This window comes from Pelodiscus sinensis, chromosome 1, assembly GCF_049634645.1.
Source record: "Pelodiscus sinensis isolate JC-2024 chromosome 1, ASM4963464v1, whole genome shotgun sequence".
NCBI lineage: Eukaryota > Metazoa > Chordata > Testudines > Trionychidae > Pelodiscus > Pelodiscus sinensis.
Window position 1 is genome coordinate 332,189,422 of NC_134711.1, and position 70,644 is coordinate 332,260,065.

The 70,644-nt window shown below is 52.0% G+C and overlaps 4 protein-coding genes across 4 annotated transcripts; 1 reads left to right on the top strand and 3 right to left on the bottom strand.

Moving 5' to 3' along the window:
- The first annotated feature begins 16,459 nt into the window (after positions 1 to 16,459).
- LOC102455009 (olfactory receptor 52R1-like) lies at positions 16,460 to 17,407 on the top strand. The gene has a single exon (XM_075923079.1). It carries the CDS (start codon positions 16,460 to 16,462, stop codon positions 17,405 to 17,407), a length of 948 nt encoding a protein of 315 aa, XP_075779194.1.
- Positions 17,408 to 26,634: 9,227 nt separating this feature from the next.
- LOC102456740 (olfactory receptor 52B2-like) lies at positions 26,635 to 27,597 on the bottom strand. The gene has a single exon (XM_006111284.2). The coding sequence runs from the start codon at positions 27,595 to 27,597 to the stop codon at positions 26,635 to 26,637; it is 963 nt and encodes a 320-aa protein (XP_006111346.2).
- Positions 27,598 to 46,793: 19,196 nt separating this feature from the next.
- On the bottom strand, positions 46,794 to 47,756 carry LOC102457229 (olfactory receptor 52B2-like). The gene has a single exon (XM_014572947.2). The coding sequence runs from the start codon at positions 47,754 to 47,756 to the stop codon at positions 46,794 to 46,796; it is 963 nt and encodes a 320-aa protein (XP_014428433.2).
- An 11,493-nt stretch (positions 47,757 to 59,249) lies between these two features.
- Positions 59,250 to 60,200, bottom strand: LOC102457481 (olfactory receptor 52B2-like). The gene has a single exon (XM_006111287.3). It carries the CDS (start codon positions 60,198 to 60,200, stop codon positions 59,250 to 59,252), a length of 951 nt encoding a protein of 316 aa, XP_006111349.3.
- Positions 60,201 to 70,644: the final 10,444 nt, after the last annotated feature.

Sequence of the window (70,644 nt, forward strand, 5' to 3'; positions counted from 1 at the left end):
CTATCTTTGTAATGGGTAAGATAGCTTCCCCAATTATCACCTCTAATACTATTAACTCACAGACATCTCCCCTTCCCCACCTCTAATATCATTAACTCACTGGTATTCACCTTCCTTTCCCCCCCCCCCCCCCCACATTCCCCTTCTGTTCTGAAATGTGATTTGTCCTTTTCATGTGTGTTCATTTTTTTAAAAATTGTATCCTTTGGTATATATGGTTGTGACTATTTTCTTCCATTATTTGATCTGAGGAAGTGGGTCTGGCCCACGAAAGCTCATCATCTAATAAACCATCTTGTTAGTCTTTAAAGTGCTACATAGCCCTGTATTTTTTTTTCTGGAAGAGATCTTCTGATAAAACTTCCTGCGGAAGAGAGCGACCACACACAAAAGTGCATCTAAAGAGCGATGCCCTTTTTCCAAAGAGAGCGTTCACACTGATTGGATGCACTCTCACAAACAAAGCCACCCAGAACCACGTCAGGCAGCGATTACGTTCACCAGTCACTTCCGAGTGCTGGTGCCCGAACTTAGCAGAGACACATGCGTTAAGGGACCCCCTGGACAGCCGTTTCTCTGCTTCTGCTGCATTCTTGCTGCCTCTTTGAAGGACAGCAAAGCTCTCGCTGTGCCTGCTGGGGGTGCCCAGCTTTTTTGGATTCCACAGCTTTTCTCTTAACCCCATGCAGCTGGAGCTGCCCCTGGCCGTGTGATGGCCCCATATAACCTGACTTAAGTTTCTGCAACACTTCATGCCAGCCGCCTTCCTGGTCCTGATGGAGCTCGACTCCTCTCCTTGGGTGCGGGAGCAACACTCTTGTCACTGCAACCCTCGGTGGAGAGGTGTTTCTGGAGGCTGGACACCACTTCCGACTGATGGGACCAGCTGGTCATGAAGCGGTGGGAAGACCAGCAGTGGCTCCAAAACTTCTGCATGTGGAAGGCTTCCTTTTTGGAGCTGTGTGCCTTGCTCACCCCCGCCCTCCAGAGAGGCAACACTCACCTCCTGGAGAAGCGGAATGCAATAGCCGTCTGGAAGCTCGCTACCCCCGACAGCTACCAGTTGATGGACAACCAGTTCGGCATGGGGAAGTCCACTGTTAGGGCCCTCCTCCTGGAGGTAAGGCACTTTGGGGCTGCAGTCCCTGTGGGCTGGGGAGGGAGGGAGTCCTGGATAAGGGGGACCCTCAGGAAAGGGGAGTTGGAGGCTATGGGGGTTGGAGTAGAGGTCTGGGGGAAGCCCCATCTCCAGGGGGTTGTGCCGTCCTGCCTTCACTCAACCATGCTGCTGTGGAGCGGCCTCTCAATGGGGGTTGCTCCTGGGCAGTGTGGGACAGGTGGAGATGGTAGGGGGACCAGCACCTCCCAATAGCCAAGGCACCCCCTTTCACATTCTCTGTTTTGTGTGTTTCTTTGTCTCTTTCTGCAGGTGGTGAGGACCATCAACTGCATCCTGCTACAGAGGGCCATCTGCCTGGGAGACCTGGACCGGATCATGGCCCGATTTGCCACCCGGGGGTTCATGAACCTTAGCGGAGTAATGGATGGGTCCCATATCCAGATCTGTGCACCTGACCATCGAGCAGGCAACTTCATTAATCGCAAGGGCTACTTTTCAATGGTGCTGCAGGCCCTGGTCAATCACCATGGAGACTTCACGGACATATTGTCAGGTGGACGAGCAGGGCACACGACGCCAGCATCTTTAGAAACTCCAGCCTGTACTGCAATCTGGAGGCAGGCACATTCCTCCCCCACCAGGGCTTAGCAGTTGAGGAAGTGCCAACGGCATTGTGCATCATGGGGGACATGGCCTAACCCCTCATGCCATGGCTCATGAAGCCATATGCCAACCAGCTGGACCCCAACAGGGACGAATTGAATGTCCACCTGAACCAGGCCAGGATTCAGGTCGAGTGCGCCTTCAGCCGCCTCAAGGCAGGTTTCCGGTTGCTGCTGACCTGCCTCAACGTGGGGAAGCACAACATCTCCGAAGTGGTCGCGACATGTTGCGTCCTACACAACATTGTGCAAAGGAATGGGGAGGCTTTTCTCCCGGGGTGAGGGGCAGCTGCCAGCCACAAGGGGTGAAGCCCCGGGACAGGAGCGATAAGGGGCACCCTGACGGTAAGGTGGTGGGATATGTTCCCACATGGCCTAGGGGATAGGGCGGTGGGGGAGGACAGCTGCCATCCACCAGGCCCATCAGGCTGGGGCGCACATCCAGGAGGCCATGAAGGAGAGCTTATCTCAAGGACTCCAGTAACTCTCCCCAGGGCATCCCCAATAAGAGTCTCTGGCTTGCTGCCCCATCCCTTTCCCACCTCAACCCCTCCCTTCCCTCCTTCCCTGACCTCCCAATAAACACACCTCTTTGGTTTTCAACAAAAATAACTCTGTATTAATATTGCATTAAAAAAAGATGGGCAGGGGAGGGGAGCTCACAACTGGCGGGGGGGGGCAGCTCGATGTGCCATGTCATGTGTGGGGACCTCGTTGGAGTTGTGCTCAGGTGTGTCTGGGGAGCACAGGGGGGTGGACAGGACGGGAGGCTGGAGTTGGGTCAGGGTTGGCCGGGGGTAGGGAGAGGAACCATAGGCATCACTTGGGGAGGGGGTATGGGCATTGCTAGAGGAGGAGCCATGGACATCACCTATGGAGGTATAGCAGAGGCAGCAGGCGGATGGGGAATGGGAATAGCAGGGCGGGCAGGAGGGTGGAAGCAAGGAGCAGCGGCATCAGGTAGCTGCGCCGTCATGTGGGACATGACGACACACATGTTGTCACACCGCTACATCAACTGGTCCCAGGCGCGGTCCTGCCACTCTTAGTCCCCGTGGACCTTGTGCGCCAGGGTCTGGTGGATGTTGCGCAGGACACTGATGTGCTGGCGCATGAGGTCTTTCTGGACCCTGGTGCACCTTCAGGTCCCCCAGGCTGTGGCAGGTAGCTGTGGTGGTGTGGCTCCACCCTCAGTCCTGGCTGGTCCTGCTGTGGAGAACACACAGAGGGAGAGACAGCCCTGCAGACACTGTCCCCGTGGGCGTGCCCTCCCCTGTGAGTAGTAACCAACAGTCCATGGCCGACAGAAGGGGGATGTCCTGAGAGCAAGTCTATGTGGGGCCTTCACAGGAGGCCCAGCCTCACAGGGGCCCCGACATGCCCAGAGGACCGTGCTACCCGCTTTCCCCTCCCCCAGCACATGGACAAGTAGCCATGGGAAGTGTCCATCCACAGAGGGATCCCCTCATGGGTAGCAGAGGAGCCAGAAGCAGCCTGGGCCTTCCTGGGGGCTGCACACACAGATGTGGCTCGCCATGCTGTCTACGTGTGCTCGGTGCGGCACTCCTCGGTCTGTGTGGGGTGGTGCCTGCTCCCTTGTGGCTAGCCTGCTTCCAGCCGGGGCACCGCCCCGCCCCCCACATGACAGGGACTGTGTGGCCTCCCCTGAGCCTGCCTGCAGGATCCCACCCATGCTCAGGGGCTTCTTGCCGCGTCCAGGTGCTGCACAGTAACACTGCAGGTGGTTGCATGTGCACAGACCACAGCAGGACGTCCAGCCCGAGCATCCCACACGACACTCCCGCCCTGTCCCATGCTCCCACCTCCCCCACCCTGTGTGTGTGGCAAAGGGAGACCACTCACCTGAAGATTCCTCCCAGGTGTCCGAGGAGGCTTGGGAGACATTCTGGCTCATGGACACCAGCTCCAGGGAGAGGGTCATGGTGTCTGTTTCCTCCTCCTCCTCTTCCTCCACCCCTGGCTGGCCCTGGCCCTCCTGCTCCTCCTTTGCGGAGACCTCCAGCAGGGTGATGACAGGGGTTTTCATCCCAAAGTCCACGAGGATGGATGAAGAAGAAGTTTCCCCACCCCCACCCCCAGGATCTGGTGCAGCTCCTTGTAATACGGGCAGGTGTGAAGTCCTGCCCTGAGCGCGAGCTGTGATCTCTTGCCCAGACTTATCCCTGGTAGAGCTCCTTGACTTTATTCCAGACCTGTTCCAAGATCCAGGGTGGGTGCTGTGCTCTGCCAGGAACTCAGCCATCCAGACATAAATGTCTGCATTGTGGCACTTGGCCATGGGGTCCTGCAAGGTCTCCTCCTCACCCCACAGTTCTGGATTGTATCTCCGGGCCAGACCACGATGGAGCACACCTCTTGGTCCCCATGTGTGGGTCCTCAGACCCCTGGGGCTGCTCCCTGTGAGGGCCAGGAGGGTCTCGGAGGGGGGGGGGGGGTTTGCGACTGCGCCATGGGTCAGCTGGGTTGTGGCAGGGAGACCCATGTGGTCAGGGTGTTGCTCTGAGGCCAGCTTCCTGCCACAAGGCTTGTCCAGGGTGCCTGCAGCTTTAAGAGGGGCCAGAAGACAGGAACTATAGAGTCCTGATTACTTTGTATGGAGTGGCCACCAGGGGGCCTCTATTTCCTGGAGGCCTCTTTAAAAAAACAAACCCAAATCCCTCCTCCCCATCCATACACGCTTTTTTCCAAAAGAGCTCTTTCAGAAAAAGGCTTCTCCTCGTAGAAAGAGGATTACCGACGTCGGAAAAAACCCTCTGTTCTTTTGATTTACTTACGAAAGAACGTGATTGCAGTGTGGAGGTTCTGCAAGTTTTGTCAGAAAAACGGCCATTTTTCTGACAAAACTCTCGTGTAGACATATCCTAACTGAGACTACACGAAAACAACACACCTTGCACATGAAAACCAGCCTCAACAAGCACTGCCTGCTGCCACGGGTGCTCTCCAATCCAGTCCTATAGTCAATCAGGGGGGTGTTTTTTCACATCCCTGGGGAGGAGCTATTTCGAATGAGCCGCCGTGGAGTGTCCATGCGACTGCTTTTTCAAAATAGCCATTTCTAAAGAAACATTATTTCTCGTGAAATGTGGGTTCATTATTTCAAAATAAGAATCCCGTTATTTCAAAATAATGTCGAAATAACGAGCTTGCGGTGTGGACACTTTCCTTGTTATTTCGAAATCACGTTGTACAGTAGATGTGCCCACAGCAATCAATATGCAGAGGTTGCTGGGAATATGGTTCCAGACACTTTTTCCTGACTCACGGATGGGGCTGTCAAGCAGGTATTAATTCCTTGCCTGGCCTCCCTGTGTCAGCGGGACAAAATGAGGCACCTTAGGGTATGTCTACACTACCCTCCTAATTCGAACTAGGAGAGTAATGTAGGCATACTGCACTTGCAAATGAAGCCCGGGATTTGAATTTCCCGGGCTTCATTTGCATGAAGCCGGCCGGCGCCATTTTTAAATGCCGGCAGTTCGAACCCCGTGCCTCGTGGCTACACGCGGTACGGAGTAGCTAGTTCGGATTAGGCTTCCTAATCTGAACTAGCTGTACTCCTCGTGGAATCAGGAGTACAGCTAGTTCGTATTAGGAAGCCTAATCCGAACTAGCTACTCCGTGCCGCGTGTAGCCGTGCGGCATGGGGTTCGAACTGCCGGCATTTAAAAATGGCGCCGGCCGGCTTCATGCAAATGAAGCCCGGGAAATTCAAATCCCGGGCTTCATTTGCAAGTGCGGTATGCCTACATTACCCTCCTAGTTCGAATTAGGAGGGTAGTGTAGACATACCCTTAGAGTTTAGCACTTGTTCCCGGAAGGAGCCCTTGTGGATATGTTTATTTACATCTCTCCATTCTCACCCTTTGGTTCCTACTTTTTGGTTTCCATCTCATCAGTGGAGAGTCTGGAAATCATTTCAAGCTTATCTAATAACTCCTCTTTTATTTTAATGGCCAGTCTTTTTCGTGTTTACCACCCGTCACTGCTCAATCTGCCGACTTGACACTCTGCGTGCAGAGATCGCTAGCAGAATAACCACTGCAAAACCTGTCCCTGTGATTTCCAAAGACAAACATACTCAATCTCAGGGTGTGTCTAAACTACATGGCTCCATCAATGGAGCCATGTAGATTAGGCTGATCAGCAAAGGGAAATGAAGCCACAATTTAAATAATTACGGCTTCATTTAAATTTAAATGGCTGCCGCGCTGAGCCAACAAACAGCTGATCAGCTGTTTGTCGGCTCAGCGTGCTAGTCTGGACGCTCCCGCGCCGACCTGAAAGCCCTTTATCGACCTCCCCGTTATGCCTCGTAGGATGAGGTGTACCGGGGAGGTCAATAAAGGGCTTTCATGTCAGCAGGGGAGCATCCAGACTAGCGCGCTGAGCCAACAAACAGCTGATCATCTGTTTGTTGGCTCAGCGCGGCAGCCATGTAAATTTAAATGAAGCCGCGATTATTTAAATCGCGGTTTCATTTCCCTTTGCTGATCAGCCTAATCTACATGGCTCCGTCGATGGAGCCATATAGTTTAGACGTACCTTCAGTGTCCCTGAGATCCAAGAAAAGCCAAGACTGGTTCCGCGCTCCCACCACCCAAGTGATTCCAAGAAAATATCAAAATAAATCCTGTTCCAGGGAGAGATCACTTGGGAATCTACTCCCCTAAGGTAAAGCTCTCCCCATGATGGAGAGATTGTTGCTATGGTAGGGAAGCCAGAACTCCTGGGCTCTGACTGTCATCCTGACACATAGTCTCCTTGTGACCTTGACCAAGTCACATCACCCTGTACCTCTGCTCTCCTGGATATGGATGTAATCATAGCATCCTAGAATCACAGAGCTGGAAGAGACCTCAGAAGGCCATCAAGTCCGGCCCCCTGCCCAAGGCAGGACCAATCCCAACTCAATCAACCCAGCCAGGGTTTTGTCAAGCCGGGATTTAAGTACCTGTAGGGATGGAGACTCCATCACTTCCCTAGGTAACCCATTCCAGTGCTTCACCACCCGCCTAGGCTACGTCTAGATTGGCATGATTTTCCAGAAATGCTTTTAACACAAAAGTTTTCTGTTAAAAGCATTTACGGAAAAGCATGTCTAGATTGGCACGGACGCTTTTCCGCAAAAGCACTTTTTGCGGAAAAGCATCCATGGCCAATCTAGACGTGCTTTTGCGCAAAAAAGCCTCAATCGCCATTTTCACCATTGGGGCTTTTTTGCGCAAAACAAATCTGAGCTGTCTACACTGGCCCTTTTGTGCAAAAGTTTTGTGCAAAAGGGACTTTTGCCAGACCGGGAGCAGCATAGTATTTCCGCAAAAAGCACTGATTTCTTACAGTAGGAAGTCAGTGCTTTTGTGGAAATTCAAGCAGCCAGTGTAGACAGCTGGCAAGTTTTTCCGGAAAAGCAGCTGATTTTCCAGAGAAACTGACCAGTCTAGACACAGCCCTAGGGAAATAGTTTTTCCTAATATCCAACCTGGACCTCTCCCACCGCAACTTGAGACCATTGCTCCTTGTTCTGCCATCTGTCACTACTGTAATGTCTCAGAGGGGGAGCCGTGTGTGTCTGTAACTTTAAAAAACAAGGAATTTTCCTGTGGCACCTTAGGGTACATCTGATTTGTATATTTTCTGCTGATCCGTTTTTGCCAAGGGGTTTTTACTCAAAAACAAGCCGGGTGGATATTTCCTTTTTCCTCAGAATACGCTTTGCCCACCAGATCAGTAAACCTCCTTTTTTGGTTCATAAAGATCTGGTGGGAAAAGTGTTTTTTGCCCAGAAAGAAAACATCCACACTCCTTTTTTTTTCTGCAAAAACCCTTTGCACAAAACCGGCGTGCATAAATTATGCAAATGAGGTGCAGCGATATGCTAATCCACACCTCCTTTGCATACTCACTGATGGCAAAACCAGCGGTGTAGTCGTAGCCTATGAGTAGTAAGGGAAGTGCGGGGAAGAATGCCCTATTTCAACAGAACTGCTGTGTAGACAACGTTTCGACTTACATTATATCATCAGCACAGCTCAGGTTGCATAGCTCACTTTGAGTTGAACCTAGTTGTGTAGACAGTCAAGGCTGGGAACAGGGCTTCCATTCCAAACCCCTCACATCAAGACCAAAGCTTGCACCCCCCTGTACTCCAGCCTCCTGCCTCAGCCCGGTGAAAGTGAATGAGGATGGGGAGGGGGTGAGGATGGAGTTAGCAGGGACCAGGCCTCAGAGGAGGGGCTGGGGAGGAAGCAGAGCACCCCAAAACCTTGTCTCTACAGACCTCGGTACAAAAAACGTCCCCCAAATTCCTAATATCCAGACTTTGGGGAATATCCGCTGCCACCACCAAAGTATTCCAAGAAAACCAGGGAAGAGATCCCTTGGGAAACCTCCTCCCTAAAACCTCAAAGGAACCTCAAGCTCTTTTCCCCCAAAAGAGCTTAAAAAGAGAAAAACAAGCTGCAGTCTGTGATAGCTGACCGCCTCAGCAGACAGTCGGACAGAGCTTCCAGGACACAAAAATGAACCAATACCGGTTAATTAGAAAAAGAATACAAACTTTTATTATCAAACCGAAACTACCGTTGCAAGCATCGTTGAGATGGTTAGATGGGAAGAGCCACCGACTGATATACTCAGGCTTAGTCTACACTGCAGGGTTTTTGCGCAAGAAGCCTATTGCGGAAGAGCTCTTGCGCAAAAAGCTTCTTGTGCAAAAGTGCGTCCACACCTCAAAGCGCATCGCAAAAACCATGTGCTTTTGCGCAAGAGAGCGTCCACACTGCATGGATGCTCTTCCGCAAGAAAGCTCTGATGGCCATTCACAGAATGGCCATCAGAGCCCCTGTGCTTTTGCCGATGGGGATTTCTGGCGGGTTGGGGTTTTCTACACACAAAATAGCGTTTCTCTATTTCGAAATAGCACGTTCACACTGAGTGGACGTTGAATCGCATTTAAGGCTGGTTGGAACCAGTTCTGGCAGGGCACCAGGTCAGAAGTTACCTTGTGGCCAGGGCGGCCAGCAGGACACCCTGGGAAGGGCTAGAGGCCCCCAATTTCGAAATAAGTGTCTACACAGCACTTATTTCGAAATAGCAATTCTGAAATTTGCACTATTCCTCATGGAATGAGGTCTACCAATTTCAAAATGAGCACTCCGCTATTTCGAATTAATTTCGAAATAATGGAATGGCAGTGTAGACGCTAGGAAAGTTATTTTAAAATAACTGCTGTTATTTCAAAATAACTTTGCTGTGTAGCAGTTCCGGAAATTCAGCCGCTTTTCCAGAAAAACTTGCCAGTTGTCTACACTGGCAGCTTGAATTTCCGAAAAAGCACTGACTTCCTAGGCTATGTCTACACTGGCATGAATTTCCGGAACTGCTTAAAATGGAAGGCTACGTCTACACTGGCCCCTTTTCCGGAAGGGGCATGTAAATTTCAGCAGTCGTAGTAGGGAAATCCGCGGGGGATTTAAATATCCCCCGCGGCATTTAAATAAAAATGTCCGCCGCTTTTTTCCGGCTTTTAAAAAAGCCGGAAAAGAGCATCTAGACTGGCCCCGATCCTCCGGAAAAAGCGCCCTTTTCCGGAGGCTCTTATTCCTACTTCAAAGGAATAAGAGCCTCCGGAAAAGGGCGCTTTTTCCGGAGGATCGGGGCCAGTCTAGATGCTCTTTTCCGGCTTTTTTAAAAGCCGGAAAAAAGCGGCGGACATTTTTATTTAAATGCCGCGGGGGATATTTAAATCCCCCGCGGATTTCCCTACGACGACTGCTGAAATTAACATGCCTCTTCCGGAAAAGGGGCCAGTGTAGACGTAGCCGAATACTATTCCGTTTTCAGTTTTTCCGGAAAAGGAGCGTCTACATTGGCAGGCTGCTTTTCCGAAAAAGCCCTTTTTCCGGAAAAGCGTCTGTGGCCAATGTAGACGCGCTTTTCCGGAAAAGAGCCCTGAGTGACATTTTCGCGATTGGGGCTTTTTTCCGGAAAAGACTACTGGGCTGTCTACACTGGCCCTTTTCCAGAACAGTGTTCTGGAATAAGGACTTATGCCCGAGCGGGAGCAGAATAGTTTTTCCAGAATAGCGGCTGATTTTGTACAGTAGAGCGTCGTTGCTTTTCCAGAAATTCAAGGGCCAGTGTAGACAGCTCGCAGCTTATTCCGGAAAATCGGCTGATTTTCCGGAATAAGTGGCCCAGTGTAGACACAGCCCTACTGTAAGAAATCAGTGCTTCTTGTGGAAATACTATGCTGCTCCCGTTAAGGCTAAAGTCCCTTTTGCGCAAAGCTTTTGCGCAAAAGGGCCAGTGTAGACAGCTCAGATTTGTTTTCCTCAAAAAAGCAATCGGGGCATTTTCGCGATCGGGGCTTTTTTGCGGAAAAGCACATCTAGATTGGCACGGACGCTTTTCCGCAAAAAGTGCTTTTGTGGAAAAGCGTCCGTGCCAATCTAGACACTCTGTTCCAAAAATGCTTTTAACGGAAAACTTTTTGTTAAAAGCATTTCCGGAAAATCATGCCAGTCTAGACACAGCCATTGTGTGTGGGTTACACACACAGCAACAATTTTGGAGTACATCACTTTTCCTCCAATTTCCCTTACACCTCGTACTACGAGAGTTGGAGTAAGCAGTCTTCCAGCTTGACAGTATTTGAATTACACGCGTTTTTTCAAAATAATCTAGCTGTGCCCCCGCCCTCCTGCTCTTTCTCTCTTATAGTCTTTCTTCTTCTTTTTTTTTTACTGGATCTGATTCTTCCTCTGATACTACTGCTTGTTCTGCAGGAGATGTGTAGTTCAGTGGTCACTTTGTAACTGTGCTGAGCATAGATGTACAGTGCCATTGTAGATATTGTTTGACATCAGAGCATCCTAGAATCCCAGGGCTGAAAGAAACTTCAGGAGTCATCAAGTCCAGCCCCCTGCCCAAAGCAGGACCAATCCCAACTCAATCAACCCAGCCAGGGCTTGGTCAAGCCGAGACGTCAAAACCTCCACGGATGGAGATCCCACCCCCTCCCTACGGAACCCATCCTAATGTTTCCCTACCCTCTACGGAATTGGTTTTTCCTAATATTCAACTTAGACCGGCATCCTAATCATTTTGGTTGCCCTCTGCTGGGCCCTCTCCAATGCTTCCACATCATTTCTGTAATGGGGGCCCCACAACTGGATGCAATACTCCAGATGTGGCCACCCCAGTACTGAATAAAGGGGAATAATCGCTTCTTTAGAACTGCTGGGAATATTTTGTTCCCAGAGTTTTACCTTTGTATCCCCTGTTCCAAAATCAATTACAGTGAAACAAAAAGAAATGTATTCAACATGGAAATCAAATAGAATAGCGCCAAATAAAGGGGAATAATCACTTCGCTAGATCTCCTGGCAATGCTCCTCCTAATGCAGCCTAATAGTCCATTAGCCTTCTTGGATACAAGGGCACCCTGTTGACTCATCTCCAGCTTCTCATCCACTGGAGTCCCCAGGTCCTTTTCTGCCAAACTGCTGCTTAGCCAGTCGATCCCCAGCCTGTAACAATGCCTGGGATTTTTCTGTCCCAAGTTCAGGACTCTGCACTTTTCCTTGTTGAACCTCATCAGATTTCTGGTGGCCCAATCCTCTAATCTGTCCAGGTCACTCTGGACCCTATCCCTGCCCTCCAGTGTATCTACCTCTCCCCCCAGCTTAGTGCCATCTGCAAACTTGCTCAGGGTTCAATCCATCCCCTCATCCAGGTCATTAATAAAGATCCGGCCCTAGAACCGATTATTGGGGCACTCCACTTGAAACCGACGCCAACCTGACATCGAGCCATTGATCACTACCCATTGGGCCTGACAATCTAGCCAGCTTTCTATCCACCTTCCAGTCCATTTTTCTAATCCATACTTCCTTAACTTGCTGGCAAGAATATTGTGGGAGTTCATATCAAAAGCTTTGCTAAAGTCAAGGTATAGCACGTCCACCAACTTCCCCATGTCCACCGAGCCAGTTATCACATCATAGACGCTAATCAGATTGGTCAGGCAGGACTTGCCCTTGGACAATCCATGTTGACGATTCCTAATAATTTTCCCCACTTCCAATTGCTTCACAATGGATTCCTTGAGGATCCCCTCCATGATTTTCCCTGGGACTGAGGTAAGGCTGATTGGTCTGTAGTTCCTTGATTGTCCTTCCTCCCTTTAAACTTAAAAAAAACACATATGGTCTGGTAGCACTTTATAGACTAACAAAGCATGTAGATGGGATCATGCCCTTTTGTGGGCACAGCCCACTTCTTCAGATGCCTCTATGAAAGCTCCTTGTGTTAGTCTATTTGTATATTTTTAAGTTTATCCTGTACAGACTAACTTGGCTACCCCCTGAAGCATCTTCCATTTTTTATAGATAGGCACTCATTTGCCAGTCAGGAATATTTATTTCTTTTCTTCTTATCCTTCTTATACCCCCTTCTTTCTCTCCTCTCAACTGAACAGGCCCAGGCAATAGGGAGCCTCCCACATTCCAAGAACTTCTCAGAACAATCTCCGGCACACGTCCTGGTAGAGGTTTGATTTAAGCAACCTGGCTCTTGGGACTCTCCTTACAGCAACGACTTTCTAGCCTGACGGAGGATGTAGAATCTACAGCATTGGAGATGTTTAAGAGCAGCTTAAATGGGCAGCTCTCAGGGTATGTCTACACTATCCCCCTAGTTCGAACTAGGGGGGTAATGTATGCATACCGAACTTGCTAATGAAGCCCGGGATTTGAATTTCCCGGGCTTCATTAGCATAAAGCCAGCGCCGCCATTTTTAAAAGCCGGCTAGTGCGAACCCCGTGCCGCGCGGCTACACGCGGCACGGACTAGATAGTTCGGATTGGGCTTCTAATTGACATCTAAATCGAATTAGGGCACATTTCCAGCCCACTCATTAGCTTCGATAGCACCTGCACTACTACGAACAGGTATTTTTTTTTTAATTTCCTCTCCCTTCTTTTTCTCCTATATTGTGGATAGTCCCCCATTTTTGTGCACTCAAGCACATCTGAAGAAGTGGGGTTTGTCATAAAAGCTCACGATTCTTTATGTAATTTTGTTAGTCTCTAAGGGCATGTCTACACATATGGGCAAAAGTCGAATAAAGCTACGCAACTTCAGCTTGGTCCATTGCGTCACTGAAATCGAAATAGCATAATTAGACTTTTGGCACTGTGTACACAGCAGGAAGTTGATGGAAGAGCACGCTTCCTCTGACTTCCCTTACTCCTTGTGAAATGAGGGTAACAGGAGACAGAGTAAGAGGTCTCTAGCTCAACGTTATTTGCAATAAAGGATTGCTTGTGTAGACGTGCACTGTGATATTTTGAAATAAAGCAAGTTATTTAAAAAAAGCCGCTGGGTAGGTGTACCCTATGGATCTGTTCAATGAGTTTTAACTTTAGTAGATGTTTGATCCTTGAGCGAAAGGTGCTGCCTATTGGGGCAATAGTGACAGATGACAATTACTGAGTTCTGTTCCATGTTCAACAGCTTGTGTCTTCCTTCAATCATCTTTCTCCTGGTCTTCCGCCCACTGTCCAAACACCCATTCAAGGTATTCCAAGGTTACGTTACCCTCAGGAGAATGAGATTTATTCCAAGTGTTTTCTCCCTAATCCACTGAAATTTGTAATTATACACAAATACTCAGAGCAGCCAACTCCTCTGTGACTCAATACAAAGTAAAAGTGTCTCGTCTCCCTCTGGGAGCGTCTCTTAATGACTATTTACTCCAGAAGCTGAATAAATAGCCCAGAAGCTCAGACAGGCTGGTCTCTGCCCTGCTTCCATGCCGAGGCTGCTGCTCCGTGACAGGCTGAGAGCACCGTGAGGGGATCGGCCGGAGCTGTACAGTGAGTGGTGCACGCCGCTCTGTCGGCTCTCGGAGTAGGGTTGTTCGTCGGGTGCTGGGGTAAGAGATATGTGGGTAACGGCGACCCGAAGGGGGTTCCCAGGGCAGTCCTTTGAATCTCAAAACTCCCAGGTCTCTGTTTCTTGCCTGACAAAGCCAGTGAAATGAGGATGTGGTAGGACTGGGGCCTTTCTGCTCTGCGCAGCCAAGAAACATCTCAAGGTTCTTGCCACAGGAGACAAGTTTGCTCCAATATCCCTGGCCAAACTCTTCCTCTTTTCCGTGCACCCTCCCCTCCAGCTGATGGTTTCCAGCCTGGAGGTGGCTATTTTTCATAGGCACAGTGGATGTCTCAGGGTGAAAGGTGTCAGTTGATGCGTAATAGAAACCCATGTTCTGAGGCTGTGTCTGTACTTTGCTCAGGACCCAGCAAGTAGAAACAGAGGAGAAATTCAGTAAAGACTTCAGGAGCCAGCTGTGTGTTCACACACACGGACTGTTGCATTCTCGTGTTGCAGGGCTCTGGCTGTTCATGGAGATGTCGCTGCGGCGGGCTGGTACCTCACTTTCTTTTAATTGTCTGGCAGGGTCTTTGCACACCAGGTCTTAAACACCTCTAGTGATGGGTTCTAGGGAACGTGTCCCAATGCTTACCCACCCTCCTAGCCAAATAGGTTTTCCTAATGTCCAACCTAGACCTCCCCAATGGCAACATGAAACCATTGCTCCTCCTTCTGCCATCTGCCACCACTGAGAACAGCCTCTCTCCAGCCTCTTTGGAACCCCCCTTCACAAAGCTGAAGGCTGCTCTCAAATCCCCCCTCACTCTTCTCTTCTGCAGACTAAACAAGCCCAAATCCCTCAGCATCTCCTCATAGATCATGTGCTTCACTCCCTCATCATTTTGCTTGCCCTCTGTTTGACTTTCTCCAGTGTGTCCACATCCTTTCTGTAGTGGGGGGTGCAGAACTGGACACAATACTCCAGATGTGGCCTCACCAGAGCCGAAAAAAGGGGAATAATCCCTTCTCCAGATCTGCTGGCAACGCTCCTCCTAATGCACCTCAATATGTCATTATTCAATAATGATGATGTCATTTTTCAGTGGGTGAAGAGAGACCAATCTCCTTTTCCCATAAAAAAAACTTCCATTAGTGCATGTGTGGAGAAATCCCTGTGATATTATACTTTGTATTAAGATCTTGTCCTTTTAGATCTATCTTGAAGTGTTCTTATAGACTCTCTGTAACATTTCTCCTATAACTTTGTATTAAGATATATAGATCTTGTAAGAAAAAATGTCTTTTGAGCTCTCCCCTTTCCTTGATTTCATTGAGTCCTTGATTTCCTAGGAATTATTAAGAAAGGGATAGAAAATAAGACCCAGAATATCTTACTGCCCCTGTATAAAACTATGGTACGCCCACATCTTGAATACTGTTTACAGATGTGGTCTCCTCACTTCAGAAAAGATATTTTAGCCTTGGGAAGGGTTCAGAAAAGGGCAACTAAAATTATTAGGGGTTTGGAACGGGAGGAGAGGTTAAAACAACTGGGACTTTTCAGTTTAGAAAAGAAGAGACTGAGGGGGGATATGATAGAGGTATGTAAAATCATGAGTGGTGTGGAGAGGGCAGATAAAGAAAAGTTATTTATTAGTTCCCTAAATAGAAGAACTAGAGGACACCAAATGAAATGAATGGGTAGCAGGTTTAAAACTAATAAAAGAAAGTTCTTCACACAATGTGTAGTCAACCTGTGGAACTCCTTGCCAGAGGAGGCTGTGAAGGCTGGGACTATAACAGAGTTTAAAGAGAAGCTAGATAATTTCATGGAGGTTAGGTCCATAAAAGGCTATTAGCCAGGGGATAAAATGGTGTCCTTGGCCTCTGTTTGTCAGAGGCTGGAGAGAGATGACAGGAGACAAATTGTTTGATCATTGTCTTCGGTCCATCCTCTCTGGGGCACCTGGTGCTGGTCACTGTCGGCAGACAGGATACTGGGCTAGATGGACCTTTGGACTGACCCAGTACGGCCGTTCTTATGTTTTTATGTTCTTATGATTGCCCTGTTGAAATGAATGAGGAGTGAATAGAGACTGAAAGGGGAGCACCTCCAGCAACAGTTACCAGGGTGGAGAAGGTCTGGGAGCCAAATCCAAGACAATACCTGCAAAGTGAGCTCATTAAGAAGACTGGACATACAGATGCCTTGGGAGTCAACTAGCAAGTGCCTGCCCTTGGAAGAACTCTCTTTGAAGCAGCATTAAGAAAGGCGAAGTGATGACTAATTGGCTGCACGAGAGGGATAAATAGGAGGCATCTTGCAGAGGGACCCCGGGTTTTCGTCTTGTCAACATGGGAGCATCGATACGGATCAGCAGAAGCCCGGCTCCACCCCTCCACCATCTAACTCACCTGGCCAGTGCAGTTAGGGGGAGCAACTTTTGGTAACAACAAAACAGAGGGTGCTTGTGTGTATGTGAGAGTGCATGAGTGTGATGTGTGATATGCATATGATAAGTATTGATTATTCTATGTGTGTTCAATAAATGTGGCGTGTTGCCTTATCCCCCTGAAAAAGATCCCGAGTACTTCTTTTAAGTACAACACATGTAGAGTCTCATACTAACATTGTTTCTCCATCCAGGCATGTCTGCATTCTTACTGCGACCATCACCATAGATCCAAGGTACGCATAGGAAGTCAGAGGAATATATGGTACATTCCGGAGACACCGTTCTGCTTCACAGTTGGATACCCTCTCTCCTGCTCCATGTCAAATTCCAGCACAACCCACTTCACCAACCCCCTCACCTTCATCCTAATGGGCATTCCTAGCCTGGAGACAGCCCATGCCTGGATCTCCATCCCCTTCTGCACCACTTATGTAATAGCCATCTTGGGAAACTTTATCATCCTTTTCATTGTGAAGAGAGAGCCAAAACTCCATGAGCCCATGTACTATTTCCTCTGCATGTTGGCCGTCACTGACCTGGTCCTGTCTACGTCCATCTTGCCCAAAATGTTGGCAATCTTCTGGTTCAATTCCAAGGAGATCCTTTTCAATGCCTGCCTCATGCAGATGTACTTCATTCACTGCTTTACCGTGATAGAGTCAGGACTCTTTTCGGCCATGGCTCTGGATCGTTACGTGGCCATCTGCCATCCGCTGAGACATTCGACCATCCTGTCGATCCCTGTGGTGGCCAAGATCGGTTTGGCAGTGATGTTGCGCGGCTGCACAGTCACGCTGCCGTATCCCTTCCTGGCAAGAAGGTTGCCATACTGCCAAACCAACATCATCCCCCACTCCTACTGCGAGCACATCGCTGTGGCGAAACTGGCCTGTGCGGACATACGTGTCAATAACTACTATGGTCTGTTTGTGGTCTTCGCTATGATGGGTGTGGATATCATTTTCATCACTGTGTCCTATGTTCTTATCCTCAGGGCCATCTTCGGTCTCCCCACAAAGGCCGCCCGGCTCAAGACTTTTGAGACTTGTGGTTCCCACCTGTGTGCCATTTTATCCTTTTACATCCCTTCTCTTTTCTCCTTTCTCGCACACCGCTTTGGCCACAATGTGCCCCTCAGCTTCCACATTCTCCTTGCCAACGTGTACCTCCTGGTGCCTCCTATGCTGAACCCCATCATCTACGGGGTGAAGACCAAACAGATCCGGGACAGGCTGCTCCGTCTCTTCATTCATAAAGGGACTTAAAGGTTTCTCTTGGTGCTTTGCACCTCAGAACAATCATTCTGTAGAGCTGGCCAGTGACGTGGTGCCAGGTACGTTTTCCTGGATCCCTGACTGGGATGTCACATAAACATCATGTCATTTCCTGAGCTTACTGGTCTGTGTCACATGAGAAACAGGGTAATCTTTGTGCGGAGAACTCTTTAACTCAAAGGGTTAGAATCATAGAACCCCAGGCTTGAAAGAGACCTCAGGAGTCCTCAAGTCCAACCCCCTGCACAAAGCAGGATCAACCCAACTCAATCATCCCATCCAGGGCTTTGTCAAACAGCAACTTAAAACCCTCCAGGAATGGAGATTCCACCCCCTCCTAGGGAACCCATCCCTGTGCTTCCCCACCCTCCTAGGGAAATAGTTTTTCCTAATAGCCAAGGGTACGTCTACACCAGCTCATTAGTTCAAGCTAGGTAGGATAACGAGGGCAAGCAGAGTTGCAAATGAAGTCTGGGATTTAATTATCCCGGGCTTCATTTGCATGTTCCCGGGCATCGCCATTTTAAAATCCCCCTTAGTCCCAACCCTGTGCCCATGGCTACACGCGGCACGGAGAAGGTAGTTCGAATTGAAGATCCTAATTCGAACTACCGTTAATCCTCATTCTGTGTAGCCACAGGCACAGAGTTCAGACTAAGGAGGATTTTAAAATGGCGGTGCCCGGGAACATGCAAATAAAGCCTGGGATATTTAAATCCCGGGCTTCATTTGCAACTCCCCTTGCTCTAATTAACCTACCTAGCTCGAACTAACGAGCTAGTGTAGATGTACCCCAACCTACATCTCCCCCACTGTAACTTGAGCCCATTGCTCCTTGTTCTGCCATCCGTCACTACTGAGAACAGCCTCTCTCCAGCCTCTTTGGACCCCTTTTTTAGGTAGTTGAAGGCTGCTATCAAATCCCCCCTCACTCTTCGCTTCTGTAGACTAAACAAGCCCCTATCCATCAGCCTCTCTTTGGAAATCATGTGCTCCAGCCCCCTCTTCATTTGTGTTGCCCTCTGCTAGACACTCTCCAGTGTATCCACACTGTAGGGGGCAGTGTTTATACCAGGAACGTTTTCCACAAGACATGGCCATTCCCCCACATCTATGTGTTGGGAATTCCTCAAAGGTCTTTCCTTGTTTTTCCCTTGACACTTTTACCTTTTGATGTTTTGCTCTTACATGAAGGCTGCATCTAGACCGGCAAGTTTTTCGCAAAAGCGTCTGTTTGTGCGCAAAAACTTGCCATCTGTCTACACTGGTTGCTTGAATTTGTGCAAGAGCACTGACGATCTAATGTATGGTTGTCAGTGTTCTTGCCCAAATACACTGACGTTCCCGCTTGGGAAAAACCCCTCTTGCGCAAATGCTTTTGCGCAAGAGGGCCAGTGTAGACAGGTAAAAACTGTTTTGCGCAAAAAAGCCACGATGGCGAAACTGGCCACCAGAGCTTTCTTGCACAAAACCGCGTCTAGATTGGCATGGATGCTTTTGCGCAAAGTAAACCTTCCCATACCCCCTATTCAATATAAAAGGAAATAAATTCTAGACTGTAGAATCCACAACTTTTTTCACTAACACTACTACATTTGGAATATTTTAATTAGGATAATCTAGTTATTTACCAAATATTCCCCGTATCCTCTTGACAAGCTTCTCGTACCCCCTGAGGGTATGTGTCCCCCAGGTTGGGGAACCCTGTACTAGAGCTTCGGAGGGGTCACCAAGTTAGTTTGTAATTGGAAAAACTTCAAAATAACTACAGGCAGTCCCCAGGTTACGTGGCTCTGACTTACGTCGGATCCCTACTTACGAAGGGGGTGGGCCCCTCCCCAGCAGACCAGGGAGATGCGGAGCGGCTTTTCTCGCTGCGGAGGACGCGGGCGGTGGGACTGCGGCGCATCTCAGTGGTCCTGCCACCCGCATCCTCCGCGGCAAGAAAAGCCGCTCCACGTCTCCCTAGTCTGCTGGGGGGGGGAGGGCGCTAGCTCCGCGTCTCCCTGGTCTGCTGGGGAGAAGCAACCCCCGTGCCACCGGAGGCAGCGACAATGGGGGAGGCACCCCGCACTAGCTGCGCCCCCCCCAGCAGACCAGGGAGAAATGTTTGGCTAGAGTTTCCCCTACAATATGTACCAGTTCTGACTTACATACAAATTCAACTTAAGAACAAACCTACAGTCCCTGTCTTGTACGTAACCCAGGGACTGCCTGTAATAGTCCTGCAGCACCTGAAAGACTAACAAAACATGGGGATGGTATCATGAGATGGCGTGGTCCCTGCCCACTTCTTCAGATGTATGGAGTTATTATAGGTCCCGTCCTAAAATAAATAGGGAAGGAGGGGGGGGGGAGAAGGGAAAAGAAGGAAAAAAAGGGGTGTTATTAGAATGTTAATACTACAGGAAGCTGATAGAGAAGGTGCAAGTTGTTCTTCAGTGCCCATTGGTTGATCGGATAACTCATGAGGATGTGGAAGGCGGTGTCTAGCCAGGTGATGGGTCCATCCTTGGGCTCTTTCGTGTTCCCCCTTTGTGGTACATGGCAGCCCTCCCCTTCCCAGGTGGGCCGTTCTGGCCCTGCTCCTTCTCCTCACTCATGACCATTGTTGCCTGAGAAGGGGCTGGGATGCAGCACGTGTCTGTCTCCATCAGTGAGCACCCGCCAGCTTGTGGTTTGGGGGAATTTCAGCGTGTATCTTCTGCTGGCAGCATGCCAGACAAATGCCACGGCCGGGCCTTTCTTTTCCTGCGAGGGGAGCTTTTTCTTCCTTCTGTCCAACTGCTGGCCCTTTATGCAGGGAAGGAAGCTCTTGTGGTGGCCGATGGCCCGGGGTGGCAATCATGGTGGTGAAGGGCCCCTGTGGTCAGTGACGTTCCGTCGTGGACACCACGTTTGCTGGCAGAAATCACAAGTTGCTCCCCCTTGCCCTGGAGGGAAATTCCCAGGTTATCTATTTCCTGACCCTACGGATAGCTGCCCTAAGTGGGGCACAGACCTGAGAGCAGTACTCCACCACCATTGGGCGTATGTGCCCCACCCAGTCAGGTAGCCATTCTGGGCGGATAGTGCCATTAACCTGTAGAGTGGCAGGAAACCCGAGTTTGCCATTTGCCTCCACAGCATGTATCTCTCCCTTCTTGCTGCTCCAGAGGTGCAGGGGCCTTCCGGCAGCACAAGGCTTGGAGAACAAGGGGGATTTGATCGAGGTCTATAAAATCATCACTGGGGGTGTGTCTAAACTACATGGCTCCGTTGACGGAGCCATGTAGATAAGGATGATCAGCAGAAGGAAATGAAGCCGCGATTTAAATAATCGCGGCTTCATTTACATTTAAATGGCTGCTGCGCTTTGCCGATCAGCTGATGGTCAGCTGTTTGTTGGCAGATCGGGGCAGTCTGGATGTGCCGCAGTCAACAAGGAAGGCTTTGTCGACTGGCGCAGGTATGCCTCATGAAACCAGGTTTACCTGCGCCGGTCGACAAAGACTTCTTTGTCGACCACGGTGCATCCAGCCTGCCCAGATCTGCCAACAAACAGCTGATCATCAGCTGGTCAGCAGAGTGCAGCAGCCATTTAAATTTAAATGAAGCCGCGATTATTTAAATCACGGATTTATTTCCATCTGCCGATCAGCCTCATCTACATGGCTCCGTCAACGGAGCCATGTAGTTTCGACACACCCTGGTGTGGGAAAAGTGAATAAGGAAAAGTTATTTACGTGTTCCCATGACATAAAAACTAAGGGTCACAACATGAAATTAATAAATAGCAGATTTCAAACAAACAAAAGGAAGTTTTTTCTTCACACAGCACACATACAACCTGTGGAACTCCTTGCCAGAGGATGATGTGAAGACCAGGACTTTAACAGGGTTCAGAGAAGAACTAGAGAGATTCATGGAGGTTAGGTCTATCAATAGCTATTATCCAAGAGAGGTAGGAATGGTGACTCTAGCCTCAGGGTTTCAGGGGACGGGAATGGGTGACAGAGGAGGAATCAATCAATGATACCCTGTTCTGTTCACTCCCTCTGAGGTACCTGGCATTGGCCACTGTTGGAAGTCTGGACACTGAGTTAGATGGACCTTTGGTCTGACCCAGTATGGCCGTTCTTATGTTCTTATGTCATGGGAAGCATCTACTATGTTACGCAGAGCTGCCCTGGCCTTCCTAGAAGTTACTTTTGTTCCCCAACACCCGTGTTTATCTTGTGCTGATTCCTCATACGTGTTGGGACACAATCCACTGGAGACGTCACTGATCCCCCCAGCCAGGGGCCAGTGGGGTGGCCTGAATTGGGGCCCCCACTCTTTTAGAATAAAGTACACATTGCTGAGGCGAGCAGGGCCCAAAGGGGATGGCTCAGGGCTCACTCCTCTGAAGGGGAACTGAGGGTTTCACATGGGGAAGAGTAAAGGGGACCACAAACCCCTCTGTGAAGCTTGCAGGACGTGGTGGAGATTTGTCATCAGCTCTGCTTGTGCCATGGCCCATGCGTCTCCGCTCCCCCCCCCCACCGCATTTTGCCTGTGGGTAGCACTTACGTCCTGTCAGGGCGGCTCCCCACTCTGGTGCTCTGAGTGCAGCAGGTGGGGCCCACAAGAGACCTTAAAATCCCTTCCCTCTATGGACTCTGCTTAAAAGCTCCCCAGGGTGGCAGATTCCCTGGCTGCAGGAGACAGGCTGCCACCCATCAAGGTTACTTGACTGATCGTGGTGGAATTCGGGACATCCCACAAAGGCCTGGTGGTCAGTACCAGAGGCGCAGAGCCTTCCTGAGTGGCTGGAAGGTGTCTCACCAATTGCACCACTCGAAATTGGGGTCTTTGGTCGGCCGTTGGCATGTCCACTTGCTTGGTGCCTTGAGCATCATGGAGACGTCCTCTTCTCCCTCCCCCACATTTGTACCTCTGTGCTTGTGTGCCACGCAGCCGTTCTCTCCTTGGGTTCTCTCTGCCCGAGGGTGGCAGGCGGGGCCTGACCTCCCAATTGGTGTTTTCCGGCGTGGGTAAACAGGGCTTCCCAGGCAGGGCAGAACCTGCGCTGACCTGTGCTGCTGCGTGTGGCCACCCTTCTTGTGCAGTAGCCACCGAAATAACGGTATTAGCACACAACAGCACAACGCACACCACACGGTTTCCGTCACAACAGAAGACCCACGCTGGTGCCAGCTTGCCTGGTGAAAAACACAGAAACATTTCCCAGGTCCATGGTGGGGACAGGTAACTGCTTAAACGAGTGGTGCTCACATTTACTGTAGTACCACTAATGGTCCGCGGCTGCCTTCCAGGTGATCTACGGCTCCAGCTCCGCCTCCCCCTCCCACCACCTTCTCTCCCTCCCTCTCTCACCCCACAGCAGGGAGCCTGTATGGGCACTCCAGCCTTGCCTCCCTCACCCGCGAGATTGGAGCACCTGTGCTGGCTTCCCCGTGTGTGTGTGGGGGGGGGGGTGTCCTGAGCCTCCCCCCTGGATCTGGCTCGTGGGGAAGAAGTGGAGCCAGAAGTGCCTTTGTGTTCAGCCACTCCCCCTCCCCCAGCTGAGGAAACAGACGCTCTGCCCGAAGGCTTTCCGCGTAGCTCCCATTTACCAGAGTTGAGGCCAATGGGAGCAGCAGGAGGCCGGGCCTGAGACATAATGCCTGGAGCGACATGGGGTGTGAAAGCAAGTAAGTGCCCCCCCCTCCCTCATGCTCAGACCCTGTATCCCCAGCCTGCTCCCACCCCCCAACAAACACCCTACCTCCACCTTGCTCCTGGACCCTCCCTTGCTACTGCCCCCTACCCCTCGTCAGACACCCTTCCCTCAGCCCACTCATGCAACCTCCCTGCTGACCACGTTTCACCTTCCCTTGCTTCTTCCCCCTACCCCTGCCTACATGCCCACTGCCAGCCTGCTCCTGCACCCCACCCCCTGCCTAGACATTGCACTCTTACCCCCCCACACCCTAACTCCCACCCAGATCCTGCACCCCCATCCCTAACCTGTTCACTGGCAGCCCTGTCCTGCACACTAAACCCCTTAGTTTTGTCTCTAGCCCAGAGCCTAGGGGAGACCACAAAATCCACTAAACCTGGGACCTTAATAGGGTAAATCCAGCCCATGGGAAGCCCTGAACCTCAGTCCTCCCCTTCCCCCTTGCCCCACAGGGGTGGACCCCCAGAGGAGTGGGGTGCCTCAGTTGGGGGCCACATGAGTGAGGGTTGGGGGATTTTGCAGGAGGGTTTTTTTGCTTCGCATGTGTGTGGTCCCCAACTGATTTTTCAGTGGGTCAGTGATCCCCAATCCAAAAAAGTTCCCCACCCCTGCCATAAATAAAGAAAACATGAAAACATTTTGGGGGGGACATCAATTCATATTTTACCATATTTTAAATGAAGTTTGATAAACAAACAGCAGAAAGTTAAAACGCTTGATCCGTTTAATAATTTCATATTTTCCTTTTCACGGGTTAAACGAAACCATTCTTTCCAGCTGCAGCACGAGCAAAATATTCCAGCCCAATCATGTAATTAATGGCGAGTTTCTTTTCGCCACTGGTGGTCCAAAGAAAGTATTGCATTGAGCCACGTGGGCCACGGGCCAAACAGTCTGAGAGTCACAACCTTAAACATGCCCTTCCTTACGCAAAATTTCCTTACTGATTGGAGGAAACCAGATGAATGACTCCCTCCTTTTCCTAGCTGTTAATTGGTGAGGCGGCGTACGTTAACTTCTCCTTTTATATAACAGAATCCCCTTTTATACAACAGAATCGAAATTAGTTTCCTGACAGTTTCCTGCTGACCTTTAAGGCTAGTTACAGATCATAGCTTAACGATAGCATTACTATAAGACCTCTAAACATGAAAATTTATTTAAATTACTATTCTTAGCATGCTCAACTGTTACCCACATGATAGACCTTAGATATAATTCCAGGGTCCCTTCCTGGCATTTATCCCAAGATGTATCAGTGGGGCAACCTGATGACTCAGCGATAAACTAAGGCCCCTGCCTTTGTAATGTTGCTTGTTTGGGCATCCTACCCTGTCCTTTGCTTCAGAGCCACACTGTTCTCAGGTTTGTAGTCCACCTACCATCACTGGCAGTTTGCTTTCTGGCTAATTCAGTGTTGCTGTAACCATGACTGTCTCAGGATCCTAGTGTCACAATCTGGGGAACAACATTTCTGCTGAGGATGTGATAGAGATTCCCAAACCTGACCCATCTTTTGTAGGTGACAAATCTGAGGAATTGTCTCAGATTGATGTCTCATTAGAGGAGGTTTTGGAATTAATAGATAAACTGAACAGTAATAAGTCACCGGGACCAGATGGTATTCACCCAAGAGTTCCAAAAGAACTCAGATGTGAAATTATGGAACTCTTAACTGTGGTTTGTAACCTATCCTTTAAAACTGCTCTTGTACTCAATGACTGGAAGATAGCTAACGTGATGCCAATATTTAAAAAGGGCTCTAACGTCAGTACCGGGCAAATTAGTTAAAACAATAGAAAGAATAAAATGGTCAGACACATAGAAGAACATAATTTACTGGGCAAAAGGCAACATGGTTTCTGTAAAGGGAAATCCTGTCTTACTAATCTATTAGAGTTATTTGAACGGGTCAACAAACGTGAACAAGGAGGATCCAGTGGATATAGTGTGCTTAGATTTCTAGAAAGCCTTTGACGAGGTCCCTCACTGAAGGCTCTTAGGTAAATTAAGTTGTCAGGGGATAAGAGGGAAAATCCTTTGATGGACTGAGAACTAGTTAAAAGACAGGATAGAACGAGTAGGAATAAATGGTAAATTTTCAGAATGGAGAGGGGTAACTAGTGATGTTCCCCAAGGATCAGTCCTAGGACCACTCCTATTCAACGCAATGATAAATGATCTGGAGAAAGGGTTAAACAGTGAGGTGGCAAAGTTTACAGACAAAACTAAACTGATCAAGATAATTAAGACCAAAGCAGACTGTGAAGAACTTCAAAAAATCTGACCAAACTCAGGGTATGTCTAGACTACATGTCTCTGTCAGCAGAGGCATGTGAAATAGGCTACCTAACATAGTCAATGAAGTCAGGATTTAAATATTCCCATCTTCATTAAAATAAAAATGGCCACCGTGCTGTTCCGGCTCAGCTGATCGTCGGCACAGCATAGCAGTCAAGACGCGGGTCGGTAGACAGGGGAAGCGTTTGTCGACCGCTCCGTTATGCCTCGTGACATACCCTAAGTGATTAGGCAACAAAATGGCAAATTTAATGTGACTAAATGTAAAGTAATGCACATTGGAAAAAATAACCCCAACTATACATAATATATGATGGGGGCTAATTTAGCTACCACTAATCAGGAAAGAGATCTTGGAGTCATCGTGGATAGTTCTCTGAAGATGTCCACGCAGTGTGCAACGGCAGGCAAAAAAAGCAAACAGGATGTTAGGAATCATTAAAACGTGGATAGAGAATAAGATGGAGAATATCTTATTCCTCTTCTATAAATCCATGGGACACCCACATCTTGAATACTGTGCACAGATGTGGCCTCCTCATCTCAAAAATGATATACTAGCATTAGGAAAAGTTCAGAGCAGGGCAACTAAAATGATTAGAGATACGTAACAAGTCTCATATGAGGAGAGATTAAAGAGACTAGGACCCTTCATCTTGAAAAAGGGGAGACTAAGAGGGTATATGATAGAGGTCTAAAAAACCATGAGTGATACGCAGAACGTAAATAAAGAAAAGTTATTTACTTAAAGCCATAATCTAACAACTAGGGGGCACCAAATAAATTAATAGGCAGCAGCTTTAAAACAAATAAGTTCTTCTTCACACAGTGCACCGCTCAGTGGTTTGAGCATTAGCCTGCTAAACCCACATTTGTGAGTTCAATCCTTGCAGAGACCACCCAGGGATTTGGGGCAAAAAAACCTGAGGGATGGTACTTGGTTCTGTTGAGCAGGTAGGGGACTGGACTCAATGACCTTTCAAGGTTCCTTCCAGCTCTAGGAGATAGGCAATCTCCAAAAACTTTTAATTATTGGGCTGCATGGACCTTTGGTCTAACCCAATATGGCCATTCTTATGTTCTTATGTTGGCTGAGGAAATAGAGACAACCGTTCCAGTGTACCCATTGGAAGTCCATTGTTACAACACCCCTACAGTTCATAGAACACCTAGCATTAATGTCCAAGTGCCAAAGCATTATCTTTTGCCTTCCTTAGTTCAGCAGGAAGTTTCTGCTACAGCACAGATAAAACAACTTGATCACCCGTCTCAAGATCTCTTGTGTGGTCACCCCATAAATGATGGGGTTTAACATGGGGGGAATGAGCAGATGGAGGTTGCCCAGGAGGTTGAGAATAGATCCAGGGATGATGTGCCCCAATTGGTTGGCAAAAGAGGTGAAAAAGGAGGGTATGTAGAACATCAGTATGACAGAGACGTGAGAGCCGCAGGTGCGCAGAGCCTTGAGCCGGGCATCCTTGGATGGGAGCAGGAAGACGGCCCTGAGGATCAGCATGTAAGAGACAGCAATGAGCGCAACATCCAAACCAAATGCTAGAAGAGCTGTGACTATGCCATGCAATTCGTTGAGTGTGATATCGCTGCAGGCCAGCCGGGATAAGGCCTTGTGCTGACAATAGGTGTGAGGCAGGAGGTTGGTTCTGCAGAACTTCAGTCGCTTCACGAGAAAGATGGCAGGGAAAATGAGACAGAAACTCCTTGTGAGAACAGCCAGCCCGATCTTCCCGATCACAGGCTTGGTGAGCAGGGTGGTGTATCTCAGGGGGTTGCAGATGGCAACGTACCGATCAAACGCCATGGCCAGCAGGATGGCCGACTCGGCGATAAAACTGACATGGACGAAGAACATCTGGGTGAGGCAGGCATCAAAAGAAATTTCCCCTGCCCTGAACCAGAATAGATCCAGCATCTTGGGCACTGTGGTGGTGGATAACAGCAGATCAGCAGCGGCCAGCATGGACAGGAAAAGGTACATGGGCTCATGGAGGCTTTGTTCTGTCAGTATGATGAACAAGAGGAGAGAGTTCCCCAGAAGTGACGCAATGTACATCAGACAGAAGGGGGTGGCGAGCCAGAAGTTAGACTCCTCTGTTCCAGGAAAGCCGGTCAGGATGAAAGTGACAGGGTCAAATATGCTGTGATTGTTGGCTGGCATCACGCACTATCCCTCGGAATTTCCACTCAGCTTCCAGGAACTAACAGCAAAAGGAAAAATATCAGTGGGAACCGAAGTGTGAGCAAGGATTATGCAGGGGGTGATGACGGTTTCCCCTGGGGCTCACGTGAGAAATGAAGTGACCCCCGCAGCCAGCCTCCCCTCACACTGTGGTGCTAGAACAAGCTGTAGACCTGCTCCCTTTTGTGCCCTTCCACCAGCATTCCCATGGGGTAACATCCTGTTTTGATTACACGAGCCACTGGGTATAAACTGAAAATTGGGAGGCTGCAGCCAAATTAAGCACAAACTTCCTAGCATGCAGTGTAGACTCTCGCTCCCTCCCTCAATGAAGAGAGGAACAGACGTTGACCCCCCCGCTGTAATTTTCCCAGGCATTTCTCTGCAACTCACTGCTTTAAAGAAAACCAAAGCAAATTTATTAACCACAAGCTGCAGGATTTAATTGATAGCAAATAGATCAAAGCAGATCACCTGACAAACACTTTATCACCCTAGCAAATGATACAGGCAAGCTGGCAGATTCTCAAGGTCCAAACTGCACGTGCTGTATAGCTTGGAATCCCCAGGGTTTGCACAGCACGGAAGAAATTTCTGTAGCCTGGGCCCAGCACTTCCCCAAAGCTCAGTCTTTCATCCTTGGGGGTTTGCAAGAGTCTGGTTGTCTGGGGAGTGAAGAAAAAAAGGTGAAAGCACTTTGCGTCTTTAGCCTGTGGTGGGACCCACATTTCAAATGTGTTTTCTAGAACTCTTGGAGGAAAGCTACAGACATCCCAGGATGGAGTCATAAGAACATAAGAACGGCCGTACTGGGTCAGACCAAAGGTCCATCTAGCTCAGTATCCTGTCTGCCAAAAGTGGCCAGCACCAGGTGCCCCAGAGAGGGTGGACCGAAGACAATGATCAAGCGACTTGTCTCCTGCCATCTCTCTCCAGCCTCTAACAAACAGAGGCCAAGGACACCATTTTATCCCCTGGCTAATAGCCTTTTATGGACCTAACCTCCATGAATTTATCCAGCTTCTCTTTAAACTCTATAAACTCTAAACTGCACAGGCCCATGGCTGGTCACATGCCCTGCAGAGTGATAGCATCTAGTATCCAAGATTCGCCAGGTGGGAGACAAACTTCTCTCTAAGCCTATTGTTTTACACAATGGCTCATTGTCCTGAATAGGCCCCTCCCCCCCAATTGAAAGCATCTTGTCAAGTTTACATGACCCAGCTGTAACCACAATGGAATTACAGATACAACTTAGGATACAGAAACAGTGACTGAAAACAAGTAGCAAATCAGAACATATCCAGTGATTCTTCACATAACACATCTTGTACAAACTGCATCCTGATGCTATCATAGCGTCATAATGTCACCATGACTAATACGAAGTGCACACAGACTCACAGATACCATCGAAAACTTCTTTGTGGCCATGTCTACACAAGGAAACTATTTCAACTTTACTCAATTTGACCTAACTTTGGATCTAACAAGATCGATCTAGCGTGTCCAAAATATGAGGAAGCCTTGAAATTCATCCAAGGCAGGCCTCATTAATGTAAATATGGTGCCTTGGACTTAGAGCCCCAGAAAACACGGGAGTAATTCGTTCAAATTCCTCCGGGGGGGAGGGAGTTATTTTGAATAGTGGCACTGGAGTATCCATACAACTGCTATTTCAAAATAACTATTTCAGAACTAGTGGGAGTGCAGATTTAGAAGTCAGTGGCCCACTTCAAAATAATGGAGTCTAGTAGTGTGGATGCTGTGCTTATAAATTCAGCCTAAGGAGGGTTATTCTGAAATAAAGGTCTAGTGTAGATCAGGAGGCTACGTCTAGACTGGCCACAAATTCCGGAAAAGGGATGCAAATCAGGTAAGTCAGCATAGGGAAATCCGCGGGGGATTTAAATATCCCCCGCGGATTTAAATAAACATGTCCGCCGCTTTTTTTCCGGCTTGGGGAAAAGCCGGAAAAAAAGCGTCTAGACTTCAGGTAGGAATAAGAGATCCTCCGGAAAAGGGCTTTATTCCGGAGGATCGCGCCAGTCTAGACGCTTTTTTTCCGGCTTTCCCCCAAGCCGGAAAAAAAGCGGTGGACATGTTTATTTAAATCCGCGGGGGATATTTAAATCCCCCGTGGATTTCCCTATGCTGACTTACCTGATTTGCATCCCTTTTCTGGAATTTGTGGCCAGTCTAGACGTAGCTGGACTGTGTGACAGTTGTCTCTCAAGTTGGACCACAAATACAAAAATGCTCTCTAGCTACGGAAGGTTTCTATTCCCAAAAAGGAAAGATGGTTGGATGCTTCTGACCCTAGTTAAGTAGCGTGTGCCCCTCCTTTGGTCTATTTCCACAGCAGAATCCCTCCTCCACATGCTTTCCCTCGCAGCACGACAGTGACTCTGAAAATGAGTTAAAGCAGCCATACAAGTGGTTCCTTCTCCCCTTACCCCAGGTTCACACTCGCTGCTGTGGAGTCACCCCCGGTGATGGTGGCATGAGGGCAAAGCCTGTTTCATTCCCAAGACCTTGACCCACGAAACACTCAAGCACACAACTAAGCTTGTGGGTAAACTTGCCTTGACTTGTACGGAAATAATCACATGAAAAAATGTGTACATTTGTGCAACAGGATTGGCCCTAAATATGATGTGCGAATCCCAAGTGAGGTCCAGTGTACACTACAGACCTATATTGGGATAACGACATTGTTCAGGGATGTGAAACATCCACCCCTGTGAGAGATGCTGTTACACTGACCTAGCCCTAAGAGCAGCCAGTTGCAAACTGAGTGAGAGGCCAACAATGGACAGACACAGAGGAAGTTGGCCTGGGGGGATTCCCAGGGAGTTTCTGTGCGGTTAAGTGAGCAGGAACAACAGCTAAGGAAAGTCTTGAAAGGGGGACAATGCTGCTGGTGAGCGATCAGAGTTGTGACCTGGGAAGGGGGATTGAGGAGTTGGAGGCACAACTCATGTTCTGGTCCATCCTCCTGGTGGATGGAAAAGACCCAGGTGACCAGGGACCCTCGAAGTGTCGAGGTAAATGGGTGGTTGTCCAGGTAGTGTGGGAGAGAGAGATCTTTGGATTCTTTGACCAGGAGATTTTGTCCCAAGAAGAAGACTTGCTCGCCCCTGGCCATTGCCTTTGAAAGGAAGAATCCCATGCACTGCCACAAACTGGAGACCAACTGGCTAAGTGCTCACTCTGCAGAAAAGGCCCTGGGGATAGGAGTGGGTGAGAAACTGGATGGCTACGTCTACACTGGCCCCTTTTCCGGAAGGGGCATGTAAATTTCACTAGTCGTCGTAGGGAAATCCGCGGGGGATATTTAAATCCCCCGCGGCATTTAAATAAAAATGTCCGCCGCTTTTTTCCGGCTTTTAAAAAAGCCGGAAAAGAGCGTCTAGACTGGCCCCGATCCTCCGGAAAAAGTGCCCTTTTCCGGAGGCTCTTATTCCTACTTTGAAGGAGGCCTACTTTGAAGTAGGAATAAGAGCCTCCGGAAAAGGGCACTTTTTCCGGAGGATCGGGGCCAGTCTAGACGCTCTTTTCCGGCTTTTTTAAAAGCCGGAAAAAAGCGGCGGACATTTTTATTTAAATGCCGCGGGGGATATTTAAATCCCCCACGGATTTCCCTACGACGACTAGTGAAATTTACATGCCCCTTCCGGAAAAGGGGCCAGTGTAGACGTAGCCGATATGACTGGGCAGCATGACCTTTATTCCCAGAAAGGCCAATGGCATCCTGGGTGGCCTTAGTGGTTGTATTGCCTGCAGACTGAGGGAAAAGATTCTTCCCTCTCTATTTGGCTCTTGGGAAGCCACATCTGGAGCATTGGGTCCAGTTCTGGGTCCTCCACAACACAAAAGATACGGACGCATTAGAGAGGGTCCAGTGGAGGGCAACCAAAATGAGGAGGAGGCTTGAGCACATGACGTATGAGAACAGGCTGAACTAGGATCATTTAGGGTACATCTAGACTACATGGCTCCATCGACGGAGCCATGTAGATTTGTTTTTTTGGCAAAGGCAAATGAAGCCACGATTTAAATGATCGCGGCTTCATTTACATTTACATGGCTGCCGCGCTGAGCCGACAAACAGCTGATCAGCTGTTTGTCCGCTCAGCGCGCTAGTCTGGACGTCCCCCCGCTGACATCAAAGCCCTTTGTCGGCAGCCCCGGTAATCCTCATTCCATGAGGAATAACGGGGCTGCCGATAAAGGGCTTTGATGTCGGCACGGAAGCGCCCAGACTAGCGCGCTGAGCTGACAAACAGCTGATCAGCTGTTTGTCGTCTCAGCGCGGCAGCCATGTAAATGTAAATGAAGCCGCGATCATTTAAATCACAGCTTCATTTGCCTTTGCCTATAATCCTAATCTACATGGCCCCATCAATGGAGCCATGTAGTCTAGACACAGCCAGAGTCTGCAGGAGAAGACTAAAGGAGGATTTGACAGCAGCCTGCAACTTCCTGAATGGCCAAGAGGCTGGAGAGAGGCTGTTCTCAGGGGTGGCTGGTGGCAGAACAAGTAGCAATGGGCTCAAGTTGCAGTGGGGAGGTCTAGGTTGGATATGAGGAAAAACTATTTCCCTAGGAGGGTGGGGAAGCGCTGGGATGGGTTCCTAGGGCGGGGGTGGAATCTCTGTTCTTTAAGGTTTCTATCTTCTGGCTTGACCAAGCCCTGGATGGGATGGCTTAGTTGGGGTTGGTCTTGTTTTGTGCAGGGGGGTTGTATTTGCCGACCTTCTGAAAATGAGCAAATTGTCCCACATTTTCCATCTTCTCCTGACCTCTACTGGAGGGTCCAGGCACCGGCCAGGTCCCTGCAGCCTCATACCCGCCCAGCAGTAATGAGTGTGGGGGGACCCAACAAACAATTGGGATGGGTGTGTCAGACTTGCGGCGGGGCGAGTGGAGATGCAGTTTGCAGGATGATCTGCTCCCTGTGCTGCTCATTAGCATCCCCTGCGCTTCCTGGCAACTCCTGGCTAGCAGGGCTGTGGCCCCTCCCGATTCTGGCCGGCTTTGGTTACCTGCTCTGAGCTGCCCTGGCTGGCGAGGAGCTGAGACGTGCGCAGGCTAAACCCCTGCCCAGGGAGACCCCTCAGCTCGTGTCTCCAGTGGAGGGGAGGGGTGGGAAACTTTTTCCAGCCTGTCCGTGTCCTAAACTGTCACCCCCTCCATGGGCTTAGCACCATAGTCCTGCGTGGCCCTGAAGGACCCATCCAGGGCCATGCACCTGATGAGGAGAACCACGTAGGTAGCCCTGCATAGGAGGGTGTAGTGGAGGGGAATGGTGACCCAAGGGGTCTGATTAGGGGAGAGGCGCAGGGTGACATGGGGAATAGGGTGAGAGCGGAGAGCTTGGGGCATGTAGCACGCAGAGGGGGAATACGCCTCTTTCTCCCTGCCCCTGCTCCAGGGATGCCGCACTCCCCTGGACCCAGCCCGGGAGAGGGTGCGGCAGCAGGGAAAGGACTAGGAGGAACCTTTCTGCTGGCCATAGCTATGGGGCAACCTGCACCCCAATCCCCTCATCCCTAGTTGCATTCCCAAGCCCCGCCCCTCCCCCAGCTGGAATTCTCATCAACCCAACCCTCTGCCCCATCCCTGCACCCCCGCACCCACAGCCCCCGCCATCTGGGTGCATGTCGCAAATTGCAGCCACCCAGTGGCAGAAGGAATTAGAGGGAATATTGCTTAACACACCCCTCACCTCACAGCCCCTCCATGTCCTGCACCAGGGATCGAGAGGACGTTCCACACCACAGACACCCTCCCTGCTGAGCCGCCGCTCGGGTCAGGCTCACTGAAGCCCCTGCCAGCTTCCTTGGGCTCTGAAGCAAAACACTCCTGGGGTACATCCAGACTACATGGCTCTGTCGACGGAGCCATGTAAAATAGTTTATTTGGCATAGTCAAAGAAGCAGGGAGTTAAATAATCACAGCTTCATTAAAATAAAAATGGCCACTGCACTGTGCCGATGATCACCTGATCCGGCACAGTGCGGCCATCTAGACGCAGTGCGGTAGACAAGAGAAGCCTTTGTCGACCGCTCCGGTATGTCCTTGACACCAGGGCACAGCGCGGAGGCCATTTTGATTTTAATGAAGGTGGGATTATTTAAATCCCCGCTTCTTTGACTATGTCTAATAAATTATTTTACATGGCTCCATCGCTGGAGCCATGTAGTCTAGACGTGCCCCAGGGCTGTGTCTACACTGGCCGCTTATTCCGGAAAATCAGCCGCTTTTCCGGAATAACTTGCCAGCTGTCTACACTGGCCGCTTGAATTTCCGGAAAAGCAGTGACAATCTACTGTAAAATCATCAGTGCTTTTCTGGAAAAACTATGCTGCTCCCGTTAGGGCAAAAGTCCTTTTCCGGAAAACTCTTCTGGAAAAGAGCCAGTGTAGACAGCCCAGATTTCTTTTCCGCAAAAAAGCCCCGATCACGAAAATGATGATCGGGGCTTTTTTGCGGAAAAGCGCGTCTACATTGGCACGGACACTTTTCCGTAAAAAGTGCTTTTCCGGAAAAGCATCCTGCCAATGTAGACGCGCTTTTTCCGAAAATACTTATAACGGAAAACTTTTCTGTTTTAAGCATTTCCGGAAAATCATGCCAGTGTAGACGTAGCCCAGGTGTCTGGAGTATTTCCTGAGGGGAGGGGTCGCAGACCTGCTAGACAAGCCAGTCTCTGTGCCGGGCGGAGGACACCGTCCCCACAGAAGAGTCAGTGCACAACAAACGCAATTAGAAAAGTGGCCTTTGGTATGAGAAACTCCTCCGGCCTCCTGCACTCGCAGGCACCAGCGCCCTGCCCGTCCACTCCCCCTGGCGAGAAAGGAGTTGGTGACGATGTAAATGGGGAATGGGAGTGGGAGGGGGGGCAATCACATACGAAGTGCAGGGCAACAAGCAGACCCCCCACCAAAGGATCCCGGTCCCTCGCTCCCCCCCCTGCCCAGTGCTCATGGGGAGGGGAAGGACTTTGGAGGAGTGCGGGGAAGCTGCTGGGTGAGTGTCCCCACCCCAGACAACGGCCAGCCTACGGGGAGATGGGACCTACCGGGCTGGGGCAGGCGAGGAAACAGGGCGGCTGGGAGAGTGAGCGAGGGGGCTTGGAACCGTGTCTGGCTCAGCTGGTCCAGCGACTGCCCGGGACCGTGAAAACATGGTGCCCAAGGCAAACACTTTGCTCACTGTGCCCTACAGCCTGGCCTGAACACAGCCCTGGGGGTTCACCCCTTCCGGCCTGCACTACACTGAGGGGGAGAGGCAGCTGGGTGATTTTGGTGGTCAGCAGCAGCTGGGAGGAGTTGGCTGCCACTTGAAACTGTGAGGGCAGAGTGGGACAAGACGTGTCCAGCCACGGCTGGGTGCAGGAAAGAGGAGAGACATGAGCCAGGTCACCCCTCCCCCATCTCTCTTGACTGGGGCTGGAAGCAACTTGGCTTGGAGTGTGGAGGGAGCCAATCCTGGATGGTCACCTCAGTCCCTCCCTGTGGGAGAGGAGAAGGGGAAGGAGCCCAGGCCTTACGGAACAGAAGGTGCCGGAAAGGAGTCACGCAGCACAGGTCTGCTTTGTAACGGCTCGGTCGCAGCCTGGTTCTGACCGGTCACTGCGAAACCTCTGGCAAGACCAGTAATGGTTTCTGGGAAAGACAAGGGGTTTGCCCACGAAAGCGCATGACACGCCCCAGGCTGGTGTGTCTGCCCGGTGCCACCGGCCTATTCATCGGCACTCAGTCGGGGGAACACGGGTATGGAAAAAGCTGCGTAATCGCTGTCTCCTGCGTGCTGAGGTTTGGGCATTGACAGCTCCGAAGCGCCAAACAAACATGTCAGACCCCACCCTGAGCCCCAGGGCCATGAAGGGATGTTCAATGTGAGTGAAGGTGGGTGATTTGGGGGTGGAAGTTCACAGGACTGGAGGGGATTTAAAGGAACGGCCCAGCCCCGTGCCACCGATTCAACAGCAAAGCCCCCAGGAACTTCCAAGGCACGGATCACAAACTAGACCCATTGTAACCCAGCTACCTATTCCTGACACCCTCCGTGCCAGGCCAGGGGTGTTTGCTCAGAGCCAGGAGCTGCCGTCCTGCCCTGCAGTGTGAGGGAGGCAGCCCCGTTCCAGCCAACCCCCCTTCCCACATTTCCAAGGGGTCAGGGGTTTCCAGCCGCCCCGGGACAGATCCCTGCCCTGCCCAGGACTCACCAGGCTCCTGCTCCGGACGGGATGAGCGGTCGCTGCCTGGACACGGGGAGCTGCAGGGCTGGGGAAGCCGCACTGCGCAGGGCTGAGGGACAGGGGTGTTTATACAGCAGCCCTGGGAATCCCAGCGGGGGCTCGGAGACAGCAGGGAGCCCCACGGAGACTAATTTAGGTGGAAAACAGCAACCGAGAATTAACCCTTTCCTCTCCCTGGCTGTGTCTGAGCCTGGCTCCTGTTGTACGTTGTTCAGAAAGGTTGTGGCGATGCTGAGCGCCCCCCTCCACAGCAAAGAGTTCCCTGTTCTTTGACACCAGCGTCCATCTCAGACAGGACTCTCTCACTACACCCCACACGGGGCCTACGCCCTGTGAAGGGCCGCCCCCCCCCCCCATGCTTAATGAAATGGACGTATGGAAATTAATTTACATAACTCAAAGGTGCTTTGAGCGAATTATTTCATGTAACCCATCAATCTGCATGTCACGATGCGCTGGGTCTGTTTGGTGGTGGTTGGTAGGGAGTGGCCTCTATTCTTTATCAGAAAGAATAGGGAAGCCTTAATCTTTTGGCTGGGCTGCACCTCAAGGAAGGAGCCGGAGACCCCAGGGTGGGGAGACAGGCCTGGTTTGGAGGGGCAGCTGGAGAAGAGGTTCTAGGATGAGCTTGAAGAGTTTGTGCTGAGGTTTCAGGGTAGAATTAGCCAAGTGGTTTTGTGTCTTTTGATTTGTAACCTACTTTGCTTGGCCTGTTCTCACTTCTTACCATGTTACCTAGAGCTGCCCTGGCCTCCCCAGAAATTACTTCTGTTTCCCAACACCCGTTTTTATCTGGTGCTGTTTCCTCATACGCTTTGGGACACAATCCGCTTGGCCCTCTGCTGGAGATGTCACTAGTCCCCCCCAGCCTGGGCCCAGTGGGGTGGCCTGAACTGGGCCCTCCCCCCTCTTTTAGAACAAAGTACACATTGCTGAGGCGAGCAGGGCCCAAAGGGGATGGCTCAGGGCTCACTCCTCTGAAGGGGAACCGAGGGTTTCACATGGGGACGAGTAAAAGGGACCACAAACCCCTCTGTGAAGCTTGCAGGACGTGGTGGAGATTTGTCATCAGCTCTGCTTGTGCCGTGGCCCATGCGTCTCCGCTCCCCCCCCCCCACCGCATTTTGCCTGTGGGTAGCACTTACGTCCTGTCAGGGAGGCTCCCCACTCTGGCGCTCTGAGTGCAGCAGGTGGGGCCGACAAGAGACCTTAAAATCCCTTTCCTCTATGGACTCTACTTAAAAGCTCCCCAAGGTGGCAGATTCCCTGGCTGCGGGAGACAGGCTGCCACCTATCAAGCTTACTTGACTGACCGTGACGGAATTCAGGACATCCCACAATTCCTTGTGGTCAGTACGAGAGGCGCAGAGCCTTTCTGAGTAGCTGGAAGGTGCCTCACCACCCCGCTTTCCCCTCCACGGGCAGCCAAGGTTACCACAAGGAGTGTGAAGATTAATCCAGCAAAGGCAGCTGGGATTAGCAACACCATTCGCACCACTCGAAACCTGAAAATCTTAAAAAACAACAAATAGTCTAGTAGCATCTTACACACTAACAAAACGTATAGATGGCATCCTGAGCTTTTGTGGGCACAGCCCACTTCTTCAGATGACCAGAGTGTTGGAAGTCCAAGAATAAACAAGGGAAGGTGGGAGGAGGGGAGAAGGAAAAAAATAGGAGGGGAGGAAGTAAAAAAGAGAAAGTGAGCAGATAAGCTTCACAGGGGTAGCCGGGTTAGTCTGTAACAAGAAAATCCTAAAAACAACAAATAATCTAATAGCACCTTAAAGTCTACATAGTTACAGGAGGCTAATAAGAACCATTAGCTTGCACTTGGAAAGGAAGATGACCCACACCAGATTCTACACCGACATCAAGAACCATTAGAACCTTCATTGTTTTGACGGTTGGTCACGTCAGATGTGGAATATGGTGTGTGATCCATCGGATATCCTGGTTCATACCATTAGTATAAGAATTAAACTTGTGAATGAAGTTAAATTCCAACCCTTCTCTGTGTCTTTGGCTTGGAATTGGCCTGAAACAAAACAGCGACTTGAAGATCCATTAATGAGTGTCCAGGCAGATTAAAGTGTTCTCCAACAGATTTCTGTGTATTGCCTTTTCGGATATCTGATTCGTGTCCATTGATTCTTTCCCATAGGGACTATCCAGTTTGGCCAACATACATGGCAATGGGGCATGGCTGGCATTTGATGGCATAGATCACATTAGTGGATATGCAGTTTAATAAGTCTTTGTTTAGGTGGCTGATGTCATTGGGTCCAGTGATGAAATCGTTAGTGTAGATGTGTGGGCAGAGTTGGCACCCGGGCTGATTGCAGGGCTGGGTTCCCGGATGATTATGATGGAGGTGTGTTGTGTGGTAACTGTAAAGAATTTGTTTGAGATTGGGGGGTTGTCTGTAAGCAAAAATTGACCTTTCCCCCACGGCCTCTTAGAGCAAGGGTTTATTTTCCAGGATAGGTTGTGGATAGTGGATAATGTGTTGCATGTGGCTCGGATGCTTCTTCCACCTCATGTCCGGGGACCTCGGGGACCTCAATGGTGGGGGGATCCTGGGAGGACAGGGAGATAGGCAGGAGGGGGACCTGGAGCGGGGTCAGACATGGGAGGGGGAGCAGGTTTCTGTGTGTGGTGGAATTCGGGACATCCCACAAAGGCCTGGTGGTCAGTACGAGAGGCGCAGAGCCTTCCTGAGTGGCTGGAAGGTGCCTTACCATCCCGCTTCCCCCTCCACGGGCAGCCGAGTTTACCACAAGGACCGTGAAGATTAATCCAGCAAAGGCAGCTGGGATTAGCAACACCAATTGCACCACTCGAAATTGGGGTCTTTGGTCGGCCATTGGCATGTCCACTTGCTTGGTGCCTTGAGCATCATGGAGACGTCCTCTTCTCCCTCTCTCACATTTGTACCTCTGTGCTTGTGTGCCACGCAGCCGTTCTCTCCGTGGGTTCTCTCTGCCCGAGGGCGGCAGGCGGGGCCTGACCTCCCAATTGGTGTTTCCCAGCGTGGGTAAACAGGGCTTCCCAGGCAGGGCAGACCCTGCGATGACCCAGTGCTGCTGCGTGTGGCCACCCTTCTTGTGCAGTAGCCACCAAAATAATGGTATTAGCACACAAACAGGACAACGCACACCACACGGTTTCCGTGGCAATAGAAGACCCACGCTGGTGCCGGCTTGCCTGGGGAAAAACACAGAAACATTTCCCAATCCTGTGGTGGGGACAGGTTACTACTTAAACGAGTGGTGCTTACACGGCCGCCTTCCAGGTGATCTACGGCTCCAGTTCAGCCTCCCTCCCTACCACCTTGTCTCCCTCCCTCCCTTACCCCTCAGCAGGAAGCCTGAACTGGCGCTCCAGCCTTGCCTTGCCCGCCTTCTGCGAGATTGTAGCACCTGTGCTGGCTTCCCTGTGTGTGTGGGGGGGGGGGGGGCTGAGCCTCCCCCCTGGATCTGGCTCATGGGGAAGAAGTGGAGCCAGAAGTGGCTTCATGTGTGGTTGCTCCCCCTCCCCCAGCTGGGGAAACAGCAGCGCAGAGACGCTCTGCCTGAAGGCTTTCCACGTCGCTCCCATTTACCAGAGTTATGGCCAATGGGAGCAGCAGGAAGCCGGGACTGGGACATTATGCCTGGGAGCACCATGGGGTGTCAAAGCAAGTACAGCAGCTCCCCAAGTTGTGATCGGTCGAATTACGATCGTTTGCACTTACGACCAAAGCTCCCATGGAGCGGTCGTAAAGGCGGTCCCCGCATTACGGACACAACCCGTGCTTACGAACAGCGCGGTCGCGTGTAACTCAAGGGGATCTGAGGGTATGTCGACACTACAAAGTTAATTCGAACTAACGGACGTTAGTTCAAATTAACTTTGATAGGCGCTACACTAGTGCTCCGCTAGTTTGAACTTAATTCAAACTAGCGGAGCGCTTAGTTCGAACTAGGTAAACCTCATTTCACGAGGACTAACGCCTAGTTCGAACTTATTAGTTCGAACTAAGGGCTGTGTAGCCCTTTAGTTTGAACTAGTGGGAGGCTAGCCCTTCCCAGCTTGCCCTGCTGGCCACTCTGGCCAAAACCAGGCAAACTCCATTGCCCCCTCCCGGCCCCGGAGCCCTTAAAGGGCCACGGGCTGGCTACAGTGTTTGTGCCAGTTGCAAGGCTGCCAGCACCGTGCCAGCAAACCCTGCACCTGACACCCCATGAACCAGCCACCCGATGCCCCCCAGCGCTTCCCCTCTTCCTGGGACCAGCCTGGCGGCTCCCAGGAGCCTGCCCAGGGACGCAAGAGGAGGGCGCCCGCGTGGTCTAGTGCGGAGATTGTGGACCTCATCCAGGTTTGGGGGGAAGCCTCCAATGTCCACAATCTCCGCACTAGCCACAGGAACGCGGCAGTCTACGGGGCCAGAGGGGGGCCAGAGGTCACCACCGCAGCAGGGAGCAGGTCCGCTGCAAGATAAAGGACCTGCGGCAGTCCTACTCCTGGGCTTGCCTGCCAGGGGCCGACCCGGAGGCCTGCCCCCACTTTCTGGCTCTGGACCGCATCCTGGGGGCTCATGCCGTCCCTGCCCCCCGGGTGGTGATTGACCCCGGGGCAGAGGGACCACTCCCTGACACCAAGGAGGAAGAGGAGCACACCGAGAGCCAGGAGCCTGGGAGCAGCCTTCCCAGGACCCAAGACCCCTGAGGCACCCCACTGAGCCAATCGCCTGTGTCGTCCGAGGCCGGGGAGGCCTCCACATGTGAGTACCATCGTGCTCCCCTTATGTGTATGGGGGGCTGGGGGGAGAGGGAGCCCAGGGACCGTGCACCTGGGCCTTGCCCACCACGGAGCAGCAGCTGGGTGTCATGCAGGGGACCTGGTCTTGCAGAGGGGGGCTGGGTGTCACCCACCTGGGCCCCAGGGAGAACTGACTGCTGCTCTTGTTTCACCACAGCTGCAGCACCTGGGCCTGCCGGGCGCACCACCCCGCCTGCAACAGCCGCCCGCGCCCGGGCCAGCAGGAGAGCCAGGAACCAGGAGGACTACCAGAGGTGGCACCTCCAGTTCCTGGAGCAACAGCTCCGTCTCCAGGAGCACTGGGTCCAGGAGGACCTTCGGCTGTGCCAGCGGAGCTTGGAGGCTGTGAAGGAGCAGGGCCGTGCCCTCAGAGGCCACCTCCAGAGCCTCCTCGACCGGTTCCTGCTTCCTCCTGCTCCTGCTTCCCCTGCTCCCCCTGCTCATGCTTCCTCCGCAGCCCCCGTCCTTCCTGCCCCAACCTCCACACCCATTCCCTCCCCCGATGCCCCCTCACCCGCAGTGTTGCAAGACGGGAGAGGCAGCTGGACCCCCACCCCTGAGCTTTCCTTTCCCTTCCTCTCTTCCACCCCCTTCCAGCTCCCTCGTCCCAGGATTCCCCCTCCCCTCTCTCACCCTCACTCCTCCGTCCCCCCACCCCACTTATGTTAAATAAAAAGAGATGTTGTTTGCCAAAACAGGTGTCTTTATTTGACATTAGGAAGGGTGGTTAGGAAGGGGAAAGGGGAAGGGGGGGAGGGTGGAAGAAGGCCCCAGTGGGGCATGCAAGGGAGAGGTCAGTCCTCCTCCTCCACCAGGAAGCTCTCCCGCAGGGCTTCCCGGATCCGGACGGCCCCCCGGTGGGCTTCCCGGACAGCGGCGGTGCGGGGCTGAGCATAGTGGCCAGCCTTGCGGTCAGCCTCAGCCATCCAGGCTGGCAGGAAAGCCTCCCACTTTCTCTCACACAAATTGTGCAGCAGAGAACATGCTGCCACTGCAGGAGGGATGTTGTGCTCGGCGAGGTCCAGACGGGTGAGGAGGCATCGAAAGCGGGCTTTCAGTCGCCCGGAGGCCCCCTCCACCATGATGTGGGCCCTGGTGAGCCTCGCATTGAAGGCCTGGCGGGAGGGATTGAGGTGCCCCGTGTAGGGCTTCATCAGCCACGGCTGTAGGGGGTAGGCGGCATCCCCCACCAGGCAGACGGGCATGTCCACATCCTCGACCCTGATGTGGCGGTCGGGGAAGAAGGTCCCGTCCTGCAGCCGCTGGCACACGGAGGAGTTGCGGTACACCCGTGCGTCATGTGCCTTGCCAGACCAGCCCACATTAATGTCCGTGAACTGTCCCCGGTGGTCACACACGGCCTGCAGGATCACGGAGAAGTACCCCTTGCGGTTGACGTACCGGGAGGCCGGGTGTTCCGGGGCACGGATGGGGATGTGCATCCCTTCGTTGCCCCCTCCCCCCCGCAGTTGAGGAAGCCCAGGGCACCGAAGTCCCGGTGTCAGCCGACGGTCAGGGCAGTGTGTGCGTGTGTGTTACACCCAAGTCTTCAACTGCTGAGACACAGAGTCTCGTTGCAGCGGGCAGCCTAGGAGGCTGGAGGGCACCCTGAAAAGTAGTTTAACGTCCGTGACTTTACTGCTAGGACCGAGGTCCCGTCGCAGAGGGTAGCCAAACAGGCTAACAGACGCCCCAGTGTGTATAGGAAGAGCTTATTACGCTTCAGATTTTAGCTGCTAGAATTTCATAATTCCTTCGCAGCGGGCAGCCTCGGGGAGACTGAGAAGCGCCCCAACTGAATTTTGCCACCTGGGTGTGACACAAATTCAAACGCCCAAGCTCTCCCTATATCTGTCCCTTTATGACCGGCTGAAGTTCTTTTGTTTGTGTTCGGTTCGGGTACAGCAGCACGGGTTCAAGTCAGAAGCTTGACACGCACTGGCTTATTTATAGGAGAAAGAAAGAGAAAAGAAATAAAGAAACTTCGTTCAGTGTATATAGATATATATATTTTATAAGTGAATGAGGGCACCCCACTTGTCCCCAAAGTTTATAGCTAAATCACCTTACCAACGGTGATTTACAATAGAAATGAAGCAGTTTGACTTTAAGAAAACTATAATAAAGTAACTAACTTACAACAGAGAGACAATTAGAGTGTACACATAAAGAAAACACATTGCAGGTACAATTCTCACCCCTGCGTTCCAGACTTGGCGTGGCCAGCGTCTTTCTCTCAATCCCTCGGGAAGAAGTAGGGCGAGGTTGGGCGTCCCACGGACCTCGGGAGACAATCAATACCTGCCAGCAGGTGTAGGTGATTGGAGCTCAAATTGGGTGGGCAACTCAACCCTCTTTATACCCCTTGGGTCACATGGGCTTCTTCCTGGTCTCAAGTGGCCAATCAGGAAAAATGGCTTTGAATGCCAAGTTTCCCACGAAGGGTGCAAAGCATAATTCACACCTGGGAAGATGCAGACAATGGGCACCTCTGGTATGTGATGGGCAAAGATTCCTCTCCCGAGACAGTGCAGGCGTGTCAATTACTGATACTAGCCATCACGGCGACGGGAGGCCTCCCAGTCGTCAGCTAGCCCATTTACTGTCTGGTTTCTGTTTATGGTAGAATAAGGGACAGGCACCACACCTGCGTTCCCAGGGCATCAAAGGCTGACTGCCTTTCTCTTGCTCTCTGGGGGGGGGGGGGAAACAAGATGGGGCTCGTGGAAAAACAAGATGGGGTTTTGTGTCTGGCTACACCCGGATGACAGCGTCTGGGTCGGCGAGGCGGACCACTCTGTGGAGCAGCACCTGGTTGATGGCCCTGACCACCTGCGGAGAGACACAGCAAAGCGCGAATCAGTGGGGCGCCCGGGTGGCTGGGAGTGTTCGTGCCCTAGCAGTGCCCCGTGCCCCACTCCCGGAAGCAACCCCCCCGGGCGTGTAGTATGGCCGGGAGAGACCGGTGCGGGGCACTTTCACCTCCTCCCTCCTCCCCCTTTTTCCCTGGGGCGGCCATCCCCTCCTTGCAGCTCCCCTCCCCCTCCAGTCCACTGGCCAATGAGTGCCGTACCAACATGAGCACTGCTCTGACGGTGGATTTCCCTACGCCGAACTTGTTCCCGACGGATCGGTAGCTGTCCGGTGTGGAGAGCTTCCAGAGGGCAATGGCCACACGCTTCTGGAGGGGGATGGCGGGCCTCATGCGAGTGTCCCTTCTGCGCAGGGCAGGGGCGAGCCACTCACAGAGCTCCAGGAAGGTGTCCCTCCTCATCCTGAAATTCTGGGTCCACTGTCGGTCTTCCCAGCAGTCCAGGACGATGCGGTCCCACCATTCGCTGCTGGTGTCCAGACGCCAGATGCGGCGGGGCACGCTGGTGTCCGGGCGCCGCCGCGGCTCCTCCATGGCCCCAAGGCGGCCAGGCGGAGTGGCAGGGGGCTGACATGCACCTGGTGGTGCCAGGCAGCCTACAGCCATTGCTGGCAGGCTTGCAGCAGCAAGTCCAGAAAGTGCAGCAGAAGATGCAGGGCGAGCTCTGGCTCCATGTTGCCACCTGCGGCGGCATCCCCGAAGGGAAGCACCGACACAGACGGGCACAGAGACCAACGCTTTGCTGTCCCTCGGCGAGGTAGGCAAGCAAGCGGAAAAGCTGAGAACCGGCTGTCCAGGGGGGGTCCCTTTAAGCACGAGCCTCAGATAGCCTCAGACAGCAGCCACACAGCGCAACTACTGACCAGATGCCCTGCCAGAACTGGTTTCAGGTGCCCTTAAATGCTCCCCTGCGTCCAATCAGTGTGGATGCGCTAGTTCGAATTAGCTTAGTTCGAATTAACTAATTTGAACTTAGTTCGAATTAGCGCTGTAGTGTAGACATACCCTGAGTTATGAACAGTTCGAGTTATGGACCAAGTGTAGATCCGTAACTTGTTCATAACTCGGAGAGCGGCTGTAAGGATGTGTCTAGATTACATGCCTCTAGCGACAGAGGCATGTAGATTAGGCTACCCGGCATAGGAAAATGAAGCGGCGATTTAAATAATCGCCGCTTCATTTAAATTAAAATGGCTGTCGTGATGATCCAATCAGCTATTTTTCGGCTCCGTGCGCTAGTCTGAATGCTCTGCGGTCAACATCAAAGGCATTTGTCTACCACCCCATTATGCCTCGTGGGATGAGGTTTACTGGGGTGGTCGACAAATGCCTTTGATGTCAACCGTAGAGTGTCCAGACTCCTGTGCTGAGCCGACAAACACCTGATCGGCTCAGCACAGCAGCCATTTTAATTTAAATGAAGTGGCGATTATTTAAATCGCCGCTTCATTTTCCTATGCCAGGTAGCCTAATCTACATGCCTCTTTCGCCAGAGGCATGTAGTCTAGACATACCCTAAGTGTACCCTCTGCCTCATGCTCAGAACCTGTACCCCAAGCCTGCCCCCCCAGCAAATACCCTACCTCCACCCTGCTCCTGAACCCTCCCTTGCTCCTACCCCCTCCTCCTGGTCAGACAACCTTCTTCCAGCCCTCTCCTGAACCCTCCCTGCTGACCACACTTCACCTTCTGTTGCTCCTGCTCCCTATCCCTGGCCAGATACCCTACTCACCTGCCCTGCATCCCAGTTCCCACCCAGATCCTGCACCCCATCAATGATCCCCAATCCAAGAAAAAAAGTTCCCCTCCCCTACCATAAATAAGGAAAACATTAAAACCTTTTGTGTTGGACATCAATTCATATTTTACTTTATTTTCAATGAAGTTTGATAAACAAACATCGGAAAGTTAAAAAGCTTGATCTGGTTAATAATTTCATATTTCCTTTTTCTCTGGTTACTTGAAACTGTTCTCCCAAGCTGCAGCACAAGCAAAATGTTCTAGCCCAGTTGTCACCAACCAGTAGATCGCGATCTACCGGTAGATCTCAGGGGCTCTAAGAGTAGCTCTTGAGCCCTCTCTGAACTGCGCACCTGCGCAGTACATTTACATTAGATTTCCTCATGAAATGTAGGCGGGGCTTCAAGGAAGGGGCGGGGCAGTAGATCTTCACCTGTTCTGAGACTTAAAAAGTGATCTTGGGTGTAAAAAGGTTGGAGACCACTGTTCTAGCCCAATCATGTAATTAACGGGATCCAGTGGATATCGTGTACTTAGATTTCAAGAAAGCCTTTGACAAGGTCCCTCACTGAAGGCTCTTGGGTAAATTAAGTTGTCAGGAGATAAGGGGGAAGATCCTTTGATGGAGTGAGAACTGGTTATAAGACAGGAAACAAAAGGTAGGAATAAATGGTAAATTTTCAGAATGGAGAGGGGTAACTAGTGGTGTTCCCCAAAGGTCAGTCCTAGGACCAATTCTCATCAATACAATGTTAAATGATCTGGAGAAAGGGGTAAACAGTGAGGTGGCAAAGTTTAAAGACAAAACTAAACTGCTCAAGATACTTACGCCAGAAGCAGACTATTCACAGAACAGCAACTAAAATGATGAGGGGTTTGCAACAAGTCCCATATGAGGAGAGATTGAAGAGACTAGGACTTTTCAGCTTTAAAAAGAAGAGACTGGGGGGGGGGGGGGATATGATAGAGGTGTATAAAAGCATGAGTGATGTGGAGAAAATGAATAAGGAAAAGTTATTTACTTGTTCCCATAATATAAGAACTAGGGGTCACCAAATAAAATTAATGGGCAGCAAGTTTAAAGAGAAAGTTCTTCACAAGTTTAAAACAAAGAGAAAGTCCTAGCTGTGAAGGTTAGGACTATAACAGGTTTTAAACGAGAACTAGATAAATTCATTGAGGTGAAGTCCTTTAATGGCTATTAGCCAGGATGGGTAAGTAATGGCGTCCCTAGCCTCTCTCTGTCAGAGGGTGGAGATAGATGATAGGCAAGAGATTGCTTGATCATTGCCTGTTCAGTTTACTCCTTCTGGGACACCTGACATTGGATGGGCACTGGTCCGACTCAGTATGGCTGTTCTTATGTTGGCTGAGGGAATAGAAACAAGCGTTCAAGTGTACCCATTGGAAGTCCATCATTATAACACCCCTAGAGTTCATAGAAGACATTGTGTTAATTTCCAAGTGCCAAAGCATTATCTTCTGCATTCTTTAGTTCAGCAGGACGTTTCTGCTGCAGCACAGATAAAACAACTTGATCACCCGTCTCAAGATCTCTTGTGTGGTCACCCCATAAATGATGGGGTTTAACATGGGGGGAATGAGCAGATGGAGGTTCCCTAGAAGGTTGAGAATAGAACCAGGGATGATGTGCCCCAATTGGTGGGCAAAAGCAGTGAAAAAAGAAGGTACGTAGAACATCACTATGACAGAGACGTGAGAGCCGCAGGTGCGCAGAGCCTTGAGCCGGGCGTCCTTGGATGGGAGCAGGAAGACGGCCCTGAGGATCAGCATGTAAGAGACAGCAATGAGCGCAACATCCAAACCAAATGCTAGAAGAGCTGTGACTATGCCATGCAATTCATTGAGTGTGATATCGCTGCAGGCCAGCCGGGATATGGCCTTGTGCTGGCAATAGGTGTGAGGCAGGAGGTTGGTTCTGCAGAACTTCAGTCGCTTCACGAGAAAGATGGCAGGGAAAATGAGACAGAAACTCCTTGTGAGAACCGCCAGCCCAATCTTCCCGATCACAGGCTTGGTGAGCAGGGTGGTGTATCTCAGGGGGTTGCAGATGGCAACGTACCGATCAAACGCCATGGCCAGCAGGATGGCCGACTCAGCGATAAAACTGACGTGGACGAAGAACATCTGGGTGAGGCAGGCAGCAAAAGAAATTTCCCCTGCTCCAAACCAGAATAGATCCAGCATCTTGGGCACTGTGGTGGTGGATAACAGCAGATCAGCAGCGGCCAGCATGGAGAGGAAAAGGTACATGGGCTCATGGAGGCTTCGTTCTGTCAGTATGATGAACAAGAGGAGAGAGTTCCCCAAAAGTGCCGCAACATACATCAGACAGAAGGGGGTGGCGAGCCAGAAGTTAGACTCCTCTGTTCCAGGAAAGCCGGTCAGGATGAAAGTGGCAAGGTAAAAATCACTGTGATTGTTGGCTGGCATCACGCACCATCCTTTGGATCCTCTGCTCGGCTTCCAGGAACTAACAACAACAACAACAAAATTTCACTGGGAACCGGAGTGTGAGCAAGGACTATGCAGAGGGATATGACGGGTTCCTCTGGGGGGGTCACGTGGGAAATGAAGGGACCCTCCAGCCAGCCTCCCCTCACACTGTGGTGCTAGGACAAGTGCAGTCCTGCTCTCTTTTGTGCACTTCCACCAGCATTCCCACGGGGACACATCCTGTTGTGATCACATGAACCACTGAGTGTGAACCAAAAATTGGGAATCTGCAGTCAAATTAAGCACAAGCTTCCCAGCATGTGGTGTAGACTCTCGCTCCCTCCCTCAATGTAGAGAGGAACAGACTTTGCCCCTCGTGCTGTGATTTTCCCAGGCACTTCACTGCAGCTCACTGGTTTAAAGAAAACCAAAGCAAATTTATTAACCAGAAAGTGAAGGTTTTAAGTGATCATAAATGATAGCAAATAAAGCAAAGCAGACCACCTGGAAAAAAATTCTCCCCCTCGCAAATGGTACAGGCAAGCTGGCAGATTCTGAAGCTCCAAGCTGCACTTACTTTATAGCTTGGAATCCCCAGGACTTTCATAGCAGGGAAGAAATTTCTTTAGCCTGGGTCCAGCACTTCCCCACAGCTCAGTCTTTCATCCTTGGGGGTTTGCAGGAGTCTTGCTGTCTGGAGAGTGAAAGAAAAAAGGTGAAACCACTTCACATCTTTAGCCTATGGCAGAACCCGCATTTCAAAATGTGTTCCCTAGACCTCTTGGAGGAAAGCTACAGACATCCCAGGATGGAGTCCAGAGGCACATGGGCTGGTCACATGCCCCTGAAGAGTCAAAGCGTGTATTATCCATGGGCGGCCTTGAGTACTCTAAAGAAGTCTCACCAGGTGGGAGAGAAGATTCTCTCAAAGCCTATTGTTTTACCCAATGGCTCATTGTTCAGAATAGACCCCTCCTCACCAACTATCTTGATTGAAAGCATCTTGCCAATTTGACATGACCCAGGTGTAACCACAACAGAATTACAGACACAACTTCGGATACAGAAATAGCAAATCAAATAGCAACTCAGAACGTATCCAATGACACTTCACATGACCCATCATGTACAAACTGCATCCTGATGCCATCATAGCATAATAATGTCATCATGACTAATACAAAGTGCACACAGACTCACGGATACCATCAAAAATTTCCTTGTGGCCATGTCTACATGAAGAAACTATTTCAAAATTACTCAATTTGACTGAACAACTTCAAATCTAACAAGATCAACCTAGCATGTCCAAAATATGAGGAAGCCTTGAAATTGGTCTGAAGCAGGCTTCTTAAAGTAAATATCCTGCCTTGGACTTAGAGTCCCAGAAATTATTGTGGGAGTAATTAGTCCGAATTCCTCTGGCACCATATGTGGCACCATAGCATCCGCACTACTGCTATTTCAAAATAACTATTGGGAGTGCAGATTTAGAATTCAGTGGCCCATTACAAAATAATGGGGCTTAGTGGTGTGGAGGCTGCACTTATAAATTAAGCATAAGGAGGGTTATTCTGAAATAAAGTCCTAGGGTAGAACAGAACTGTGTGACAGTTGGACCACAAATCCAATCTCTCTGGTTGGACCACAAATCCAAAAATGTTCTCTGGCTACGGAAGTCCTCCATTCCCAAAGAAGAAAGATGGTTGGACGCATCTGACCCCAGTTAAACAGAGTGTGCTCCTCCTGTTGTCTATTCCCACCTCAGAATCTCTCTGAAGGAGGACAATGCTGCTGGTGAGCGATCAAAGTTGTGACCTGGGAAGGGGGATTGAGGAGTTGGAGGCACAAGTCATGTTCTGGTCCATCCTCCTGGTGGATGGAAAAGACTCAGCTAACCAGGGACCATCAAAGTATGGAGGTAAATGGGTGGTTCTCCAGGTGACATGGGAGAGAGAGAGAACTTTTGATTCTTTGACCAGGGGATGTTGTGCCAGGAAGACTTACTAGCCCCTGGCCATTGCCTTTGAAAGGAAGAATCTCATGCACTGCCCCAAACTGGGGACCAGCTGGCTAAGAGTCCACTCTGCAGAAACAGCCCTGGGGAGAACAGTGGGTGAGAAACTGGATATGACTGGGCAGCGTGACCTTTATTGCCAGAAAGGCCAATGGCATCCTGGGTGGCATTAGTAGTTGTATTGCCTGCAGACTGAGGGAAATGATTCTTCCCCTCTGTTTGGCCCTGGGGAGGCCGCATCTGGAGCACTGGGTCCAGTTCTTGGTCCCCCACAACACAAAGGATGTGGACGCGTTGGAGAGGGTACAGTGGAGGGCAACCAAAATGATAAGGGGTCTGGAGCACATGATGCATGAGAACAGGCTGAGTTGGGCTCATTTCGTCTGCAGTAGAAAACTAAAGGAGGATTTGACAGCAGCCTGCAACTTTCTGAATGGACAAGAGGCTGGAGAGAGGCTGTTCTCAGGGGTGGCAGGTGGCAGAATGAGGAGCAATGGGCTCAAGTTGCAGTGGGGGAGGTCTAGGCTGGATATGAGGAAAAACTATTTCCCTAGGTTGGTGGGGAGGTACGGGGACGGGTTCCCTAGGGAGGTGGATGGAGTCTCTGATCTTGAAGGTTTCTGCGTTCTGGCTTGACCAAGCCCTGGCTGGGATGGTTTCAATGTGGTTGGTCCTGCTTTGGGCAGGTGGTTGTATTTGACGACCTCCTAAAATGGGCGACTTGTCCCACATTTTCCATCTTCCCCTGATCTCTACTGGTGGGTCCAGGCACCGGCCAGGTCCCTGCAGCCTCATACCCGCCCAGCAGTAATGAGTGTGGGGGGACCCAACAAACAATTGGGATGGGTGTGTCAGACTGGCGGGGGGCGAGTGGAGGTGCAATGTGTAGGGCGATCTGCTCCCTGTGCTGCTCATTAGCATCCCCTGCACTTCCTGGCAACTCTTGGCCAGCAGCGCGATGGCCTCTCCCATTTCTGGGCAGTATTGGCTGCCTGCTCTGAGCTTCCCTGGCTGGTGAGAAGCTGAGACGTGCTGAGGCAGAACTTCTGTCCAGTGCTGGCCTGGGGAGGCCCCTCAGCTCGTGTCTCCCATGGAGGGTGGGAGGGGGAGCACTTTCCAGCCTGTCCGTGCCCTGAACTGTCACCCCTCCATGGGCTTAGCACCATAGTCCTGCGCGGCTCTAAGGGACCTATCCAGGGCCACGCACCTGATGAGGAGAACCACGTAGGTGGCCCTGCATAGGGTGAGTAGTGTAGGGGAATGGTGACCCAAGGCATTTGAATAGGGGGTGAGGTGGGGAATAGGATGAGAGCAGAGAGCTTGGGGCATGGAGCATGCAGAGGGGGAATAAGCCCCTTTCTCCCTGCCCCTGCCCCAGGGATACTGCACTCCCCTGGACCTCACCTCACAGCCCATCCCCATGTCCTGACACCAGGGAGCAAGACGATGTTCCACACCATAGACACCCTGCCTGCTGAGCCCCCCCCCCCCTTGGGGCAGGCTTGCTGGAACCCCTGCAGCCAGGTCCCTTGGGCTCTGAAGCAAAACACTCCAGGCCCGGAGTATTTCCTGAGGGAAAGGGTCACAGACCTGCTAGAGAAGCCAGTCTCTGTGCCCGGGTGGGGGATACTGTCCCCACCGAAGAGCTGGTGTGACAGGGACAAATGCAGATTGAATAGCTGTCTTTGGCATGCTGCAATGTATCACAGCTCAAGGGAGAGACTCCTCCTGCCTCCTACACTTGCAGGTCCCAGCGCCCCTCCCATCCAGTTCCCCCAGGCAACAAAGGAGTTGGTAACCATGTAAACGGGGAAAGGGAGTGGGGGGGCAATCACATACCGAGCCCAGGGCAACAAGCTGGCCAGTTTGTGTCTCAAACCCAGCTAGACCCCCCACCAAGGATCCCGGCCCCTCGCTTGCCCCTGCCCTGTGCTCATGGGGAGGGGAAGGACATCGGAGGGGTGCAGAGAAGCTGCTGGGTGAGCTCCCCCTCCCCCAACTTGCCTCCCTGGCCAAGGAGCAGCACGCTAGACAACGGCCAGACTACAGGGGGATGGGACCCACTGGGCTGCGGCAGGCAGAGAGCATGGCAGGGAGGGTGGGCTGAGCGAGGGTGCTCGGAATCACGTCTGGCTTAGCTGGCCCAGCGTTTCCCCGGGACTCTGAAGACATGTGGCCCAAGGCAAACACTTTACTCATGGTGCCCTATGGCCGGGCCTGAACACAGCCCTGGGGCTTCCTGCCTGCACGACACTGAGGGGGAGAGGCAGCTGGGTGATTTTGGTGGCCAGCAGCCACTGGGAGGAGTTGGCTGTCTCTTGAAACTGTGAGGGCAGAGTGGGACAAGACGTGTCCAGCCACGGTGGGGTGCAGGAAAGAGGAGAGACATGAGCCAGGTCACCCGTCCCCCATCTCTCTCGACTGGGGCTGGAAGCAACTTGGCTAGGAGGGTGCAGGGAGCCAAGCCTAGATGGTCACCTCAGTCCCTCCCTGTGGGAGGGGAGAAGGGGAAGGAGCACGTCACCTCAGCCCATGGCAAGGCCCAGGCCTTACGGAACAGAAGGTGCCGGAAAGGAGTCCCGCAGCACAGGTCTGCTTTGTAACGGCTCGGTCGCAGCCTGGTTCTGACCGGTCACAGCGAAATGTCTGGCAAGACCAGCAATGGTTTCTGGGAAAGACAAGGGGTTTGCCCACGAAAACGCATGACATGCCCCAGGCTGGTGCGTCTGCCCGGTGCCACCGGCCTATTCATCGGCACTCAGTCGGGGGAACACAGGTATGGAAAAAGCCGCGTAATCGCTGTCTCCTGGGTGCTGAGGTTTGGGCATTGACAGCTCCAGGGCACCAAACAAACATGTCAGACCCCACCCTGAGCCCACTGGTGCCGTGAAGGGACGTTCGATGTGTGTGAAGGTGGGTGATTTGGGGGTGGAAGTTCACAGGACTGGAGGGGATTTAAAGGAACGGCCCAACCCCGTGCCACCGATTCAACAGCAAAGCCCCCAGGAACTTCCAAGGCACGGATCACAAACTAGAGCCATTGTAACCCAGCCACCTCTTCCTGCCACCCTCCGTGCCGGGCCAGGGGCGTTTGCTCAGGGCCAGGGGCTGCCGTGCTGCCCTGCAGTGCAAGGGAGGCAGCCCCGTTCCAGCCAACCCCCCTTCCCACATTTCCTAGGGGCCAGGGGTTTCCAGCCGCCCCGGGGCAGATCCCTGCCCTGCCCAGGACTCACCAGGCTCCTGCCCAGGCCGGGATGACCAGTCGCTGCCTGGACACAGGGAGCTGCAGGGCTGGGGAAGCCGCACTGCGCAGGGCTGAGGGACAGGGGTGTTTATACAGCAGCCCTGGGAATCCCAGCGGGGGCTCGGAGCCAGCAGGGAGCCCCCGGGAGACTAATTTAGGTGGAAAACAGCAACCGAGAATTAACCCTTTCCTCTCCCTGGCTGTGTCTGAGCCTGTCTCTTGTTGTGCGTTGTTTAGAAAGGTTGTGGCGACGCTGAGCGCCCCGACCCCTGTCCCAACAAAGAGTTCCCTGTTCTTTGACACCAGCTTCCATCTCAGACACGACTCTGTCACTACACCCCACACGGGGCCTATACACTGTGAAGGGCCGCTCCCCATGCTTAATGAAATGGACGAGGAGTAACGGTAGTTCGAACTAGGAAGCCTAGTTTGAACTACCTAGTTCGTGCCCTGTGTAGCCGCGCTGCACGGGGTTCGAACCAGCGGGGTTTTAAAAATGGCGGCTCCCCGCTTATGCAAATGAAGCCCGGGAAATTCAAATCCCGGGCTTCATTTGCAAGTGTGGTATGCCTACATTACCCCGCTAGTTCGAACTAGGAGGGTAGTGTAGACATACCCTCTGAGAGTGAGGGGTCTTCTCCCAGGATGAGTTGTAGATCATGGATAATGTGTTGTATGTGTCTCGGGTGCTTCTTCCGCCTCATGTCCAGGGACCTCTGGGATCTCAATTTTGGGGGGTGGGTGCTCGGAGGATTGGGGGATAGACAGGAGGGGGCTCTTGAGCAGAATCAGGCATGGAAGGGGGAACATGGACTGGAGCAGGGACTGGGACTGGTGCCTTGGTAGGTCAGGAGTCCCTGGATGGTCACACACGTGGTGGGGTCCTGCTACATCAGCACTGTCCACTTCTGGTCCCACCACTGTGCATCGTCCAGGACCTTCTGGGCCAGCATCTGCTGCCCTACTCCCTCATGAGCTCTTCCTGAACCCTCCCGTGCCTAAGGCTACTCCAGGGTTGGGTAGCTGGCTCAGGTGCTGTCGATCGCCCCACAGTCACGGCTGGTCCAGCCGGGGAGAATAAAGAGAGATGGTCAGTCATCCCTGGAGACACTGTCCCGGAGGCCTTGCCCTCATCAGTGAGCTGAGAGCAAGAGTTCTCAAGTCAGAGGAAGGTGATGTCCCAGGACCAAGGCCAGGTGTGGCCCAGAAGGTCAATCCTGCCTTATAGGGGCCCAGAGGTCCCCAGGGGACCATGCGCCCTGCCCCCAGTCCCATGGACAAACAGGCAAGGGAAGTGTCCGGCCACACTGGGATCCAATGGCTGAGAAAGGGGCCTTGAGCAGCCTGGGCTTCCATCGGTGCCTCACACACAACTGTGCATGGCAACGCTGTCCCCGGGAGCGGGTGTTGCCTCAAGCATGCAGGCGTGCCCGTGTGCAGCCCTCCAGGGTCCGTGTGCAGACGGCGTGGTCCCTCGTCCCCAGCCTCCTTCCAGTGGTGGCTGTTGGTGGGAGGGTGCCCCCCCCAGGTATCAGAAGTGCGGGCGACCTCCCCAGCACCTGTGAGCAGGACCGTGGGGGTGTTCCGGGGCTGCCTGCTGGGGCTGTGTGGCACAGACTGGTGCTGAATGTGCATCCACGTGCATGGAGCGCAGCGAAAGGGCCAGACCAAGAAGGCCGAGCGACGATCGCAACTCGGAGCCTGATTCCCCTGCCCTGTGTGAGTGAAAGACTCAGAGCACTCACCTCGCGATCACTCTCTGGTCTCAGAAGATCCCTGGGACACATCCAGTCCGTGGGGTACCGTCGCCACTGTGATGGTGGTCACCATGCTGGCCACGTCCTCCTCCTTCCTCTCCTGGGCTGGGACCCCTGGGTGGGCAACGATGGGCACATCCAGCCCTGAGCCCACTACCAGGGGTGGGGACAGGGCTCCCCTGACCCCCAGGATACAGTGCAGGTCACCAAAAAGGAGGAGGGGGTCCTGCCCGGGAGCGTGCGTCCTGGTGTGGCCATTCATGGCTAGGTTCTCGGCCATCCCGCAGTACGTGTCTGCATTCCCATGTCTGGAGCAGAGATCCTGGAAGTTCTCCTCGTTGTTCCGCACTTTGACGAGGGCCAGGATCTCCGCCCCAGGTCAGGAAGGGACATGCTTTTTGCACCCCCTGGCAGGCTCCTGGCAGCCCTGTCCATCCTACCTGGAATGGGAAGGTAGTTTTGGTGGGGCTTCTGGCTCCGACATGGTGCTCAAACATCAGGCACTGGTATCCGCGCTAAGCCTGGAAGCTCTGAGGACCAGATTCCTGCCACAAGCCATGTCCCCTGAGTTTGCAGCTTTAAGAGCTGCCAGGGAACAGGAACTATAGAATTGTCATTAGTGTGGATGCAGTGTCCAGCAGGGCACCTGCGGTATTTTCTGGAGGCCTCTTTTTTCGACAAAACTGTCTATTCTGTGTCCACACTCACCCTTTTTTGGAAAATGGGCTTATACCTCATGGAATGAGGTTTACTTATTTCGACTTTCTGTATCTGCAAGCATAATTTTTCCAGAACAATGGCCAGAGAGGAGTCAGGCAAGGTGCAGTGTAGACAGTACAGTGTAGATGCGCCCTGAGTGTGTGTATTGAAGGTAGGCACCCTTTTCCTCATGAAACAGTAAGAAGGGACATACAAGGAAAATAAAAGCTGGCAAAGATAGACTGATACAAAGAAACACTTTCCTTCACCACAAGTAGTCGAACTGTGGAACTCACTGCTGTCGGATTTCGTGGAGGTCAAAAACTTAGTGAGATTTTGTGCCACCATTTCCCAAAGCCTCTGACATGCTCCGTCTCTTATCAAGTCCCCACTCCTTCACCTTGTCTTCCCTGGAGGCCCTTCTCCTGCACTACCGCTGTGTCCCAAAATCTTGATCCTCACTTGCCATCTTCTCCCTCCTTCTCCTATTGCTCACTCTTATGGCTGGTATAAAGTGGCAGGCCCATTATCCCTTATCTCTGTTGTTCCAAGGCAATCTGAAACCCTCTAAAGCAACAGCCGCCTAGGGAGCGATTTGACTGGAGTGCAGGGACTGTACGGAGCGACCCAGCGAGGTCCCTTCAATCTCACCCATCTTGGGGTCTCCCAGGGACTGTCCCGTGGGCTTCCCAGGCAAGGCGGGGCAGGGAGCTTGGGGGGCTGATGGATTCTGCCAGGGGACAGGTCAGAGCCTGTGTCCGCCCAGTGCAGGCTGGATCGGCAGCCATAGTGCCAGGCGCCAGGACAGCAGCTCCCCTGGGCCGTGTCCCCTCTGCCCGTCCCTGTTGGGGTGCCAGGGTCACAGGTCCAGAGCATCAGCCACAGGCCCTTAGGCCCTGCCACATGCCCCCGGCAACCATCGCTAGGCCGGAGCCTGGAGCCCCACAGAGGGCCCAGTCCTGGTGCCTGTCTATAGGAACCCAGCGCAGAAACAGAAAGCCGTCCAGACTGCTGGGTCCCCCCTGCTGGTAGCCATGTGCCAGACGGCTCCTGCTCCCCTGATTTGGTGACTTTGTAGCCTGGCCCTGCCGGCCTCTGGCACACCAGACTCCCAGTTTGCCTCAGGCCTGTCTGGGACTCTGCGCTGGCCCAACTCCAGCTTTTAACACTGGGCCTGAATGCCCAGCGGAGGCAGGTAACACCAGGTGCTCTGGGAGCAGAAGCTCGTGCTGCTCTGGGAGATGGTCAGAGAAGTCGACAGGTCTCTGTGCTCTATGCAGGGCAGCTGGCTGCCCCATCCCACAGCCTCCAAGGAGAGATTCCTCCCCGCACAGCAGAGGGAAAAGTGCTACATTTCTCTTGTGCAGCACAGACTCTGGATTCCGGATCTCGGCATAGGCGCATTATCCCCCCCCCCCCCTCCACCCTCTGGGGCTGTTTTCCAGGGTGCTCCAGGCACGCTCTTGGCACCGCTCCTTCTGCATCATTTTTAGTTTCCGAACAATCTCCAGCATCTCCCTCATGCTGTTGGGGTTGGACAGCATGCTCTGGATGAACGGATAATCCACCTTCCAGGCCATCAGCTCTGAGCTGGCCAGGACCTGCTGCGGTTGCTGCAGCTCGGGATTGGAGACATTGGCACCCAGACCCCACCTGCTCAGATGAAACACACTGCTTTGGACAGAGCTGATGCCGGACGGGACCTGGGCCGGGGGCCATTCCAGGCTACGCAGGCATAGAGAAGTGAATCATTCCAGGTCTCTTCAGTGTCTAGATGCTGAGGTGGATGGTCACCCCGTCCTGGATCCCTCTGTCCTTTTCCTAGCTGTTAATTGGTGAGGTGGTGTACCTCAGTTTCCCCTTTTATACAACAGATTCACTCAGCATTAGTTTCCAGACAGTGCCAACCGTGGTATATATAGTTACATATACCATGGAATGATAGTATTGCTATGAGACTTCTACACACGAGAATTTATTTAAATTACTATTTTTAGCATGCTTAACTGTTCCCCACACCATACACATTAGATATAGTCCCAGGGTCTCGTCCTGGCATTTATCCCAGGATTTATCAGTGGGGCAATCTGCTGACGCAGAGACATCTTAAGGCCCCTTGCTTTGTGAGGTCACTTGTTTGTGCATTCTACTCCTTCATTTGCTTCAGTGTTATTCCATCCTCATGTGTGCAGCCCGCCTACCATCACCGGCAGTTTTCTCTTTGGCAAGTTCATAGTGGTGTTATAACCATGTCGATCTCAGGATCCTCGCGAAACAATCTGGTTGAGCAAAAAAGAAACAAGCGTTCAAGTCCAGTTACAACACCCCAGGGCTATGTCCACACGGCAGGCTTCTTGCACAAGAATGTTTTGCACAAGAGTTCTTGCACAAAAGATCTTGAGCAAGAGCGTGTCCATACTGCCATGTGCTTTTGGAGAACGGCTGTGTTGTTGTGCAAGAGCATCCATGGCAGTGTGGACGCGCTCATGCGCAAGAAAGCTCTGATAGCCATTTTAGAAATACGGGTTTCTTGTGCAAGAAATCCCTGTTCCCGTCCACACTAGCCTTTTTGCACAACTGCTCTTGTGCTAAGATTTATTCCTCGTGGGGAGAGGAATAACTTGTGTGCAAAAAACACTATCTTCTGATGACCTACTGTAAACTTTCTTGTGTAAGAACTGGCTTGTAGTGTGGATGCTCCACAAGTTTTTGCGCAAGAAAGGCCATTCAGTGTAGACATAGCCCTAGAGCACATAAGAACATAAGAACGGCCGTACTAGGTCAGACCAAAGGTCCATCTAGCCCAGTATCCTGTCTGCCGACAGTGGCCAGCACCAGGTGCCCCACAGAGGGTGGACCGAAAACAATGATCAAGCGATTTGTCTCCTGCCATCTCTCTCTAGCCTCTGACAAACAGAGGCCAAGGACACCATTTTATCCCCTGGCTAATAGCCTTTTATGGACCTAACATCCAAGAAATTATCTAGCTTCTCTTTAAACTCTATTATAGTCCTAGCCTTCACAGCCTCCTCTGGCAAGGAGTTCCACAGGTTGACTACACGCTGTGTGAAGAAGAACTTTCTTTTATTAGTTTTAAACCTGCTACCTATTAATTTCATTTGGTGTCCTCTAGTTCTTCTATTTAGGGAACTAATAAATAACTTTTCTTTATTGGCCCTCTCCACACCACTCATGATTTTATAGACCTCTATCATATCCCCCCTCAGTCTCCTCTTTTCTAAACTGAAAAGTCCCAGTCGCTTTAACCCCTCCTCATATGGGACCCGTTCCAAACCCCTAATCATTTTAGTTGCCCTTTTCTGAACTCTTTCCAAGGCCAAAATATCTTTTTTGAGGTGAGGAGACCACATCTGTACACAGTATTCAAGATGTGGGTGTACCATAGTTTTATACAGGGCAGTAAGATATTCTGGGTCTTATTTTCTATCCTTTTCCTAATAATTCCTAGCATCCTATTTGCCTTTTTGACCGCCGCTGCACACTGTGTGGAAGTTTTCAGAGAACTGTCCACGATAACTCCAAGATCTCTTTCCTGATCTGTCGTAGCCAAATTAGCCCCCATCATACTGTACGTATAGTTGGGGTTATTTTTCCGAATGTTCATTACTTTACACTTATTCACATTAAATTTCATTTGCCATTTTGCTGCCCAATCACTCAATTTGGTGAGATCTTCTTGGAGTCCCTCACTTGGAGTTCCCAGAACAACTTGCGTTAATTTGCAAGTGCCAAAGCATTATCTTTTGCCTTTTTTAGTTTCTGCTGCAGCATCTATAAAACACCTTGATCACCCGTCTCAGGATCTCTTGTGTGCTCATCCCATAAATAATGGGGTTTAACATCGGGGGAAGAAGCAGATGGAGGTTGCCCAGGAGGTTAAGAATAGAACCGGGGATGATGTGCCCCAATTGGTGGGCAAAAGAGGTGAAAAAGGATGGTGTGTAGAACATCAGTATGACAGAGATGTGGGAGCCGCAGGTGCGCAGAGCCTTGAGCCGGGCGTCCTTGGATGGGAGCTCAAACACAGCTCTGAGGATCAGCACGTAAGAGACAGCGATGAGCACAGCATCCAAGCCAAATGCTAGAAGAGCTATGACTATGCCGTGCAGCAGGTTGAGTGTGATATCGCTGCAGGCCAACCGAGCGAGGCCCATGTGCTGGCAATAGGTGTGAGGCAGGAGGTTGGTTCTGCAAAAGTTCAGCCGCTTTACGAGAAAGATGGCAGGGAAAATGAGACAGAAACTCCTTGTAAGAACCGCCAGCCCGATCTTCCCGATCACAGGCTTGGTGAGCAGGGTGGTGTATCTCAGGGGGTTGCAGATGGCAACGTACCGATCAAACGCCATGGCCAGCAGGATGGCCGACTCGGCGATAAAACTGACATGGACGAAGAACATCTGGGTGAGGCAGGCAGCAAAAGAAATTTCCCCTGCTCCAAACCAGAATAGATCCAGCATCTTGGGCACTGTGGTGGTGGATAACAGCAGATCAGCAGAGGCCAGCATGGAGATAAAAAGGTACATGGGCTCATGGAGGCTTGGTTCTGTCACTATGATGAATAGGAGGAAAGAGTTCCCCAAAAGTGCTGTAATGTACATAAGACAGAAGGGGGTGGCGAGCCAGATGTTAGACTCCTCTGTTCCAGGAAAGCCGGTGAGGATGAAGGTGACAGGATCAAAAATGCTGTGATTGTCGGCTGGCATCACATACCATCCCTTGGAGTGTCCACTCAGCTTCCAGGAACTAACAGCAAAAGGAACAAAATTTCAGTGGGAACCGGAGTGTGAGCAAGGACTATGAAGCGGGCAATGACCTGTCCCTTGCGGAGGGGGGGGGCAACGTGGGAAATTAAGGGGACCCCCCCCAGCTAGCCTCCCCTCATACTGTGGTGCTAGGACAAGCTACAGACGTGCTCCCTTTTGTTCACTTCCCCCAGCATTCCCACGGGGACACAATCCTGTTGTGATTACACGAGCCACTGGGTGTGAAACTAAAATTGGGAGGCTGCAGCCAAATTAAGCATAAGCTTCCCAGAATGCGGTGTAGACTCATAGAATTTGCTCCCTCCCTCAATGTGGAGAGGAACATGCTACATACTTTGCCCCTCGTGCTATTATTTTCCCAGGCACTTCACTGCAATTCACTGGTTGAGAGAAAACCAAAGCAAATGTATTAACCAGAAAGTTCAAATTTGTAAGTGATCATAAGTGATAGCAAATAGACCAAAGCAGATCACCCGGCAAACAAATTCTCACCCTAGCAAATAGTACAAGCAAACTGTCAGATTCTCAAGCTCCAAGCTGCACTTCCCTTGTAGCTTGGAATCCCCAGGTCTTTTATAGCAGGAAGAAATTCCTTTAGCCTGGGTCCAGCACTTCCCCACAGTTCAGTCTTTCTTCCTTGGGGGCTCGCAGGAGTCTTGTTGTGTGGGGAGTGAAGAAAAAAAGGTGAAACCACTTTGCGTCTTTAGCCTATGACGGGACCGGCATTTCAAATGTGTTCCCTAGACCTCTTGGAGGAAAGCTACAGATATCCCAGGATGGAGTCCAGAGGCACATGGGCTGGTCACATGCCCCTGCAGAGCGATAGCATCCAGTATCCATGGGTGGCCTCGAGTAGTCTCAAGAAGATTCTCCAGGTGGGAGAGAAGTTTCTCTCAGAGCCTATTGTTTTACCCATTGTCCTGAACAGGCCCCTCTCCACCAGCTATCTCGATTGAAAGCATCTAGCCAGGTCGACATGACCCAGGTGTAATCACAATAGAATTACAGATGTAACTTCCAATACAAAACCAGTGACCGCAAACAAATAGCAAATTGTAACGTATCCAATGACACTTCACATGACCCATTTTGTACAAACTGCATCCTGACACCATCATAAACTAATCGTGTCACCATGACATACGAAGTGCACACAAAATCATGAATACCATTGAAAACTTCTTTGTGGCCATGTCTACACAAGGAAACTATTTCAAAATTACTCTATTTGACTTAATAACTTCCAATCTAACAAAGTCGAAATAGTGTGTCCAAACTCCAGGGAAGCCTTGAAATTAGTCTGAGGCAGGCTTCATTCATGTGGAGGGGCTGCCTTGTACTTAGACCCCCAGAACTCACTGGGGAGTAATTTGTTCGAATTACTCTGGGGAGCAGTTATTTTGAACTAGTGGCACTGGAGCTTCCACACTACTGTTATTTCAAAATAACTATTTCAGAACTAGAGGGAGTACAGATTTCGAATTGAGTGGCCTGTTATTTCAAAATAACGGGGCTTAGTAGTGTGAATGCCGAGCTTATCAATTCAGCCTAAGGGGGGTTATTCTGGAATAAAGTCCTAGGCTGCGTCTAGATTGGCATGATTTTTCCGGAAATGCTTTTAATGGAAAAGTTTTCCGTTAAAAGCATTTTTGGAACAGAGTGTCTAGATTGGCATGGACGCTTTTCCACAAAAAAGCCCCGATTGCCATTTTCGCCATCGGGGCTTTTTTGCGGAAAACAAATCTGAGCTGTCTACATGGGCCCTTTTGTGCAAAAGCTTTGCGCAAAAGGGACTTTTGCCTGAACGGGAGCAGAATAGTATTTCTGCAAGAAGCACTGATTTCTTACAGTAGGAAGTCAGTGCTTTTGTGGAAATTCAAGCGACCAGTGTAGACAGCTGGCAAGTTTTTCCGGAAAAGCAGCTGATTTTCCGGAAAAACTGGCCAGTCTAGACACAGCCCTAGTGTAGAACAGAATTGTGTGACAGCTTGGACCACAAATCCAAAAATGTTCTCTGGCTACGGAAGTTCTCCATTCCCAAAGAAGAAAGATGGTTGGATGCATCTGGCCCCTCCTGTTGTCTATTCCCACCTCAGAATCCCTCCTCCACATGCTTTCCCTCAGGGCTCAATAGTGACTCTGAAAATGAGTTAAAACAGCCACATGACTGGTTCCTTTTCCCCTTACCCCAGGTTCACACTCGCTGCTGTGGAGTCACCCCCGGTGATAGTGGCATGAGGGCAAAGCCTGTTACATTCCCAAGACCTTCACCCAAGAAACATTCAAGCACACAGCTAAGCTGGTGGGTAAACTCACCTTCATTTGTACAAAAATAATCACATGAAAAAATGTGTACATTTGTACAACAGGATTGGCCCTAAATATGATGTGCGAGTCCCAAGTGAGGTCCAGTGTACACTACAGACCTATATTGGGATAACGACATTGTTCAGGGGTGTGAAACATCCACCCCTGTGAGTGATGCTGTTACACTGACCTAGCCCTAAAAGCAGCCAGTTGCAAACTGAGTGAGAGGCCAAAAATGGACAGACACAGAGGGAGTTTGCTGGGGTTCGACAGGGACTCTGAAAATGAGTTAAAACAGACACACAACTGGCTTCTTCAGGTTCTGAGGCCTTGACCCAAGAAACACTCAAGCTCCCAAGTAAACTTGTGAGTAAATTCCCCTTGACTTTTATGAAAATTGTCACATGAAAACATTTTTACATTTTTCAGGATTGGGCCCAAAATAGGATGGGCCAGTCCCTAGTGAGGTCCAGTCTATACTACAGACCTATATTGGGATAACGACATTGCTCAGGGGTGTGGTAAACCCACCCCCGTGTGTGATGCTCTTACACCGACCTAACCTTATCAGTAGCCAGTTGCAAACCAAGTGAGTGGCCAACAGAGGACAGACATACAAGGAGTTGACCTGGGGGGATTCCCAGGGAGTTTCTGTGCCACTCAGTGAGCAGGAACGACAGCTGAAGAAGCTCTTTGAAGGAGGACAATGCTGCTGATGAGCGATCAGAGTTGTGACCTGGGAAGGGGGAGCAAGGAGTTGGAGGCACAAGTCATGTTCTGGTCCATCCTCCTGGTAGATGGAAGAGACTCAGGTAACCAGGGACCATCAAAGTGTGGAGGTAAATGGGTGGTTGTCCAAGTGGCATGGGAGAGAGAGAGAACTTTTGATTCTTTGACCAGGGGATGTTGTCCGAAGAAGAAGACTTGCTAGCCCCTGGCCATTGCCTTTGAAAGGAAGAATCCCATGCACTGCCCCAAACTGGGGACCAACTGGCTAAGTGGCCACTCTGCAGAAACAGCCCTGGGGAGAGCAGTGGGTGAGAAACCGGATATGACTGGGCAGCATGACCCTGATTTCCAGAAAGGCCAATGGCATCCTGGGTGGCCTTAGTGGTTGTATTGCCCGCAGACTGAGGGAAATGATTCTTCCCCCCTGTTTGGCCCTGGGGAGGCCACATCTGGAGCACTGGGTCCAGTTCTGGGTCCCCCACAACACAAAGGATGTGGACGCATTGGAGAGGGTCCAGTGGAGGGTAACCAAAATGAGGAGGGGGCTGGAGCACATGATGTATGAGAACAGGCTGATTTGGGCTCATTTAGTCTGCAGTAGAAGACTAAGGGTATGTCTACACTACAATGTTAGTTCGAACTAACTCTGTAGTGTAGACATACCCTAAGGGAGGATTTGACAGCAGCCTGCAACTTCCTGAATAGTCAAGAGAATGGATCTTGGCTGTTCTCAGGGGTGGCAGGTGGCAGAAAGAGGAGCAATGGGCTCAAGTTGCAGTGGGGGAGGTCTAGGCTGGATATGAGGAAAAACTATTTCCCTAGGTTGGTGGGGAAGTACGGGGACGGGTTCCCTAGGGAGGTGGATGGAGTCTCTGATCTTGAAGGTTTCTGCGTTCTGGCTTGACCAAGCCCTGGCAGGGATGGTTTGGTTGTGGTTGGTCCTGCTTTGGGCAGGGTGTTGTATTTGATGACCACCTGAAAATGGGTAACTTGTCCCATATTTTCCATCTTCCCCTGATCTCTACTGGCTGGTCCTGGTATTGGCCAGGTCCCTGCTGGTCAGGCGCCCGCCACCAGCAATGAGTGTGGAGGGGCCCAACACCTGACTATCGGGATGGGTGCATCAGGCTGGGGTGGGGGCGGGGTGGAGCTGCAGTGGGCAGGGTGATCCGCTCCCCATGCTGCTCGTTAGCACAGCCTGGGTTTCATGGCAACTCTCGGCCAGCAGGGGGTGGCCCCTCCCATTTCTGGCCGGCATTGGCTGCCTGCGCTGAGCTGCCGTGGCTGGTGAGTTTAGGCAGGTACTGGGCAGGGCCTGTTTTGGGTCACTTCTCGTGCCCACCCTCCCTCCATGACTCTGACTGCTTGGCCCCTTCACCCCCAACTAGCCGAGGAAGAGCTGAGATGTGCGCAGGCTAAACCCCTGCCCAGCGCTGGCCCAGGGAGACCCCTCAGCTAGTGTCTGCAGTGGAGGGCAGGGGTGGGAAGCATTTTCCAGCCTGTCCGTGCCCCAAACCATCACCCTCTCCATGGACTTAGCACCACGTTCCTGCGCGGCCATACGGGACCCATCTAGGGCCATGCACCTGATGAGGAGAGCCATGCAGTTTGAGGGGGGGAGTAGTGGAGGGTTCTGGAGAGGAGAGAGGTGCACGGTGAGGTGGGGAATAGGGGGTGAGGAGCGTGGTCCATGAAGGGCTGTAGCACGCAGAGTGGGAATAAGCCCCTCCCCTCTCTCTACCTCGGGCCTGGGGATGCCGCACTCCCCTGGAGCCAGCCCTGGAGAGGGTGTGGCTGCAGGGAAGGGGCTGGGGGGATTCTTTCTGACGGCCACAGCCCTGGGGCAGCCTGCACCCCAAAACCCTCATTCCCAGTCACATTTCCGAGCCCCTGCCGGAACCCTCATCACACCAACCACCTGCCCCATCCCTGCCCCCCCCCCCACAGCCCCCGCCCTGTGGGTGCACGTCACCGATTGCAGCCAACCAGCAGCAGAAGGAATTAGAGGTAACATTGCATAGCCCGCTCCTCCCCTCCCCTCCCCCTCCTCTCCATGTCCTGCCACCAGGGAGCAAGGGGGATTTTCCATGCCACAGTCACCCTCCCCTGCTGAGCCCCCACCCTTTGGGTCAGGCTGGCTGAAGCTCCCGCAGCTGAAGGTCCCTGGGTCTCTGAGGCAAAACACTCCAGCCTCTGACAGAGTTTGCAGGGCCCAGGCGGTTCACTGACAGAGGGGCCCGGCCGATGGAGGCTCAGCCGATGAGGAGGGAGCCTGCGACTAATCTCCGAGGCCTTTGCGTGTCCCTGGCACGCGGCGCTCCAGCCCCATGTGCAATTCGCAGGACAGGCGCTGAGGCAGGAGAGGGCAGAGCTGAATTTATGGAGTCTGCGGGCGGTTCTCATGGCCCCGTACATGAGGGGAGGGGTCGCAGACCTGTCAGAGAAGCCAGTCTCCGTGCCGGGCGAAGGACGCCGTCTCCACAGAAGAGCCGGTGTGACAGGGACAAACGCAAATTGACAAGCTGCCTTTGGCATGTGGCAACGTATCGCAGCTCGAGGAAGGCAAAACGCCTCCTGCCTCCTGCCCTCGCCAGCCCACAGCACCCCACCTCTCCAGGCCCCTAGGCGTACACACGCCCAGTAGCTTCCCCAGCAAGCAAGACATGGAAGACCATGGAGACGGGGAACAGGAGAGGTGGCCCACTCACAGACAGAGCCCAGGGCAACCAGCCGGCCAGTTTGTGTCTCAAACCCAGCCAGACCCCCTGCCAAAGCTTCCCGGCCCCTCACTCGCTCCCTGCCCTGTGCTCGTGGGGAGGGTAAGGACATCGGAGGGGTGTGAAGAAGCTGCTGGGGGAGGCCCCCCTCCCTCTCCAACCTGCCTCCCCAGGCAGGGAGCAGTGCCCCAGACAACGCTGAGCCTACAGGGGGATGGGACCCGCCGGGCTGGGGCAAGTGGGGACGCGGCGAGGCTGGAAAGTGGGGCTCTGGCTGAGCAAGGGGGCTCAGAACCATGCCTGGCTCAGCTGGCCCGGGGGCTGCACGGAGCACACAGGGCCCGAGGCAACTGCTCCCTAAGGCTGGGACTGAACACATCCCTGGGTCTTCACCTCTTCCTGCCTGCACTACCGGGACGTGGGGGGGGGGGGGCAGCTGGGTGATATTGGTGGCCAGCAGCGGCCTGGAGGAGTGGGCTGCCTCTTGATACTGTGAAGGCAGCATGGGACACACCACATCCAGCCCTGGTGGGTGTGGGAATGAGGAGAGACATGAGCCAGGTCGCCTCTCGCCCGTCTCTCCCAGCCTGGGGCTGAAAGCAACTCCCTCCCACCCCCGTTCTCTCCCACACAGACTCAAAACGCTGCTGCTGGCCAGAATCGGGTGCCAACTCTGGTGCAAATCCATGGGGCTGGGGGCATGGGACCCTGCCAGCATCCGAGATCCCCTCCCCTCTCCAGGAGAGGCAGGTCCTGCCCCGGGGCCCAGCCAGGCTTGGGGGGAGGAGCGAGCCAGCCTGGATGTTCCCTGTGAAAGAGGAGCACAGGAATGGGGGTGTCGCCTCAGCCCATTCGAAGACCCAGGCCGGAAGGTACCGGAAAGGAGCCCCGCAGCTCAGGGCTGCTTTGGAACAGGGCTCGGGCAACTCAACGCTGATGTCAGGGGCCTGCCCAGCCTCGTTCCCAGCGGTCGCTGAGGAACCTCCCGGGATGCCAGTAACACCACCCGGCATCCCGGACTCAGCGTGGGGGAAGACGTGGGTTTGCCCACGAAAGCGCATGACACGCCCCTGTGACGGCGTGTTGGAGGTCCCCCGCCTCCTGCACCCCCGTAGTGGCACGAACAGACCCCACCAGCCAGTAGAATAGAGGGAGTTTATTGCTTCTCCAGGATACAGCACAGCACAGATGTAATCTGATTACAGGAACTGGGGCTAGCAGGCCTCAGCCCCCCTTTTGATGGGGGGTGGTTGGGCCCTACAATCCCAGCCCCCCCAGCTCCTTCTCCCCTGCTTCCCAGACCGAAACTAACCAACTCTCTCTCAGCCCTGCCCCCCAGCCAGAGGCGGCATTCCACCTTCCTTTATTTCTCTCCCTGGGGGGGTAGCTGGTCAGGCAGGTTTGGAGCCCCCTTTGCATAATGACTCATCCCCTGCCCTGCTGGGCCGTGCTACAGACAGCAGAGATCACACAGAGCCCACATAGCAACCAGCAAGGTACCCCCACTACGTCACAGTCCCCACACTGGCGCGTCTCTCCGGTGCCACCGGATTCTTTGTTGTTACTCAGTCGGGGGAACACGGGTATGGAGAAAGCCGAGTCATCGCCAGCTCCTGGGTGCTGAGGTTTGGACACAGACAGCTCCGATGTGTGAAACAAACACGCATCAGACCCCAGACCCCTGAGCCCACTAGTGCCATGAAGGGATGTTTGATGTGTGTGAAGGTGGGTGATTTGGGGGTGGAAGTTCACAGGACTGGAGGGGATTTCAATGGAACGGCCCAGCCCTGTGCCACCGATACAACAGCAAAGCCCCCAGGAACTTCCAAGGCACAGATCACAACCTCGACACATTTTAACCCAGCCACCTCTTCCTGCCACCCTCTGCACTAGGGGTGAGGGAGGCAGCCCCGTTCCAGCCAACCCCCCTCTCCACATTTCCTAGGTTCCAGCCACCCCGGGGCAGATCCCTGCCCTGCCCAGGACTCACCAGGCTCCTGACCCAGCCGGGATGAGCGATTGCTGCCTGGACACAGAGAGCTGCAGGGATGGGGAAGCCGCACTGCGCAGGGCAGAGGGACAGGGGTGTTTATACAGCAGCCCTGGGAATCCCAGCGGAGGCTCGGAGCCAGCAGGGAGCCCCCAGGACCTGGCCTCTGAGACTGACTCAGGTGGTAAACAGCAGCAGAGAATTAACCCTTTCCCCTCCCTGGCTGTGTCTGAGCCTGTCTCCTGTTGTGTGTTATTCAGAAAGGTTGTGGCGATGTTGAGGCAGCCAGCTGCCCTGTTCTTTGACACCAGCTGCCATCTCATACCTGACACACTCACTACACATGGGGCCTACACACTATTTACCCATAAAGACTAGCGTGAGAGGTGTTCCAGCCTGTCTGCACACACCTCAGGATTCACACCCATCATATAGCCCAATCTCTGAGGGTATATCTACACTACAAAGTTACTTGGAACTAGTGGAGCGCTTAATTCGAACTAGGTAAACCTCATTCCACGAAGGCTAACGCTTAGTTTGAATTAAGTAGTTCGAATTAAGGGCTGTGTAGCCCCTTAATTTGAACTAGTGGGAGGCTAACCCTCCCCAGCTTGCCCTGGTGGCCACTCTGGGCACAACCAGGGAAACTTTTGTGCCTCCCTCCGGGCCCTTAAAGGGGCACGGTCTGGTTACGGTCCTTGTGCCAGTTTCAAGCCTACCAGCACCCAGCCAGCACACCCTGCACCTGGCACGGGATGAGCCAGCCACCCGCTGCCACCCAGCCCTCCGCCTCTTTCCGGGACCAGGCGGGCGGCTCCCAGGAGCCTGCCCGTAGCCGCAAGAGGCGGGCGCCTGTCTGGTCTAGTGCGGAGATTGTGGACCTCATCGAGGTTTGTGGGGAGTCCTCCAATGTCCACGACCTCCGCACTAGGCACAGGAATGAAGCCGTCTAGGGCAGGATAGCTGCCAGCCTGGCCACCAAAGGCCACATGAGAAACCAGGAGCAGGTTTGCATGAAAATCAAGTTGTTCCAGTGAGACCCCGACCCTGAGCCCTGAGCTTAGAACATAAGAACATAAGAATGGCCGTACTGGGTCAGACCAAAGGTCCATCTAGCACAGTAGCCTGTCTGCCGACAGTGGCCAGCACCAGGTACCGTGGAGAGGATGGACAGAAGACAATGATCAAGTGATTTGTCTCGTGCCATCCATCTCCAGCCTTCCACAAACAGAGGCCAGGGACACTGTTCCTACCCCCTGGCTAATAGCACTCCATGGACCCAACGTCCATGACTTTATCTCACTTCTCTTTAAACTCTGTTATAGTTCTAGTCTTCACAGCCTCCTCTGGCAAGGAGTTCCACAGGTTGACTATGAGCTGTGTGAAGAAGAACTTTGTTTTATTAGTTTTAAGCCTCGTGTCCTCTTGTCCTTATATTATGGGAACTAATGAAGAACATTTCTTTATTCACCTTCTCCACAGCAGTCATGATTTTATAGACCTCTATCATATCCCCCTCAGTCTTCTCTTTTCTAAGCTGAAAAGTCCCAGTCTCTTTAGCCTTGCTTCATATGGGACCTGTTCCAAACCCCTAATCATTGTAGTTGCCCTTTTCTGAACCCTTTCCAAAGCCAAAATATCTTTTTTGAGGTGAGGAGACCACATCTGAACACAGTACTGAAGATATGGTGTACCATAGTTTTATATTTCCCCTCCTCCTTCTTTCCCTGGCTTCCCCCTTCCAGCTTCCTCCTCCCAGGTTTCCCCCTCTCCTCTCCCACCCTCTCTCTTCCCCTCTCCCACCTCCTTTTCCCAGTCTCCCCAGAGGTTAATCCCCCCTCCCAGTTTTGTTAAATAAAGGCTGTGTCCAGACTCCATGCCTCCGTCGACGGAGGCATGTAGATTAGCCAGCTCGGAAGAGGGAAATGAAGCCGCGATTAAAATAATCGCGGCTTCATTTAAATTTAAATGGCTGCCCCGATCTGCCGATCAGCTGTTTGTCGGCAGATCGGGAGAGTCTGGACGCGATGCCCCGACAAAGAAGCCTTTCTTCATCGACACAGGTAAACCTGGTTTCACGAGGCTTACCTGTGTCGATGAAGAAAGGCTTCTTTGTCGGGGCATCGCGTCCAGACTCTCCCGATCTGCCGACAAACAGCTGATCGGCAGATCGGGGCAGCCATTTAAATTTAAATGAAGCCGCGATTATTTTAATCGCGGCTTCATTTCCCTCTTCCGAGCTGGCTAATCTACATGCCTCCGTCGACGGAGGCATGGAGTCTGGACACAGCCAAAGAGAGTTTCTATTTTTGAACACACATGTCCTTTATTTTTACATCAGGAACGGGGGCTAGGGAGAGGTAATTGGAAGGAGGTGAGGGAGGAATGGGGCAAGAGCCCCCAATGGGGAGGCCTCCTGGATCCTGACAGCCCCCCCATCGACCCTCCCAGATGGCAGCCTGCGGCAAGTGCAGCCGGGCTGATCGTCGAGTGCTGTGATGTGCCGAGTGTGGGCACTCAGGGCACTCCAAGACAGGACTGCTTTGCCGTCTCTCATTGAGTTAGATAAGCAAGTGGGGAACCCTGAGAACTGTCTGTCCGGGGTGAGGGTCGGGTCCCTTTAAGCACAGCCCTCGGCTAG

What these genes read in the sequence shown, in the direction of transcription:
- LOC102455009 (XM_075923079.1), top strand. Translation starts at nt 16,460, where the DNA reads ATGTCAAATTCCAGCACAACCCACTTCACCAACCCCCTCACCTTCATC.
- LOC102456740 (XM_006111284.2), bottom strand. Translation starts at nt 27,597, where the DNA reads ATGCCAGCCAACAATCACAGCATATTTGACCCTGTCACTTTCATCCTG.
- LOC102457229 (XM_014572947.2), bottom strand. Translation starts at nt 47,756, where the DNA reads ATGCCAGCCAACAATCACAGTGATTTTTACCTTGCCACTTTCATCCTG.
- LOC102457481 (XM_006111287.3), bottom strand. Translation starts at nt 60,200, where the DNA reads ATGCCAGCCGACAATCACAGCATTTTTGATCCTGTCACCTTCATCCTC.